The 72,089-nt window shown below is 37.2% G+C and overlaps 1 non-coding gene across 1 annotated transcript; it reads left to right on the forward strand.

The window, feature by feature from the left end:
* Positions 1-1,449: 1,449 nt before the first annotated feature.
* Positions 1,450-1,557, forward strand: LOC112798620 (small nucleolar RNA R71). The gene has a single exon (XR_003200224.1). It is a non-coding gene; the product is annotated as a small nucleolar RNA R71 (small nucleolar RNA).
* Positions 1,558-72,089: the final 70,532 nt, after the last annotated feature.

Raw genomic sequence — 72,089 nt, forward strand, 5'->3', positions numbered from 1 at the left:
ATTCTCCTCTATCAACATTAATCACAGCCTTTGCTGTGGCTAGGAAGGGTCTGCCAAGGATGATGGATTCATCCATGCACTTCCCAGTCTCTAGGACTATGAAGTCAGCAGGAATGTAATGGTCTTCAACTTTTACCAGAACATCCTCTACAAGTCCATGAGCTTGTTTTCTTGAGTTGTCTGCCATCTCTAGTGAGATTTTTGCAGCTTGCACCTCAAAGATCCCTAGCTTCTCCATTACAGAGAGAGGCATGAGGTTTACACTTGATCCTAGGTCACACAAAGCCTTCTTGAAGGTCATGGTGCCTATGGTACAAGGTATTGAAAACTTCCCAGGATCCTGTCTCTTTTGAGGTAATTTCTGCCTAGACAAGTCATCCAGTTCTTTGGTGAGCAAAGGGGGTTTATCCTCCCAAGTCTCATTTCCAAATAACTTGTCATTTAGCTTCATGATTGCTCCAAGGTATTTAGCAACTTTCTCTTCAGTGACATACTCATCCTCTTCAGAGGAAGAATACTCATCAGAGCTCATGAATGGCAGAAGTAAGTCCAATGGAATCTCTATGGTCTCATTTTGAGCCTCAGATTCCCATGGTTCCTCATTGGGGAACTCATTGGAGGTCAGTGGACGTCCATTGAGGCCTTCCTCAGTGGCGTTCACTGCCTCTCCCTCCTCTCCAAATTCGGCCATGTTGATGGCCTTGCACTCTCCTTTTGGATTTTCTTCTGTATTGCTTGGAAGAGTACTAGGAGGGAGTTCAGTAATTTTCTTGCTCAGCTGACCCACTTGTGCCTCCAAATTTCTAATGGAGGACCTCGTTTCAGCATGAAACTTTGAGTGGTTTTGATTAGATCAGAGACCATGGTTGCTAAGTCAGAGTTGTTTTGCTTATAACTCTCTGTCTGTTGCTGAGAAGATGATGGAAAAGGCTTGCCATTGCTAAACCTGTTTCTTCCACCATTATTGTTGTTGAAACCTTGTTGAGGTCTCTGTTGATCTTTCCATGAGAGATTTGGATGATTTCTCCATGAAGGATTATAGGTGTTTCCATAGGGTTCTCCCATGTAATTTACCTCTTTCATTGAAGGGTTCTCAGGATCATAAGCTTCTTCTTCAGATGAAGCTTCCTTAGTACTGCCCGGTGCATTTTGCATTCCAGACAGACTTTGAGAAATCAAATTGACTTGCTGAGTCAATATCTTGTTCTGAGCCAGTATGGCATTCAGAGTATCAATCTCAAGAACTCCTTTCTTCTGATTAGTCCCATTGTTCACAGGATTCCTTTCAGAGGTGTACATGAATTGGTTATTTGCAACCATTTCAATTAGTTCTTGAGCTTCTGTAGGCGTCTTCTTCAGATGAAGAGATCCTCCAGTAGAGCTATCCAAAGACATCTTGGACAGTTCAGACAAACCATCATAGAAAATACCTATGATGCTCCATTCAGAAAGCATATCAGAGGGACACTTTCTGATTAATTGTTTGTATCTTTCCCAAGCTTCATAGAGGGATTCTCCTTCCTTCTGTCTGAAGGTTTGGACTTCCACTCTAAGCTTACTCAATTTTTGAGGTGGAAAGAACTTTGCCAAGAAGGCATTGACTAGCTTTTCCCAAGAGTTCAGGCTTTCTTTAGGTTGTAAGTCCAACCATGTCCTAGCTCTGTCTCTTACAGCAAAAGGGAATAGCATAAGTCTGTAGACCTCAGGGTCAACCCCATTAGTCTTGACAGTGTCACAGATTTGCAAGAACTCAGCTAAGAACTGATGAGGATCTTCCAATGGAAGTCCATGGAACTTGCAATTCTGTTGCATTAGAGAAACTAATTGAGGCTTAAACTCAAAGTTGTTTGCTCCAATGGCAGGGATAGAGATGCTTCTCCCATAGAAGTCGGGAGTAGGTACAGTAAAGTCACCCAGCACCTTCCTTGCATTGTTGGCATTGTTGTTGTTTTCGGCTGCCATGGGTTCTTCTTCTTTGAAGATTTCTGTTAGGTCCTCTATAGAGAATTGTGCCTTAGCTTCTCTTAGCTTTCGCTTCAAGGTCCTTTCAGGTTCAGGGTCAGCCTCAACAAGAATGCTTTTGTCTTTGCTCCATCTCATATGAAAGAGAAGAAAACAAGGAAATATGGAATCCTCTATGTCACAGTATAGAGATTCCTTGAGGTGTCAGAGGAAAAGAAAAATAGAAGGCAGAAGTAGAGAATTCGAACTTATCAAAGAAGATGGAGTTCGAATTGTGCATTAAGGAATAGTGTTAGTCCATAAATAGAAGGATGTGAGAAGATGGGAAGTAATTTTTTGAAAATTAAGTAAAAGATTTTGAAAACATTTTGAGAAACACTAGTTGATTTTCGAAAACCATGATTGAGAAAGAAGTAAAGTGATTTTTGAAAAAGATTTTGAAATTAGAAATCAAAAAGATTTGATTGAAAACTATTTTGAAAAAGATGTGGTTAAGAAGATATGATTGGTTTTTTTTTTAAAAAAAAATGTGATTGAGAAGATATGATTTGAAAAACATTTAAAAAAAAGATTTGATTTTGAAAATTAATGACTTGGCTATCAAGAAAAGATATGATTCAAACATTAAACCTTTCTCAACAGAAAAGGCAACATACTTGAAATGTTGAATCAAATCATTAATTGATAGCAAGTATTTTTGAAAATAGAAAGAAATTGATTTTGAAAAAGATTTGATTGAAAAGATTTGATTTGAAAAAGATTTGATTTTGAAAAGATTTTGAAAACTTAAAAAATTTGATTTGAAAACAAAATCTTCCCTCTTGTACCATCCTGGCGTTAAACGCCCAGAATGGTGCACATTCTGGCGTTTAACGCCCAGAATGGTGCACATTCTGGCGTTTAACGCCCAAACTACTACCCTTTTGGGCGTTAAACGCCCAGCCAGGCACCCTGGCTGGCGTTTAAACGCCAGTTTGCCCTTCTTCATTGGGCGTTTTGAATGCCCAGATTTTTCTGTGTAATTCCTCTGCAGTATGTTCTGAATCTTCAATTCTCTGTATTATTGACTTGAAAAGACACAAATTAAAAATATTTTTGGATTTTTAATCATGAGAAATAATCAAAATGCAACTAAAATCAAATAACAGTGCATGCAAGACACCAAACTTAGCAGTTTATATACTACTGACACTAACAAAATGAGAATGCACATGAAAAACACAAAACACTCAAGTCAAGAGAATTCAAAGATCAGAGCAATGAAATCATCAAGAACATCTTGAAGATCACTTAAGACACATGAATGAATGCAAGAAAAATAAAAACATGTAATTGACACCAAACTCAAAATGAAACACTAGACTCAAACATGAAATTTTTGGATTTTATGATTTTGTAATTTTTTGTGCTTTTTCGAAAATTAAGTGGAAAAAGAAAATAAAGGTATCAAAATTCTTAATGAGAATTCCAGGAATCATGCAATGTTAGTCTAAAGCTTCAGTCTAAAGGAATTAGACATGGCTAGCCAAGCTTCAGCAGAACAGTGCATTCAAGAGCTAAATTGATGAGAATCAATCAGCTTTGGTGATGATAAGAACATCACTTTGAAACACTAGAATTCATTCTTGAGAACTCTGAAGAAAAAATACCTAATCTAAGCAACAAGATGAACCGTCAGTTGTCCATACTCGAACAATCCCCGGCAACGGCGCCAAAAACTTGGTGCACGAAATTGTGATCAATATTTTTCACAACTCAAATAATCCCCGGTGATGAATCCAAAGACTTGGTGTTCAATACCATGGCATAAACACAACTTCACACAACTAACCAGCAAGTGTACTGGGTCGTCCAAGTAATAAACCTTACGCGAGTAAGGGTCGATCCCACAGAGATTGTTGGTATGAAGCAAGCTATGGTCACCTTGTAAATCTTAGTCAGGCAAACTCAAATGGATATGGGTGATATACGAATAAAACATAAAGATAAAAATAGAGATACTTATGTAATTCATTGGTAGGAATTTCAGATAAGCGTATGAAGATGCTTGGTCCCTTCCGTCTCTCTGCTTTCCTACTGTCTTCACCCAATCCTTCTTACTCCTTCCCATGGCAAGCTGTATGCAAGGATTTCACCGTTGTCAGTGGCTACCTCCCATCCTCTCAGTGGAAATGTTCAACGCACCCTGTCACGGCACGGCTATCCATCTGTCGGTTCTCAATCAGGCCGGAATAGAATCCAATGATTCTTTTGCGTCTGTCACTAACGCCCCGCCCTCAGGAGTTTGAAGCTCGTCACAGTCATTCAATCATTGAATCCTACTCAGAATACCACAGACAAGGTTTGGACCTTCCGGATTCTCTTGAATGCCGCCATCAATTCTAGCTTATACCACGAAGATTCCGGTTAAAGAATCCAAGAGATATCCACCCAATCTAAGGTAGAACGGAGGTGGTTGTCAGGCACACGTTCATAGGTGAGAATGATGATGAGTGTCACGGATCATCACATTCATCAAGTTGAAGAACAAGTGATATCTTAGAACAAGAACAAGCGGAATTGAATAGAAGAACAATAGTAATTGCATTAATACTCGAGGTACAGCAGAGCTCCACACCTTAATCTATGGTGTGTAGAAACTCCACCGTTGAAAATACATAAGAACAAGAGTGATCATTGGCTTCGGTCCCAGAGAGGGAACCAGAAGAACCAAGATGAAAATACAATAGTAAAAGGTCCTACTTATAGAGAACTAGTAGCCTAGGGTTTACAGAGATGAGTAAATGACATAAAAATCCACTTCCGGGCCCACCTGGTGTGTGCTTGGGCTGAGCATTGAAGCATTTTCGTGCAGAGACTCTTCTTGGAGTTAAACGCCAGCTTTTGTGCCAGTTTGGGCGTTTAACACCCACTTTGGTGCCAGTTCCGGCGTTTAACGCTGGGAATACTGAGGGTGACTTTGAACGCCGGTTTGGGCCATTAAATCTTGGGCAAAGTATGGACTATCATATATTGCTGGAAAGCCCAGGATGTCTACTTTCCAACACCATTAAGAGCGCGCCAATTGGGCTTTTGTAGCTCCAGAAAATCCACTTCGAGTGCAGGGAGGTCAGAATCCAACAGCATCTGCAGTCCTTTTTAGTCTCTGAATCAGATTTTTGCTCAGGTCCCTCAATTTCAGCCAGAAAATACCTGAAATCACAGAAAAACACACAAACTCATAGTAAAGCCCAGAAAAGTGAATTTTAACTAAAAACTAATAAAAATATACTAAAAACTAACTAGATCATACTAAAAATATACTAAAAACAATGCCAAAAAGCGTATAAATTATCCGCTCATCAAGGATGCAAACGAAGAGCATGCTGATGAGCGGATATTTTATACACTTTTTGGGGGTAATTTCATGTAGATTTTAGCATGTCTCAGTTAGTTTTTAGTAGAATAATATTAGTTTTTAGGCAAAAATCATATTTCTGGACTTTACTATGAGTTTGTGTGTTTTTCTGTGATTTCAGGTATTTTCTGGCTGAAATTGAGGGAGCTGAGCAAAAATCTGACTTAGGCTGAAAAAGGACTGCTGATGCTGTTGGATCCTGACCTCCCTGCACTCGAAATGGATTTTCTGGAGCTACAGGAGTCCAATTGGCGCGCTCTCAACGGCGTTGGAAAGTAGACATCCAGGGCTTTCCAGCAATATATAATAGTCCATACTTTGCGCGAGGATAGACGACGTAACTTGGCGTTAAACGCCAAGTTCATGCTGCTGTCTGGAGTCAAACGCCAGAAAAACGTCATTATCCGGAGTTGAACGCCCAAAACACGTCACAACCTGAAGTTTGACGCCAAGAAAGGCCTCCACACGTGGAAAGCTTTAGTCTCAGCCCCAGCACACACCAAGTGGGCCCCAGAAGTGGATTTCTGCACCAATTATCTTAGTCTATTCATTTTCTGTAAACCTAGGTTACTAGTTTACTATTTAAACAACTTTTACAGACATTTCTTGTACCTCATAACATTTTCAGATCTGAATTACATACTTTGTGACGGCATGAGTCTCTAAACTCCATTGTTGGGGGTGAGGAGCTCTGCAGCGTCTCGATGATTTAATACAATTCCTTTGTTTTCCATTCAAACACGCTTGTTCTTATCTAAGATGTTTATTCGCGCTTAACTGTGGAGAAGGTGATGATCCGTGACACTCATCACCTTCCTCAACCCATGAACGTGTGCCTGACAACCACCTCCGTTCTACATCAGATTGAATGAATATCTCTTAGATTCCCCAACAGAATCTTCGTGGTATAAGCCGGATTGATGGCGGCATTCATGAGAATCCGGAAAGTCTAAACCTTGTCTGTGGTATTCCGAGTAGGATTCCGGGATTGAATGACTGTGACGTGCTTCAAACTTTAACCTGCTGGGCGTTAGTGACAGACGCAAAAGAGTGATTCTATTCCAGTAGGAGCGGGAACCAACCGGTGATTAGCCGTACTGTGACAGAGTGCGTGAGCATAGTTTTCACTGCGAGGATGGGAAGTAGCCACTGACAACGGTGACACCCTACATAGAGCTTGCCATGGAAGGAACCTGCGTGTGAGAAGAGGATCTCAAGGAAGAGTTGAAATCAGAGGACAAAGCATCTCCAAAACTCCAACATATTTCCTAGTGCTGCAAATCAAAGTAACATTGTTCCCTCTTTTATCAATTCCAATAATTTCACTTTTAATCCAAATAATCCTATTGATATCCTGACTAAGATCAATAAAATAAATATTGATTGCTTCAAACCAATAATCTCTGTGGATTCGACCCTTACTCACGTAAGGTATTACTTGGACGACCCAGTACACTTGCTGGTCAGTTGAACGGAATTGTGCCCACTCATACCAAAAATCCTAAGTTCCACAATCCTACAATAAATATATTAATGCTATATTGATGTGATCACAATTTCGTCCACCACATGCCAAGGAAAGAAGAAACACCAACGACAGCAGAGGTAGTGGTCGAGCTTCTTGGACAGCAGAGGTGGTGGAACAAGATGAAGAAAGGACTGCATGCCAGCAAGGACAGCTCCAACGAGAAGCTGGTACAAGGAAATGGAAGAGGCAAAAATGAAGGAAATGTTGAAGATATATAAGAAGCCTCACTTCATCATTTGAGGTCAAGAAAAAGAGAACACACATACAGAGCACCATCTCATACATTGAGCTGGAATCTTTTTCTTATACTCAAGCTTAATTCTGATTTTTGTGTTATGACTGTCTTGGGTTATTTTCTGTTTTGAGAAAAGGCAAATATGTGAGGATTAAAAGCCTAGAGAGAAAAGGCAAGAGTGATGCAAAATAGCTACTTTTTCTTCTGATGTAATTTGGGAAAAATGAACTAGGATTAGTTCCCTTTGCCTAGTTGGGATAGCACTGGGTGAAGTCTGAATCTGTTTGATTCCCCTTCCAAGTTGGGTCAGCACTTTGGGTTGCTAAGCTTTGGGAAGAAAGCTTAGGGGTAGATACTAGTTGAATTAGGAAGTAATTCAATAGTATTGGTGTATGCAACCTGAGAATTATAGTGAAAATTCCACCATGGTTTGTGGTGGAGACTGGACGTAGGATTCATGGCACTGAGAATCCGAACCAGGATACATGCTGGCCTCCTTTCTCTTCTTCTATGCTCTTTTAATGTTTTGTCTATGAGATAATTTCAAATAATCTCCTGCAACTTAAACTTCCACTGCAATAGAGTTTGAAACTCTAAATTTTAAGCTAACTTGATTCAACCCCCTTTCTCAAGTTCATCTAGAACCATCAGAAGGAATTGTAAAATCATGCAAATCATATGAATAAGTGGGTGAAAAGCTTGATAAAACCACTCAATTAAATACAATATAAACCATAAAATAGTGGTTTATCATTCATACAGGCAAATATGGCACAGAGTGCACCAGGTTATTCTTAGAACTACAACACAATAGGTGGTTTCAGAGATGGCTTTAAAAAAGACTATAGGAGTAGAGGTAGCAAAAATTTCTATAATGAGAATAGACAATTTGGTGAAAACAATTCTAGGTTTGGAACTCAATTTTATAATAGTTCTAGATATGACTCAAGGTTTGATGGTACTAAAGGGTAAAAAATGCTTAACAATGATGATAGCTTAAGGTTTGGTGGTACTGAAGGATCAAAGATGTTTAACAATAAAAGGCAACAGCGCACTAGAATGTTCAATAGTGATAGACCTGTTTGCCAAATGTGTGATAAACTTGGGCATATTATCAAACTATGTTGGTATAGGTATGAAAGAGCAGAGAGTTCCAAGACTCAATATGAAGGTTCAAACTCACAGATTCTGTAAGGTTCACAAGCAAACTTGAGTAATGTACATATTGGCTACACATGTAATACTGCAAAATCAGAGTTGGTATCCAAATGGGTGCTATGTAAGACCCTGGATTTTTAGAAATTAAATAATAAGTTATTTAAAATTTATTATGTTTATTTATGATTTTATTTTCAGAAAGTTATTTTTACCAAAAATAATTAAATCAATATTATAAAACTTTGCGTTTAAAATTAATTAGGATTTATATAAATTCCATGATAATTGGATATTTTCTTATTTAAAATTTAAAGTCTTAGTAATTGAAAAATAATGAAGATTTGTTAATTTAATTTAAATATTGAGATTTTGAATTTAATTTCATGAATAAAAGAAAATTAATTTAATTATATCTAATTTTAAATTAGAATACTTATTTAAAATTAATTTGTAAGTTGATAAATAAATAGTATTCTCAAAAGTAATTATATTAAACTATATTGGATTTTTCAATTACTACATTGCCCCTATTTTTATTAGAAATTACCAACCTACTCTCACTCTTTTTTTTCCAAATTAAAACCCTAACCCTAATTATACACAAACACACACTCACCTCACCCACTCCCTCGCACACCTACCGCCACCCCCATTTTTCACTCACCCTTACCATACACGAAAAGATAGAAAGGAAGAAAGAATAGGGAGAGCTCAAGGGAGGAGAAGAGAAGGAGGGAGGAGCTTGCAGCCTCGCCGCTGTCGCATCACTACCCAGCCGCTGTCCAACTCGCCACCTCTATCGGGAGGCCAGAACTGACAGAGACATGTGTCCGAGAAGGAGAATGAGTGCGAGAGAAAAGGAGACACGGCAGGAGAAGCCGCCGCCATCGTCCATGGAACTGTCGTCATGCTTCACCGTCGAGCCAAGTCCCGTTGCTACCATTCATCCATTGTCGTCACTGCTAGCTTCGTAACCGAGCTTCCATGGCGGCCACTGTTGAGCTTTGAAGAGAGAGAAGGAGTTCGGAGAGAGAAAGAGCGCGCGATAGAGGAGAGGGAGAAAAGGGTCCTCTGTCGTTGATGCTTGAGCATCTTTACTTGTTTTTAGTTATTATTTTTTGAATAAAACTAGTGATCTCTTATTTTCATTAACATTTCATGCTTTTAATCAATGTCTTTGGGAATATCTTTTTCTTTGAACAACATTCATGATTTCCTTGTTTTAGTTGAGATTTTTGGTGCTTTAATCAATGCTTCTTGGAGTTATTTTGTGCTTTGATTATTATAGAAAATTTGTAAAAGATGTTAGGCATGAATAAAGGAGGATATGAACAATCAAAGAGGCCTTTGGAGAAACAAAGAAGTTGGCAAAAGTTGGAAACCAACCAAAGAGAAAATTTGCAACCCTGACCTTTTCTTACTCCAACGAGGTTAACTAGATCTACAAAGCTCCAAATGTGGTGATTCTATTGTCATTAGATAGATGACATCTAGATATTTCCAACAATATATAATAGTCCATAGTGAACACTAAATTGAAGGGTAAAATTCACCAGTTTTTGCTACGGGAAGAAAGTTGAGCATAGTACCAACCACCACCCTGACCTCTTCACCTTTGAAAGCACATAACTTGAGATATAGAAGTCCAAATGACATGCTCTTAGTAGCATTGAAAGTCTAATATCTAGAGCTTTCCAATGATATATAATAGTCTATGGTGGAGATTTATTTGGGTAACAAACAATGAGCATCTTTTAGTTCATAAAACTCACCATAAAACACGCCAAAACCTTCTTCCAAGCCATAATTCTCAATCAAGCAAAGCCACAAAGGACCATTAACAAGCAAGAATCTTCTAGAAATAGCTAGAAAATTTGAATTTGAGATAATTTAAATTTAGTTTACATTTAAATTTGAGTTCTTGAGTAGTATAAACATCCATAGATGATACATTGTAAGGACACTGCTTGACCCATTTCTTTGCGCACATTCTTCATACATTCTCTTCTCCTTCTTCACCATTCTTTCTTTGTACATACTATGTACCTGTTTTTCTTTTCTTCCATTATGAGTAGTTAATTCCTCCATTAAAGAGAGGAGCTCTATTGAATAATAATGAATTGATGTTATCTTTCTCTTCTTCTTGATTCAAGCTTTGTTATTCTAACAGAGAGTTTCATTCTTCATTACAAGGATTCAAATCTATTGGAAAATAGTTTCTAGTCATTTATATTCTTGCAATTTAATTTCTAGCAATTTATATTTCTGTCATTTACTTTCATTCTTTACAAGTCATTTAGATTCTAGCTTTCATTTACTTGTTCATCACTCGAATATGAATCGTCTAACTAGAATAATCAATTAATCATGGTTGCTTAATCCATTAATTCTCGCAGAATCGACACTCACTCATCATGAGTTTATTACTTGATGCGACGCAGTGCACTTAGCAATAGTTATACAGAAATTTTGTATCAGCCGCTGTCATGGTCACCAGCGAGTTGCACGTTGTCTTTTGGTTGCTGTTTGTTGCTGCCGTTGCCGGAGTTCCTGGTTTGTCGTTGCTGCCATCCGCACTGTGCCTCTGGTCATCAGAAACGGCGCTGACATCACCGAAAGCCGTTGCTGCTCTATTTCCTTATTTCCCTTAATTTTAGTAAGTTGTTTTTGCTCTAAAACCCTTATGGTCGCTATTCTGTTATATATTATTGAGGATTTTGCGATGTTAATTTCTTAGGATTGAGCTATGGTACTTACATGCCGTGTTTATTGGTTGTTGCTATTATGGGAAATGATTGGAACTAATGTCGCTGCTATGAAGTGAAAGAAAAAGTTGTTTGTTGCTTTTAGTCTTACAAGTTTCGACAATTGATGTAGGGAATTTTTCTTAAATATTTTTATATTCAAGAGTTGTTATAAATTGATATAGATGCAAAAAATATATATTTTTAATTATGTGAGCCTTATGGGTTAAACTGAGTTATTTTTGGATGAATGTGATTATTTACTTGATTGAATTATTGATTGATTGAGAAGGCTAAAATTCTTATTTTAAGTGATTATGTTGAGTTGGTTGTCATTGAAGTAATTCATGATGTTGGATTTTGATGGTTAAAATGGTTTTATTTGATATTGGTTTTCTTGATTTTGTTGGAGATGCTAAGATTCATGATTTACTTGATTGAGTTGTCTTGATTGTTAAGTTGAATTCTAATGATACGATTATCAAGAGTTTGAGTTTGTTTTGGTAAAAGTTTGATGAATTATTTATATGGAGGGAACCTTTGAAGGGTGGTAAAGTTTGAGTTTTAGAGAAAATGTTGTCAAAATTTTGATAAATATTTTAGCGAAATGAATAAATGACTTCTGAGTCTCTTTAGAAAAAACTTATTTTTCGATTGGTAAATTATAAAAAATATTATGTTTTGTGGCGTTTTAAGTGAAAAATAAAGTAATCAAAATAAATATTTAAGTATAATTGATTTTTGACTCTGAGGAAAGGTTTTGGAGTTTGAAAAAGGAGTTGACGCTGATTTTGAGAACTTTTAATAAAATTAAAGCATTTGAGTTGATTAGTAAAAGAAAATGATTTTTGAGTCTTTTTGGAAAGTTCTTAAACTTGAGAATGAATTTGAAAGTGAGTTTTATTTAATTAAATCTACTTTAAATGTTATGTTCTTGGAAATTTCAAATGAATTTGAAGGAATAAATTATTGAAGTTAGTTGAATAACTTGGTTAAGAAAAACTAGACTCTTTATGGTTTTGTTAATTTGGGAAATTGATTTGTGAATTGCGAAGAATTATGGTTTTGAAGTCGAATGCGGATTTGATTAAGATTCTGTTTAATTGAAATATTATTATGAAGAATTGTGGTCCTGAATATGATTGGAATAAGATTTGATTTTGAGCATAATATTGTGAGGATGACAATACATAAGGCTCACTTGAGATATTGTGCATAAGGCTTAGTGGGGACGGCGATATGTAATACCCACTTGAGACCTAAAGGAGAATTCTCCATGAGGACGGTGATACGTAATGCTCATGGAGAAACAAATTTGATAAGTGGGGACGGCGATACGTAAAGCCCACTTGAAACTAAGAGTACAGCTCGGTGGGTGTAACACCCTAGCTAGACTTCTAAAATAAGTTAAACATAAGCATAACAGAAATAATAAGTTAAACAAAAGCGTAACAGAAATCACATCACACTCCTTAGGATAAGCGTATAAGGATAAATAAGATCGAAAGGAAAAGAGTAATATATATATATATATATATATATATATATATATATATATATATATATATATATATATATATATATATATATATATATATATATATATATAAGGATCAGAGTTCCAAAGATACAATTATGAAGCTCTAGACTTGACCTGCGATTCTATGTAACAGCCCAGACCACCCGCTAGCACGATATCATCCGAAACCCCCCACACTCACTCGTCAAAACGCATCATGCTAGGGAGAGGTATCCACACCCTTGTAAGGCATGCTTCGTTCCCCTCCCCAACCGATGTGGGACCTTACAATCCATCCTCCTAAGAGAGCCCAACGCCGTCGCTGGCACATCGATCTGGGTTCCGGCTCTGATACCATCTGTAATAGCCCAGACCACCCGCTAGCACGATATTGTCTGCTTTGGCACACAATGCCTCACGGTTTTTGCCTTTGACGATAGGGATGATAGCCGAAGACTCTCACACTCACTCGTCAAAATGCATCATGCTAGGGAGAGGTATCCACACCCTTATAAGGCATGCTTCGTTTCCCTCGCCAAACGATGTGGGACCTTACACACGCTAAGGCTGGGCAGAGTATATATATATATATATATATATATATATATATATATATATATATATATATATATATATATATATATATATATCACAAAATATAAGATAAAATACCTGTTTCTGTAAGTCAACCTCTAAGAGGAACACCACAACACGGAGCAAGTAGAATCAACCCGCAACACTTGCATCTTTCTCGTGTAACTTAGAGCAAGGTAAACAACCTTAACCCTTGCCTCTTATCTTGGTGATGCTATAATTCTCAACCCGGAGCAAGTGTGACTAATTAAATTCAACCCTTGCATCTTACCCGAAGTCTCAAACCTTTACCCGGAGCAAGTGGACAATCCCACTGTCTCTTACCCGGTGTCTCACTCCTTTACTCGGAGTAAGTGAACAATACCACTGCATCTTATCCGGTGCCTCAACTCTTTACTCAGATCAAGTGAACAACGCCACTGCATCTTACTCTGTGGTACATCTCAATTAGAGTCATTTTTATTCTCAAATTCATTCTCAATACATTCTAATTCATTCAAAATTCATAATTAAAATCAATTCTCATCATTCTTCATTCTCATAGCTAACCTCATCATCAATCATATCTCATTCAACTTTGTCCCTACCTCATTAATTCAATTATTTCACTTCACAAAATCTCCCTCATTGTCAAGTTAACTTTCTCAATAGGTTTTCTCTCTTTTCGAAGCCTAAAAGTTAGCTATTGAACCTTAAAAAGTAGTTACAGAGGTTTTGAAAGCTAGAGAAATAGTTTAAAACTCAAAAATACAATTTTCGGAAAAATAAGATCGTGCTTACGCACAACCGTCTGCGTACGCAGAAGTGTAAAATTTGGCAATCTTGCGTACGCAACCCTTGTCCGCGTACGCGAGCTTTTTAGGCAGGGAGCAATCCCTGCGTCGCGTGCATGTCCGCATACACCCATATAGCAAAATTGGTAAAAAGCTGCTAAGTTCCAGAAAATCAGTTTTTTATACCCAACTTTAAACGTGTATAAATTTTTCGTTAAAAATTATTTTTCCCGTTCTTTGAATCTTACAAACTTCATGGATCCAATTTTCTTTCAAACAAGTTTCACCAAATTTTGAGATCTAAAAGCCAAGTTGTGTCCCGTCAAAATTGGTCAAAAATCAATGTTTATCAAAGTTTACAAAACCTCTAATTTTTCAAAATTTTCATTTTAAAACTAATCAAACTATGCCCTTAACAATACCAAAAATATTCTTCTACATTATTAATCAATTTTAATTTCGTTTCTAACATTTGAAATGGCTTTTAAATCTAACCCTATGACCATTTATTTGGTTTCTAAAATATATTCTTAGAAATATGTCATAATTTTAAAACATCCCAAAAGGATTTAATCAAAAATAAATTAATTGTATAAAGTTATTCAGAGACTCCATTATAGAAATAAAATGTCATTAAATTGTGAGAATTTATTTCTTCCTTATAATTATTAACTATAGGTAAAGAAGTAATTAATGAGATCGATATATATATTATTTAGCATTGACTAATATATATGAAGGGAAGGAACTAATGAAAATAAATAAATTAATACCATTATTCAACTTAATTATCATTTATAACAAATTTTGCAAAAATTGTTGCCACATTAAGAAAAAAAAAACTTGCTTAGATTTATTTTGATTTTGACTTAAAATGTATAGAAATAGGATAAATAAGTCCAAAAAAATTGTGATGAATATACAAATTAAAAAAAATATCAAATAAACATGTCTTTAGCAAATTTTTACGATTGATTTATAAGTAGTATTTGGAAAGAAAAAAAAGAAAAATGTTTGGCCAATAATTTTTCATCAATATTAGGTAATATTTTAGGCTAATATTTTATTTTTATACTATTAAAATTTATAATTTAAGGTTTAAAATTTAATATACAAATATCTTTAATAACTGGGTTTGCCAAAAACAATAATGATAATTTTTTTTAGTCCTGCAACATTACTCAAAAAAAATCTTTGTAGAATTGAATAGTAGACTTATAGATACGTTATAAAAACGGATGAAAAGTTGGAAAGGATGAATCATCTCCAGCATAGCAATTTTTGAATTTCTAATTTCTCTGTGTTAATAAGTTTTTTTTTTTTGGCTAAAAATCAAGTATAAATATCTTACTATGTGTTCTCTAAGTTGCTTTAGGCTAAGTAGCTCTTCTTTTATGTTGTGCCAAGATTCATTACTTGATTTTACATATTTTTCAACATCATATGCAGAAATGTTGATAATGAGCATAACAAAAAAACATTTATCATCAAGTTAATAAAGTACCAAATTATTCGATTGTGCCAATAAATGTAAGTCATCTTCTCTTTCTTTTAAATAAGGTTACCTTCACAATATATGATATTAGCAAAGATTATTTCTTCTTGTTTTAATAAACAATAGTTAAAGTAACCAACATAGTTTATGCTTGTTTATTATTATTATTATTATTATTATTATTATTATTATTATTATTATTATTATTATTATTTTAAAGGTTTGAATGATAAAAAGGAGGGATTACCATTACTTTATGGAGCACAATCTAATGAGCTTAAAATTATATGCTTTCTTTTAGGAAGATTTAAGTCTATTAAAAATATTAATTTTGACTCGTTATTTGAATCATAATTGAATTTATTAAATGATCATATCCAGAATATACAATATCGCAGCAAAAGACAGAGGGACAAAGAAATCGGTCCGTCATTAATTTAAAGAACACCAAGAACACTTTTCCAAAGGATTCACTTTCTATACATTTAGAGAGAAGAATCAAGTAACAAATGTAGCTTAAGTTGTAAAAAGTTTGAACATTGAAAGAAGTACAAATTTATTTTGAGAGGATCCATTTCCATTTTGTAATAATCTAGTGCACCAGGTTGTAGATATCATTTGTCTTGGCAAATATTATATGTTTGTTGTAACACTTTTACTGTCAGAATGTCACGCTTCCAACTGCGCCACTCTCCTAACGAGAATATTACGACCACTCAACTATATAGAACTATAATAAGTAAGAGCATTTACCTGAAATTCTTATTGACATTTCTTTGAACAACCGGTATGTATTTTTTTTTTACATACATACATTTCGCATTTCAATTATCACAAAAAAATCGATAATTACTACAACTTAAACAGCTACATCCATTGTCATGAATAAAATACCCCAAGTATACTTTTATACAAATATTCATATACATACAATAAATAATACAATTTTCTAATTACAACTCCTATCCCTTTCATAATAATAATAATAATAATAATAATAATAATAATAATAATAATAATAATAATAATATATTATAATAATTATTATTATTATTATTATTATTATTATTATTATGGCGAGAAAAAATAATAACGAAATCCAATTTCAGTCAAAAATAAAACAATACGCATCCAATGCTCAGTAGACTCTCTATAGAATTTGTTATATGTTTCTTAAAAGTGTTGGATGTAGGAAATGAGAACCTAATCCAAAAGTCTCAGTGGAGGAATTTTAGAATTGTTATGGAAATTTATATAAAAGAAAGTTTATTTTGCGACAAAAATAATTGCTTGTCTTGTGAATCTTTCTCTTGGGAATTACTTATCCTCCAAATTTTTATGATTCAACTGTCAGTCTTTTATAACTCATTCCTCAATATTATTTTTTTCTCTAAATTATCCTTTTCTCATAATTAACCAATTTAATTCTAATGCTATTTACTTTTCTATATCCAATCATGGGTATGTTACTTACTATTTCTTTTCAGATTTACCATTCAGTCAATCTTCTATTCAATCACTTAAAACTACAACACTTCACTATAATTTCGAATCAATAATCACAAGTAAACAATCAAACAATCAAACAAACAATCACACACGTTTCAATTACACAAGTACCAACAAATAGACAAACAAACAAATAATCTCAAGTAATATACAAACAAATCCAGTATAATGCATGGTGCGGAATTTATAACCACAAACTAACCGGCAAGTGTACCGAGTCGTACCAAGTAATACCTAAAATGAGTGAGGGTCGATCCCATGAGGATTGATGGATCAAGTAATAATGATTGAGAGATTGGCTTAGTCAGACAAACACAAAATGACATTTAGAGAGTTCAAAAGTATTAACAGTAAATTCAGACTATCAGAAAGCAAGCAGTAGATAAGTTGTGAATAATAATATGGAAAAACAGTTAAGACTTTAGAGTTATCTATTTTCTGGATTGACTTTTCTTACTAACTATTTTAATCATGCAAGATTTAATTCATGGCAAACTATATGTGACTAAACCCTAATTCCTTAGACCTTTTTATTCTCTTCTAACTATCATCAACTGCCAATTCCTTTGTCACTTAATTCTAATTAGAAGGTGAAGTTCAATTCTAGTTATATGTCACAGAAATCCTAATTACCCAAATATAAGAGGATTATATGTCATGTATCCCATTAAGTCCAGATAATTAAAAGTTTAGAAGAAATTGTTTTCAAGTTGTTGTTCAAGTAAAGAACTTTTCCAAGTTATACAAGAACTCAATTAGAACAAGGGTCATACTTCCGTTCCACCCAAGTTCATAAGTGTAACACCCTAATATTCACATCCTTATGCTCGAGTCATAAGTCAATGATATTACGGTGGTACGACTCTCAGGTGGATTTTTAATATATAAACATAGGTAATTTCGAAAGGAGTATTAATCGAGAAGCCTGAAAAGAGTAGAAATAAAATCGCGAAGACGTATCACTCACGATTCGACAACGAAAAGATAAAACGTGAAGCCGAAAGCGATATATGGACAAGGCATAAAGGAGATTAAGAGATAGATAACAGATAGATATATATAACATAAGTAAATAGCCACTAGTCGCGACCCGCGAAGTTTAGGCCGGCTAGGGTACAGTATGAAAGTAGTTGACAACAGTACGTCCTAATCTCTCCCAAAGGAAACATAAGAGCCTCTATAGGCAAGTTCCAAAAGCGTTCAACACATAATATAATATCTTCAAAACAAAGGTGGAGAGATTCTAAGCAAAACACAAAGTAGAGAAAATAAAGATCTTTGCCGGCTCTCAGACGAACCACAGCTCACTTCTGAGCACCTGGACCTGTATCTGAAAAACAAGAGATATATACGGAATGAGAACCCCGGGCCCATGGGTTCCCAGTACGGTAAAAGTGCCAAATAAATACAATGCACTGCAATAAAAACTCACTAAGCATCCTAAACTCCTTTTCTCCAAGTATCCAGCCTAGATTCTCACTAATCCATGAATAGGCATCTGTCGTAAGGGGATACTAAATCTAGTTCATGTTACACATGTTTCCCAACTCGCTGATTCTTACACGAATCAGACTCAGAATCATAAGCAAAACCATCACCAGTTGTTCTGTCTCAGCAACTCTATATCAATACATCATGCCCTCGCCTGGAGCTAGTGAAATCACATCACTGCGTCTACCCAGGGGACTCAAATTATCTCATTCAAAAATCATCATCATCATGCAATCGCATTATCAATTCATCTCATCAAGAACAGCCACCAACATCCACCGACACCAACATGAGGGATCTCTCAGTTGTACAAACACAAGCAATACAGACAAGTAATACACAAATAAGGTACAAGTAGAACAAGTAGCACGTAATCAGGTAACATAGCATGTATGATATAGAAATCCAAAACAAATAGGCAAACCCAAACAATTCAAACATATGCAAATGATGTATGCCTGCCCTATGGCTGATGATATCATCTGTCGGTTATATAGCCAACCCGACATGTCCTGGTAGCTAACCATTGGACAGAAAACACCCCTTGCGGAGCAAGTAGGTTTGAGCTACAACCCCCTTGCTACTACCCGCTCAGCCCAGAGCCAGTGGAACAACCACTACTACGGCTACTACCCAGGCGGGTGTTTAACAGCTCAACCTGGAGCGAGTGGATTCACCACTACTGCCGCTACTACCCAGGCGTCACAATCTCTGACCTGGAGCAAGTGGGACGAACCACAACCCTTGCTGCTACCCAGGTATCTTAAGCATTAACCCGGAGCAAGCGGGACGAACCACAACCATTGCTACTGCCCAGGTATCTTAAGCATTAACCCGGAGCAAGCGGGACGAACCACAACCCTTGCTACTGCCCAGGTATCTTAAACATATATTCATTCAATCTCAATTCATATTGTCAATCCTCATTGTTATCAAATCTCAAACATTAACCTGGAGCAAGTGGGACGAACCACAATTCTTACTACTACCCAGGTATCACAAATACATTCATTCAAAACTCCATAATTAAACTCATTTATCATAAACATCCTTTTCCGTCCCACACCCGGAGCAAGTGGACAACGCCACTGCCTACTACCCGGGGTTACACATCACATTTCAACATCTTCCATTATTATCCATTTAACACATTCATTCATTAATCATATATGCAATTATTCTCAGCCATAATCAATAATGGCTTTGCCGTGACCTGCCAATAACTCAGCCATCCGGCTCATGGTCCAATCAAGAACCAGCCATTTATCAATAAATATAGCCCTTCGGCTCATGGCATACACGGTACTCCCACCGTCATCCTCCATATCTCATATAATCATCGTTGATCATCATCGATCATAACTTTTCCCCTTGCTTCACTCGCAAGTTACCACATCCCCTAGCTCCTTTCTCATTGCTAGGCATATCATAATGATTTAATACATAAGGGGTGAGATCGGAGGCTTAGAAGTATGAGATTTGACTTGTAATACTCAAAAATCAACTTTGGGATGAAAATAGGGCCACGCGTACGCGTACTCCACGCGCACGCGTGGATGGCCACAAAACTCATCGACGCATACGCGCCATTCACGTGGACGCGCGGATTGAAAAATAGATAACGACGCGTACGCGTCAGCCACGCGTACGCGTGGGTACACTCGCGCCCCGGGCACAAGACTGGCACAACTCTGGCACAACTCTCGGGAAAATGGCTGGGTAATGGGTGCAGTGCATCGACGCGCACGCGCACACCACGCACACGCGTGGATGGTGCCTTCTCGAAGAACGACGCGTACGCGCCAAGTGCGCCTACGCGTGGAGGGTCATTCTGCTAAAAATTTTCTAAGTTAAAAGCTGCAGAATTTACAGATTCAACCCCAATCTTCCGACAGACATAACTCTCTCATTTTAAATCGTTTTTCACCCATTCTTCGAACGACATGGACATCCCGGATCCAATTTCATTTCTAAACAGATTTGGCACAAAACAGAGATCCGTAGTCCAAGTTATGTCCCGTCAAAGTATGCCCAAAAACCATATTCTTCATACAAAACCACAAAGTGCCATTTTCAAAACAAGTCATTTTCAACTCTTTTCAAAACCAACCAAAACATGCAAATTTTAACCCTTTTTGAAATCAATCAAAATATACCAAAATCAACATCAAGCCTCCTCAACTCATACATTAATACTTTACCACGATTCACAGAACCGCCATATGACCATTTTTACCCATTTCAACAAATGGCGAAATTACAACACATTAACATGTCATACATCCTTCCCCATCCCAATTTCCAACAATACTATTTCCAATCGGTCATCATTATACATAATCAATATCATACTCACTATCACATGGTTTCACCCACAAATCAACCTTAATCATTCCTCAAGCATATATCACAACATACATATCTCTCATGCATCATCATATCCTCAAGGCATCAATAATCGTAATTACATATATGACCACATAATATATCTCAACCAAAACCAAACATACCTCATCTACATAATTTCACCCAAAATTACCAAATTCCACACTTCAACTCCTCAAACCTTATTATTCAATAACCAACCCAATCATTCATACATTCATTATTTAAAACTCATCCAATCACTTGTGTCATCATACAATGCACATATCAACTTACCTTCCTTACCTCTTCTCGGCCTCCGGCCCAAAATTCACGGCCTCCGGCCCAATTTCACAATTTAAAAGCATAAACCACAAATCAATACTCATTACCCCATACATTCAATTCTCAATACACCAAACATACAAGGCCACACAATTCTCAACCCAATCATTAATTCACATTACATACCAACTATGCATATTAGCACCAACCATTTACACAATCCAAACTTAATCCTAGGGGCATCTAGCCTAGGAATTCTCATCACACCACACGGTACTTAAATGAAACTTAAACCGTACCTCTTGTAGCCAAATCAATTGAGCCTCTTCTTTGGGAGTCTCCACCAACCTTAACTCCAAGCCTCACCAAAGCTCCTCAAGCAACACCAATCTCCCAATCGTGCACCAAAATCATCAAATGCACTAACATAACTGATGAGCGGATAATTTATATGCTTTTTGGCATTGTTTTTAGGTAGTTTTTAGTAAGTTCAAGCTACTTTTAGGGATGTTTTCATTAGTTTTTATGTTAAATTCACATTTCTGGACTTTACTATGAGTTTGTGTATTTTTCTATGATTTCAGGTAAATTCTGGCTGAAATTGAGGGACTTGAGCAAAACTCTGAAGAAGGCTGAAAAAAAGGACTGCTGATGCTGTTGGAATCTGACCTCCCTGCACTCGAAATGGATTTTCTGGAGCTACAGAACTCCAATTGGCGCGCTCTCAATGGCGTTGGAAAGTAGACATCCAGAGCTTTCCAGCAATATATAATAGTCCATACTTTATTCGGAGATTGATGACGTAACTTGGCGTTGAACGCCAAGTTCATGCTGCTGTCTGGAGTTAAACGCCAGAAAAACGTCATGATCCGGAGTTGAACGCCCAAAACACGTCATAACTCGGAGTTCAACTCCAAGAGAAGCCTCAGCTCGTGAATTGATCAAGCTCAGCCCAAACATACACCAAGTGGGCCCCGGAAGTGAATTTATGCATCAATTACTTACTCATGTAAACCCTAGGAGCTAGTTTATTATAAATAGAACATTTATCTATTGTATTAGATGTCTTTTGACCACGTTTCATCTTTGGTCTCAGTTTTGTATTATTCTTCATCTTAGGAGGCCATTGAGCATGTTTCAGGGGGCTGGCCATTCGGCCATGCCTGAACCTTTTACTTATGTATTTTCAACGGTGGAGTTTCTGCACACCATAGATTAAGGGTGTGGAGCTCTGCTGTACCTCAAGTATTAATGCAATTCTATTGTCTTTTATTCAAATCCCTCTTATTCTTATTCCAAGATATTCATTCGTACCCAAGAACATGATGAATGTGATGATAAGTAACCCTCATTATCATTCTCACTTATGAACGCACGTGATTGACAACCACTTCCGTTCTACATGCAACAAGAGCTTGAATGTGTATCTCTTAGATTCCCCAACAGAATCTTCGTGGTATAAGTTAGATAGATGGCGGCATTCATGAGGATCCGGAAAGTCTAAACCTTTTCTGTGGTATTCCGAGTAGGACTCTATGATTGAATGACTGTGACGAGCTTCAAACTCCTGAAGGCTGGGCGTGATGACAAGCGCAAAAGAATCAAGGGATTCTATTCCAACCTGATTGAGAACCGACAGATGATTAGCCGTGCTGTGACAGAGCATAGAAACGTTTTCACTGAGAGGATGGGATGTAGCCATTGACAACGGTGATGCCCTACATACAGCTTGCCATGGAAAGGAGTAAGAAGGATTGAGTTGAAGCAGTGGGAGAGCAGGTGTCCTTGAGCCATACAGTATCTTCATTCGCTTATCTGAAATTCCCACCAATGAGGCTGCATGAGTACTCTATCCCTTTTATTATATATTTTCTTATTTCTATTTTCAAAAACCCATAAACCAATTTAATCTGCCTAACTGAGATTTACAAGGTGACCATAGCTTGCTTCATACCAACAATCTCTGTGGGATCGACCCTTACTCACGTAAGGTTTATTACTTGGACGACCCAGTACACTTGCTGGTTAGTTGAACGGAGTTGTGTCCACTCGTGCCAATTTCAAATTCCATAATTTTACAATTACGTGCAACTACAGCACCAAGTTGATGAATGCAACTCAAAGAATAGTGATCACAATTTCGTCCACCAAGTTTTTGGCGCCGTTGCCGGGGATTGTTCGAGTATGGACAACTGACGGTTCGTCTTGTTGCTCAGATTAGGTAATTTTCTTTTCAAAAATCTTTTCAAAATTTTTCTTTTATTTTTCGTTTTTCCAAAATTGTTTTTCGAAAAAAAAAATTAAAATAAAAATACAAAAGAATTAGAAAATCATAAAAATAAAAAAAATATTTTGTGTTTCTTGTTTGAGTCTTGTGTTAATTTTTAAGTTTGGTGTCAATTGCATGCTTTTAAAATTTTTCTTGCATTTTTTCGAAAATTTCATGCATTCATAGTGTTCTTCATGATCTTCAAGTTGTTCTTGACAAGTCTTCTTGTTTGATCTTGATGATTTCTTGTTTTGTGTCTTTTGTTGTTTTTCATGTGCACTTTTGCATTCATATTTTCCATGCATTAAAGATTTCTAAGTTTGGTGTCTTGCTTGTTTTCTTTGCATAAAAATTTTTTCAAAATTATGTTCTTGATGTTCATCATGATCTTCAAAGTGTTCTTGGTGTTCATCTTGACATTCATAGCATTCTTGCATGCATCTTGTGTCTTGATCCAAAATTTTCATGTTTTGGGTCATTTTTGTGTGTTTCTTTAAAAATTCAAAAATCAAAAAAATATCTTTTCCTTATTTCCCTCCAAAATTTCGAAATTTTGGGTTGACTTGGTCAAAAATTTTTAAAATTAGTTGTTTCTTACAAGTCAAGTCAAAATTTCAATTTTAAAAATCTTATCTTTTTTTAAAATCTTTTTCAAAAATCATATCTTTTTCATTTTTTTTATCATTTTTGAAAATTTCAAAATTATTTTTCAAAATATTTTCAAAAATCTTTTTCTTATCTTTATATCAAATTTTCGAAAAATTAGCTAACAAGTAATGTGATTGGTTCAAAAATTTGAAGTTTGTTACTTTCTTGTTAAGAAAGGTTCAATCTTTAAGTTCTAGAATCTTATCCTGTAGTTTCTTGTTAGTTGAGTCTTTTTAAAAATTAAATCTTTTTCAAAATATCTTTTTATTAAAATTTTTATCTTATCTTTTTATCTTTTATCTTATCTTTTTCAAAAATTTTATCTTTTTCAAAATTTGATTTCAAAATATCTTATCTAACTTCTTATCCTCTTATCTTTTTCAAAATTTGATTTCAAATCTTTTTCAATCAACTAACTAACTTTTTGTTTGTTTCTTATCTTTTTCAAAACCACCTAACTACTTTTCCCTCTCTAATTTTCGAAAATTCTCCCTCTCTTTTTCAAAAAATTCTTTTTGTTTTAAATTTTAATTTTAATTATATTTTGTCTTTGATTTTCGAAAATTACTAACCTCTTTTTCAAAAATTATTTTTGAAATCTTCCTTCTCTTTTCTTCTTCTATTTAATTATTTAATTACTAACACTTCTCTTCACCTCTCTTCATCCAAAAATCCGAATCCATCCTTCTTCTTTCTTATACCCATTTCTTCTCCTACTAACATAAAGGAATCTCTATACTGTGACATAGAGGATTCCTCTTTCTTTTCTTGTTTTCTTCTCTTTCATATGAGCAGGAACAGGGAAAAAGGCACTCTTGTTGAAGTTGATCCAGAACCTGAAAGGACTCTGAAGAGAAAATTAAGAGAAGCTAAATTACAACAATCCAGAAATAACCTTTCAGAAATTTTCGAACAAGAGAAGGAGATGGCAGCCGAAAATAATAATAATAATAATGCAAGGAGAATGCTTGGTGACTTCATAAAGCCAACATCCAAGTTTGATGGAAGAAGCATCTCCATTCCTGCCATTGGAGCCAATAACTTTGAGCTGAAACCTCAGCTAAGTTGCATTAATGCAACAAAACTGCAAGTTTTATGGACTTCCATCTGAAGATCCTTATCAGTTTTTAACTGAGTTCTTGCAGATCTGTGAGACTGTAAAGACGAATGGAGTTGATCCTGAAGTCTACAGACTCATGCTTTTCCCTTTTGTTGTAAGAGACAGAGCTAGAATATGGTTGGATTCACAACCTAAGGATAGCCTGGACTCATGGGATAAGCTGGTCACTGCTTTCTTAGATAAATTCTTTCCTCCTCAAAAGCTGAGCAAGCTGAGAGTGGATGTTCAAACCTTCAAACAAAAAGATGGTGAATCCCTCTATGAGGCTTGGGAAAGATACAAGCAGCTGACCAAAAGATGTCCATCTGACATGTTTTCAGAATGGACCCTATTAGATATATTCTATTATGGTCTCTCTGAATTTTTGAAAATGTCATTGGACCATTCTGCAGGTGGATCTATTCACCTGAAGAAAACGCCTGAAGAGGCTCAAGAACTCATTGACATGGTTGCAAACAACCAATTCATGTATACCTCTGAGAGGAATTCCGTGAATAATGGGATACCTCAGAAGAAAGGAGTTCTTGAAATTGATGCTCTGAATGCCATATTGGCTCAGAACAAAATGTTGACTCAACAGGTCAACATAATCTCTCAAAATCTGAATGGATTGCAACATGCATCTAACAGTACTAGAGAGGTAGCTTCTGAAGAAGCTTATGATCCTGAGAACCCTGCCATGGCAGAAGTTAATTACATGGGTGAACCTTATGGAAACACCTATAACCCATCATGGAGAAATCACCCAAATTTCTCCTGGAAGGATCAACAAAAGCCTCAACAAGGCTTTAACAATGGTGGACGCAATAGGCTGAGCAATAGTAAGCCATATCCATCATCTTCTCAGCAACAGACAGAGAATTCAGAACAAAACACTTCTAATTTAGCCAATATTGTCTCTGATCTGTCAAAAGCCACTTTCAGTTTCATGAATGAAACAAGATCCTCCATTAGAAATTTGGAGGCACAAGTGGGCCAGCTGAGTAAGAAAGTCATTGAAACTCCTCCCAGTATTCTCCCAAGCAATACAGAAGAGAATCCAAAAGGAGAGTGCAAGGCCATTGATTTAGTCAAAGTGGCCGAATGCACTAGGGAGGAGGAGGACGAAAATCCTAGTGAGGAAGACCTCCTGGGACGTCCTTCAAGCAAGAAGGAGTTTCCTATTAAGAATCCAGAGGAATCTGAGGCTCATATAGAGACCATAGAGATTCCATTAAATCTCCTTCTGCCATTCATGAGCTCTGAAGACTATTCTTCCTCTGAAGAGGATGAAGATGTGACTGGAGAGCAAGTTGCTCAATATTTAGGAGCTATCATGAAGCTGAATGCCAAGTTGTTTGGTAATGAGACTTGGGAAAGTGAACCTCCCTTGCTCATTAGTGAACTAGATACCTGGATTCAGAAAACTCTACCTCAAAAGAAACAAGATCCTGGCAAGTTCTTAATACCTTGTACCATAGGCACCATGAGCTTTGAAAAAGCTCTATGTGATCTGGGGTCAGGGATAAATCTTATGCCACTCTCTATAATGGAGAAGCTGGGAATCATTGAGGTACAACCTGCCTTGTTCTCATTACAATTGGCAGATAAGTCATTGAGACAAGCTTATGGAATAGTAGGGGACGTACTAGTAAAGGTTGAAGGCCTTTACATCCCTGCTGATTTCATAATCCTAGACACTAGGAAGGAAGATGATGAATGCATCATCCTAGGAAGACCTTTCCTAGCCACAGCAGGAGCTGTGATAGATGTCAACAGAGGAGAATTAGTCCTTCAATTGAATGGGGACTACCTTGTGTTTAAGGCACATGGCCATCCCTCTGTGACAAAAGAGAGTAAGCAGGAAGAGCTTCTCTCAGTTCAGAGTCAAGAAGAGCCCACACAGTCAAACTCTAAGTTTGGTGTTGTGAAGCCACAACCAAACTCTAAGTTTGGTGTTAAGACCCCATATCCAAACTCTAAGTTTGGTGTTGGGACTACACACTAAAATTGACCTGATCACCTTGTGGCTCCATGAGAGCCACTGTCAAGCTATTGACATTAAAGAAGCGCTTGTTGGGAGGCAACCCAATTTTAATTATCTAATTTTTATTTTATTGTTATTTTGTGTTTTATTAGGTACATGATCATGAGGAGTCACGAAAAAAATCAAAAAAATTAAAAACAGAGTCAAAAACAGAAGAAAAAAATTTTCACCCTGGAGGTAGCGCAGACTGGCGTTCAACGCCAGTAAGATGCATCTGGCTGGCGTTCAACGCCAGAACAGAGCACCATTCTGGCGCTGAACGCCAGAAACAAGCAACATCCTGGCGCTGAACGCCAGGAATGTGCCTAGAGGAGACAAGCTGGCGTTGAACGCCAGCAACAAGCATGAAACTGGCGTTCAATGCCAGAAACATGCATTACATGGGCGTTGAACGCCCAGAACGTGCACCAATGGGCGTTTAAACGCCAGAATGATGCACGAAGGCATTTTACATGCCTATATGGTGAAGGAATGGTATTTCTTTTCACCCCAGGATCTGTGGACCCCACAGGATCCCCACCTACCATATTCCCACCTTTTCTTTCAATCCTAATCACACTCTCCTAATCCAAATCTCATTTCACCCTTTCCCATATCACACTTCCCAAAAACCTTCCCCAATCACCTCAATTCCTCTTCCTAATTACCCCATTCACCATTCACATCAATCCACTCTTCCCCATAAACCCCACCTACCTTCATAAAATTCAAATTCAATTTCCCACCCATTCCCACCCAAAATGGCCGAACACCCACCCTCCCCTCTCCCTATAACTACCCTTCCATTCTACTTCATTTTCACACAACACAACCCCTTCTTCCCCCCATAGCTGAAACTCCTTCTTTCCCTCTCTACCATATTCTCTTCTTCTTCTTCTTCTCTTCTTTTCTTTCTTGCTCGAGGGCGAGCAATATTTTAAGTTTGGTGTGGTAAAAGCATAAGCTTTTTGTTTTTCCATTACCATCAATGGCACCTAAGGCCGGAGTATCCTCTAGAAAAGGGAAAGGGAAGACAAAAGCTTCCACCTCCGAGTCATGGGAGATGGAAAGATTCATCTCCAAGAGCCATCAAGACCACTTCTATGATGTTGTGGCAAAGAAGAAGGTGATCCCCGAGGTCCCTTTCAAGCTCAAAAAGAATGAGTATCCGGAAATCCGACATGAAATCCAAAGAAGAGGTTGGGAAGTCATAACCAACCCCATGCAACAAGTTGGAATATTGATGGTTCAAGAGTTCTATGCCAATGCATGGATCACTAGGAACCATGATCAAAGTATGAACCCGAATCCAAAGAACTATCTCACAATGGTTCGGGGGAAATACTTAGATTTTAGTCCGGAAAATGTGAGGTTGGCGTTTCACTTGCCTATGATGCAAGGAGATGAACGCCCCTACACTAGAAGGGTCAACTTTAATCAAAGGTTGGACCAAGTCCTAATGGACATATGTGTGGAAGGAGCTCAGTGGAGAATAGACTCCAAAGGCAAGCCAGTTCAACTAAGAAGATTGGATCTCAAGCCTGTGGCTAGAGGATGGTTGGAGTTCATCCAAAGATCCATCATTCCTACTAGCAACCGATCTGAAGTTACTGTGGATCGGGCCATCATGATCCATAGCATCATGATTGGAGAGGAAGTAGAAGTTCATGAGGTCATCTCCAATGAACTCTACAAAATAGCCGATAAGTCCTCCACCATGGCAAGGCTAGCTTTTCCTCACCTTATTTGCCATCTGTGCTACTCAGCTAGAGTCATCATAGAAGGAGATACCCCCATTGAAGAAGACAAGCCCATCACCAAGAAAAGGATGGAGCAAGCAAGAGAAGCTCCTCACGGCCCTCAAGAAGTGCATGAGGAAGCTCATCATCAACAAATTCCTGAGATGCCTCAAGGAATGCACTTTCCTCCCAACAACTATTGGGAGCAACTCAACACCTCCTTAGAAGATTTGAGCCACAATGTGGAACAATTAAGGGTGGAACATCATGAGCACTCCATCATTCTCCAAGAAATAAGAGAAGACCAAAGAGCAATGAGGGAGGAGCAACAAAGGCAAGGAAGGGACATAGAAGAGCTAAAGAACATCATTGGTCCTTCAAGAAGAAGACGCCACTAGAGGTGGATTCATTCCTTGTTCTTTATTTCTTTCTGTTTTCGTTTTTTTTTTAGTATTGTGTTTATCTATGTTTTGTGTCTTTATTTCATGATCATTAGTATGTAACCATGCCTTAAAGCTATGAATAAAATCCATTAATCCTTCACCTCTCTTAAATGAAAAATGTTTTAATTCAAAAGAACAAGAAGTACATGAATTTCGAATTTATCCTTGAATTTAATTTAATTATATTGATGTGGTGGCAATACTTTTTGTTTTCTGAATGAATGCTTGAACAGTGCATATTTTTGATCTTGTTGTTTATGAGTGTTAAAATTGTTGGCTCTTGAAAGAATGATGAACAAAGAGAAATGTTATTGATGATCTGAAAAATCATGAAATTGATTCTTGAAGCAAGAAAAAGCAGTGAAAAAGGAGGCTTGCAAAAAAAAATAGAAAGAAAAAGAAGGAGCAGTAGAAAAAGCCAATAGCCCTTAAAAACCAAAAGGCAAGGGTAAAAAGGATCCAAGGCTTTGAGCATCAATGGATAGGAGGGCCCAAGGAAATAAAATCCAGGCCTAAGCGGCTAAATCAAGCTGTCCCTAACCATGTGCTTGTGTCATGAAGGTCCAAGTGAAAAGCTTGAGACTAAGTGGTTAAAGTCGTGATCCAAAGCAAAAGAGTGTGCTTAAGAGCTCTGGATACCACTAACTGGGGACTCTAGCAAAGCTGAGTCACAATCTGAAAAGGTTCACCCAGTTATGTGTCTGTGGCATTTATGTATCCGGTGGTAATACTGGAAAACAAAGTGCTTAGGGCCACGGCCAAGACTCATAAGTAGCTGTGTTCAAGAATCAACATGCTTAACTAGGAAAGTCAATAACACTATCCAAACTTCTAAGTTCCCAGAGACGCCAATCACTCTGAACTTCAAAGGAAAACGTGAGATGCCAAAACTGTTCAGAAGCAAAAAGCTACAAGTCCCGCTCATCTAATTACAATTAATATTCATTGATATTCTGGAATTTATAGTATGTTCTCTTCTTTTTATCCTAATTGATTTTCAGTTGCTTGGGGACAAGCAACAATTTAAGTTTGGTGTTGTGATGAGCGGATAATTTATACGCTTTTTGGCATTGTTTTTAGGTAGTTTTTAGTAAGTTCAAGCTACTTTTAGGGATGTTTTCATTAGTTTTTATGTTAAATTCACATTTCTGGACTTTACTATGAGTTTGTGTGTTTTTCTGTGATTTCAGGTAAATTCTGGCTGAAATTGAGGGACTTGAGCAAAACTCTGAAGAAGGCTGAAAAAAAGGACTGCTGATGCTGTTGGAATCTGACCTCCCTGCACTCGAAATGGATTTTCTGGAGCTACAGAACTCCAATTAGCGCTCTCTCAACGGCGTTGGAAAGTAGACATCCAGAGCTTTCCAGCAATATATAATAGTCCATACTTTATTCGGAGATTGACGACGTAACTTGGCGTTGAACGCCAAGTTCATGCTGCTGTCTGGAGTTAAACGCCAGAAAAACGTCATGATCCGGAGTTGAACGCCCAAAACACGTCATAACTCGGAGTTCAACTCCAAGAGAAGCCTCAGCTCGTGAATTGATCAAGCTCAGCCCAAACATACACCAAGTGGGCCCCGGAAGTGAATTTATGCATCAATTACTTACTCATGTAAACCCTAGGAGCTAGTTTATTATAAATAGAACATTTATCTATTGTATTAGATGTCTTTTGACCACGTTTCATCTTTGGTCTCAGTTTTGTATTATTCTTCATCTTAGGAGGCCATTGAGCACGTTTCAGGGGGCTGGCCATTCGGCCATGCCTGAACCTTTTACTTATGTATTTTCAACGGTGGAGTTTCTGCACACCATAGATTAAGGGTGTGGAGCTCTGCTGTACCTCAAGTATTAATGCAATTCTATTGTCTTTTATTCAAATCCCTCTTATTCTTATTCCAAGATATTCATTCGTACCCAAGAACATGATGAATGTGATGATAAGTAACCCTCATTATCATTCTCACTTATGAACGCACGTGATTGACAACCACTTCCGTTCTACATGCAACAAGAGCTTGAATGTGTATCTCTTAGATTCCCCAACAGAATCTTCGTGGTATAAGTTAGATAGATGGCGGCATTCATGAGGATCCGGAAAGTCTAAACCTTGTCTGTGGTATTCCGAGTAGGACTCTATGATTGAATGACTGTGACGAGCTTCAAACTCCTGAAGGCTGGGCGTGATGACAAGCGCAAAAGAATCAAGGGATTCTATTCCAACCTGATTGAGAACCGACAGATGATTAGCCGTGCTGTGACAGAGCATAGGAACGTTTTCACTGAGAGGATGGGATGTAGCCATTGACAACGGTGATGCCCTACATACAGCATGCCATGGAAAGGAGTAAGAAGGATTGAGTTGAAGCAGTGGGAGAGCAGGCGTCCTTGAGCCATACAGTATCTTCATTCGCTTATCTGAAATTCCCACCAATGAGGCTGCATGAGTACTCTATCCCTTTTATTATATATTTTCTTATTTCTATTTTCAAAAACCCATAAACCAATTTAATCTGCCTAACTGAGATTTACAAGGTGACCATAGCTTGCTTCATACCAACAATCTCTGTGGGATCGACCCTTACTCACGTAAGGTTTATTACTTGGACGACCCAGTACACTTGCTGGTTAGTTGAACGGAGTTGTGTCCACTCGTGCCAATTTCAAATTCCATAATTTTACAATTACGTGCAACTACAGCACCAAGTTGATGAATGCAACTCAAAGAATAGTGATCACAATTTCGTCCACCAATAACCAATATTACATACATACATCAACCTAGGGCTCATAAAGATGATAAATCACAAGGGTTTGAGCACTTCTTACCTCAGCCCATATGAAGTAGGGATAGAACCCACTTAGAATCCATGTTGGAGTATCCCTAAACACCTAAAATTACAAGATTTCAACGCTAACTTCCCAAAAACGTGTAACAGTGGGGAATTTCGAAAACTGGGCAGAGATGAATGGAATACTCACCACAAAACTTAGATAGAATTGTAGAGGATGAGAAGAGCGACGCGTGACCGCAAACGGCTCGTCAATCGGAGCTCCGTAGCTCAAGTTATGGTGGTTTGAAGATCAAAGAGAGTTAGGTTTTCTCTCTTCTCTTCTCTCTTCTCAATTCAGCGCCCCACACACCTTCTTTAGGGCAAAATGAGCTGAAATGCTCATAACTAATATTTATATATGTTGGGTCCTGGGCCCACTTAGGCCCGGTTCACTTATTTTTGTCCGTTGGCCCAATTTTGGACCAAAACCTTTAAGATTAGCGCTCTAAATCGCACTTCAAATATTTCTACCTCCCCTAATTATAATCCCTCATTTCTTAATCTTATTTACTCATAATCAATTTTCTCAGCTGCAGTACCAGACAGGTCTCAGCCGGTACTGCCGGTCAAAATTCCACTGGGCGCTTTTACGTAGAAAACTATGTCTTCCGACTCGGAAAAATTCACTGAATCCAAAAATCATATTTAAATCATCAAATTCCAATTGCCAAATATTCCAACCATATTCGCTCCTACTTAACTCATTATTTAATTAATTTCGGTTAGACCGGGTATTACATTCTACCCCCCTAACAGAAATTTTCGCCCTCAAAAATTCCATCCATCACTACGAGTACGCGAGCGTAGTCTGCCTTTATGTCCAACACATAACAGTTCCAATGTCCTTTTACTCTGCGCGCTTCCACTACCGCGCTCTGATTTTTCTATCTCCAAGGGTCTCGGTCATTCATTCAACACCGACCAACAGCCTCGTTCCTTACTTTTATCGTCTCATCAACCCACACCCTATTAAATCTCAAATCATGTCATCGATAATATTGCCATCTTCGTTAATCATAGCCATCATCCCACATCACTATAATCAATCAAAGCTTTCTTCGTTTTTAGAATTCAATGAGTTTGGACTAAGAAGCTGACTCTTAAGAATCCGCTTTCTTTTACTAATCTATAAAAGCTTTCGAGACACATCTCTTTTGTTGAAGTCACCCAGATCAAAAAATCATTTTCAAAAATATAACCAACACTCCTTCAAATTCTTGGGAAAAGGAAATTCAACAGCACCTCCCCAAAAATTGGAGTTTACCACCCGTCACGGGTTCCCTCAAACCAATCTCAGTACCGCATCAGTATTGCAATTTAAAGGTTTCCAAACGATTCCTCTGAAACCGATCATTAAAAATCTTGGTCTAAATCCAAGGTCACCATGACCAAACATCATAGCACTCATCTCTCAAACACGACAACTTACACTCAATCATCATCTAAATCCGACTATGCATCAATGATAATTTCCTCAAGTACCCAACCACAACTTAGCATGACTGGTATTTCAAATCAACGTTTCCAAATCCATCATTTAGGACCATTCCTTATCTATTTAAATCAAAGGAACTAAAAGTCACGGGTTCAATCCGTTTCACCAAAAATCCAGAAATTAACCAACTATATAACAAACACAACACATCATTCTTAACAGAAAATCATTTACATCAGAGGCATTTATCCATTTGTATTAAGGCAATTCCTTACTCGGATCATCTGGTTTGCTTCTCAGTCTAATATTAAGCTCGGCATTCCGAGTTTTTGCTGTACAGGCGGTATTATAAAATCACACACTACCATTTAAGCTCGATTATTGAAATTACCTCAATCTTACTGCCGCAATCGGCCCGCATCCTGACTCTCTCCTTGTTGGCAATTTCTTGATACATGCCCTGGTAACCCGCACTTGTAACATACGCCTAACCCCAATCGGCATGGCCTATTTGGGTGATGACTTCCACACCTCTGACAGCTCAAAACATTAGAAGCAGTCGCTGCCCGTTTTCCCTTACCATTCCTTTGGGACTTCTCACTCGTCGCAAAGTTATTCCGTCCTTGGGGAAAGTGTTGTATGTATCCTCTCTCCTTAAACTCTCGACCCCTTGGTGCAAATTCTTGGTTGTGCTCTCTATGACTTCCTTCCTCTGCAACCCTCCTTTTCACACACTCTTCAGTAATTCTGCTCTTATTCACTAACTCTGAAAAAGTTCGGATCTCCATTGGTCCCACTGAACTTAAGATGTCGCTCCGAAGCCCTCCTTCATACTTAATGCATTTCCATTCCTCGAAGTCTTCCGGAGCTCCATGACACATGCGGGAAAACCTGAATAGCTCCTCAAATTTGTCTGTATACTCAGATACGGACATAGCACCTTGCTTCAACTGGTAACTCCAATTCCTTGGCTGTCCTGGCGGAATTTGGAAAGTACTTCTTATAGAATTCCACCTGGAAGGCATCCCAAGTGATAGGATCATTCCCCTGTTGCAGGAGACGTCGAGCCCCTTGCCACCAATGCGATGCTTCCCCCATGAGCAGATAGGTAGCAAATTCAACACGCTGCTCTTCAGGCACCAACTGCGCTTGCAGTGCTCGCTCCATGGCCTGAAACCAAGTATCAGCTTCAGTCGGATTGGTGGTTCCCTTGAACTTAGGTGGATTAACCTTTAAGAAAGTTGCCAGTGTCATCGGGCCCTGAGCTTCCCTTCCGCCATTGCCATTATTGTTTATCTGTTGCCCAAGGGCCTCCGCAGTGGCCTGCATAGCAGCAGCCATATTCTCCAATGCCGCCATAAGGTTTACCGGGTTATTCGAGTTGATTTCCGGTTCCTGTGTACTAGAACGATCTCTCTCACGTCCCCGACCGGGTCCACGAGGTGCCATCTGGTTCCTATACACACCAAACAATCGATATCAAGTTGATCAGTCTCAATATCGGAAGTATAGTGCTTCAAAGTACCAAAGGTACACTCATGGACTTCATGCTAGATGTATCAGTTAGATACCCTAACTAGCACAGGCACAAACTCAGAGTATGCATTGAAGCATAAGCAATTCCATCCCTCAGGCTCACGAGAACGAACTGCTCTGATACCATAATGTAACACCCTAATATTCACATCCTTATGCTCGAGTCATAAGTCAATGATATTACGGTGGTACGACTCTCAGGTGGATTTTTAATATATAAACATAGGTAATTTCGAAAGGAGTATTAATCGAGAAGCCTGAAAAGAGTAGAAATAAAATCGCGAAGACGTATCACTCACGATTCGACAACGAAAAGATAAAACGTGAAGCCGAAAGCGATATATGGACGAGGCATAAAGGAGATTAAAAGATAGATAACAGATAGATATATATAACATAAGTAAATAGCCACTAGTCGCGACCCGCGAAGTTTAGGCCGGCTAGGGTACAGTATGAAAGTAGTTGACAACAGTACGTCCTAATCTCTCCCAAAGGAAACATAAGAGCCTCTATAGGCAAGTTCCAAAAGAGTTCAACACATAATATAATATCTTCAAAACAAAGGTGGAGAGATTCTAAGCAAAACACAAAGTAGAGAAAATAAAGATCTTCGCCGGCTCTCAGACGAACCACATCTCACTTCTGAGCACCTGGACCTGTATCTGAAAAACAAGAGATATATACGGAATGAGAACCCCGGGCCCATGGGTTCCCAGTACGGTAAAAGTGCCAAATAAAATACAATGCACTGCAATAAAAACTCACTAAGCATCCTAAACTCCTTTTCTCCAAGTATCCAGCCTAGATTCTCACTAATCCATGAATAGGCATCTGTCGTAAGGGGATACTAAATCTAGTTCATGTTACACATGTTTCCCAACTCGCTGATTCTTACACGAATCAGACTCAGAATCATAAGCAAAACCATCACCAGTTGTTCTGTCTCAGCAACTCTATATCAATACATCATGCCCTCGCCTGGAGCTAGTGAAATCACATCACTGCGTCTACCCAGGGGACTCAAATTATCTCATTCAAAAATCATCATCATCATGCAATCGCATTATCAATTCATCTCATCAAGAACAGCCACCAACATCCACCGACACCAACATGAGGGATCTCTCAGTTGTACAAACACAAGCAATACAGACAAGTAATACACAAATAAGGTAAAAGTAGAACAAGTAGCACGTAATCAGGTAACATAGCATGTATGATATAGAAATCCAAAACAAATAGGCAAACCCAAACAATTCAAACATATGCAAATGATGTATGCCTGCCCTATGGCTGATGATATCATCTGTCGGTTATATAGCCAACCCGACATGTCCTGGTAGCTAACCATTGGACAGAAACACCCCTTGCGGAGCAAGTAGGTTTGAGCTACAACCCCCTTGCTACTACCCGCTCAGCCCAGAGCCAGTGAAACAACCACTACTGCGGCTACTACCCAGGCGGGTGTTTAACAGCTCAACCTGGAGCGAGTGGATTCACCACTACTGCCGCTACTACCCAGGCGTCACAATCTCTGACCTGGAGCAAGTGGGACGAACCACAACCCTTGCTACTACCCAGGTATCTTAAGCATTAACCCTAGCTCCTTTCTCATTGCTAGGCATATCATAATGATTTAATACATAATGGGTGAGATCGGAGGCTTAGAAGTATGAGATTTGGCTTGTAATACTCAAAAATCAACTTTGGGATGAAAACAGGGCCACGCGTACGCGTACTCCACGCGCACGCGTGGATGGCCACAAAACTCATCGGCGCATACGCGCCATTCACGCGGACGCGCGGATTGAAAAATAGATAACGACGCGTACGCGTCAGCCACGCGTACGCGTGGGTACACTCGCGCCCCAGGCACAAGACTGGCACAACTCTGGCACAACTCTCAAGAAAATGGCTGGGCAATGGGTGCAGCGCATCGACGCGCACGCGCACACCACGCGCACGCGTGGATGGTGCCTTCTCGAAGAACGACGCATTCAACCCCCAATCTTTCGACAGACATAACTCTCTCATTTTAAATCGTTTTTCACCCGTTCTTCGAACGACATGGACATCCCGGATCCAATTTCATTTCTAAACAGATTTGGCACAAAACAGAGATCCGTAGTCCAGGTTATGTCCCGTCAAAGTATGCCCAAAAACCATATTCTTCATACAAAACCACAAAGTGCCATTTTCAAAACAAGTCATTTTCAACTCTTTTCAAAACCAACCAAAACATGTAAATTTTAACCCTTTTTGAAATCAATCAAAATATACCAAAATCAACATCAAGCCTCCTCAACTCATACATTAATACTTTACCACGATTCACAGAACCGCCATATGACCATTTTTACCTATTTCAACAAATGGCGAAATTACAACACATTAACATGTCATACATCCTTCCCCATCCCAATTTCCAACAATACTATTTCCAATCGGTCATCATTATACATAATCAATATCATACTCACTATCACGTGGTTTCACCCACAAATCAACCTTAATCATTCCTCAAGCATATATCACAACATACATATCTCTCATGCATCATCATATCCTCAAGGCATCAATAATCGTAATTACATATATGACCACATAATATATCTCAACCAAAACCAAACATACCTCATCTACATAATTTCACCCAAAATTACCAAATTCCACACTTCAACTCCTCAAACCTTATTATTCAATAACCAACCCAATCATTCATACATTCATTATTTAAAACTCATCCAATCACTTGTGTCATCATACAATGCACATATCAACTTACCTTCCTTACCTCTTCTCAGCCTCCGGCCCAAAATTCACGGCCTCCGGCCCAATTTCACAATTTAAAAGCATAAACCACAAATCAATACTCATTACCCCATACATTCAATTCTCAATACACCTAACATACAAGGCCACACAATTCTCAACCCAATCATTAATTCACATTACATACCAACTATGCATATTAGCACCAGCCATTTACACAATCCAAACTTAATCCTAGGGGCATCTAGCCTAGGAATTCTCATCACACCACACGGTACTTAAATGAAACGTAAACCGTACCTCTTGTAGCCAAATCAATTGAGCCTCTTCTTTGGGAGTCTCCACCAACCTTAGCTCCAAGCCTCACCAAAGCTCCTCAAGCAACACCAATCTCCCAATCGTGCACCAAAACCATCAAATGCACTAACATAACCAATATTACATACATACATCAACCTAGGGCTCATAAAGATGATAAATCACAAGGGTTTGAGCACTTCTTACCTCAGCCCATATGAAGTAGGGATAGAACCCACTTAGAATCCATGTTGGAGTATCCCTAAACACCCAAAATTACAAGATTTCAACACTAACTTCCTAAAAACGTGTAACAGTGGGGAATTTCGAAAACTGGGCAGAGATGAATGGAATACTCACCACAAAACTTAGATAGAATTGTAGAGGATGAGAAGAGCGACGCGTGACCGCAAACGGCTCGTCAATCGGAGCTCCGTAGCTCAAGTTATGGTGGTTTGAAGATCAAAGAGAGTTAGGTTTTCTCTCTTCTCTTCTCTCTTCTCAATTCAGCGCCCCACACACCTTCTTTAGGGCAAAATGAGCTGAAATGCTCATAACTAATGTTTATATATGTTGGGTCCTGGGCCCACTTAGGCCCGGTTCACTTATTTTTGTCCGTTGGCCCAATTTTGGACCAAAACCTTTAAGATTAGCGCTCTAAATCGCACTTCAAATATTTCTACCTCCCCTAATTATAATCCCTCATTTCTTAATCTTATTTACTCATAATCAATTTTCTCAGCTGCAGTACCAGACAGGTCTCAGCCGGTACTGCCGGTCAAAATTCCACTGGGCGCTTTTACGCAGAAAACTATGTCTTCCGACTCGGAAAAATTCACTGAATCCAAAAATCATATTTAAATCATCAAATTCCAATTGCCAAATATTCCAACCATATTCGCTCCTACTTAACTAATTATTTAATTAATTTCGGTTAGACCGGGTATTACAATAAGATAAAGAACGAAAACAATTCTTGAAATATAAATCAGTACATGAATTAAAATAGAAAGATAATAGTATCAATCCATACAATAGACAGAGCTCCTATCCTTAGCAGTGGTGGTTTAGTTGCTCATGTTTCAGAGAGAAAATTAGGATTCGTAAAAACTGTAAATTACAGAATGAGGTAGAAGAGAAGAGAAGAGCCTGAAGGCTGATTCTTTTTCCTTTTATATCTAATCCTAATTAATGTAAAATATATTTCCTAAAACTAAAATAATATCTTTTCCTATTTTAAAATAATATCTTTCTTTTGTGTTCCTTGAGTTCACACTGAACTTGAATATTCTCAAGTTCAGCATGGATTAATGTGTGATTCTTATGAGTGCGTTGGACTCCACGCTAAACTTGAAAAAGTTCAAGTTCAACGTGGAGAAGGCCGAGTGTGATGGAGAAGAAGTATGTACTATTATATATCGTTGGAAAGCTCTGAAAGTTATCTTTCTAATGCCGCTAGAATCACGTCAATTGGACTTCTATAGCTCGAGTTATTCAGGTTTGAGTGCAGAGAGGTCAGGGTTGACAGCATCATTCGCTTTCTTCCTTTTCTGCTACAAAATTCCGTCAAATCCATCCGAATGCTACCTGAAATAAACAGAAACTGCAAACAACTCAAAGTAGCATTCATAGTGGCTAAAAATAATTAAACCTTGATTAAACTCAACAATTTAAATGCAAATTCACTAGGAAAAAATAGAAAGGATGCTCACGCATCAATGCATACCTGTCCTACTAGCCGTGAACTCACATGTCAGTTAAACTACCAGACCTGACACATCCGGTAGCCAACCCGGATATCATCGCCTCTCTATTTCCCATCCCCAGGAGGAATATAATCGAGGGAGTGTACCCTACCACCATTTCCTGGAAGTATCACTAGGGGAAATAAATTGAGGGAGAGTACCGCCACCCTCCCCTGTAAGGTCGTGCTGCATAAAACGAAGGAGAGTGTCTTTCCACCTTGCAACCAGAGAGAGAATATGGGGAACAAAATTGATAGAGAGTGCCCTACCATCTTCTCCACATCTACACCACAATTCCGAGCAAGTGGAAATGAAATCCACGTCCTTACCACTTAATAGTCACATTTCAATCATAATCATAATCATAATCAAACATAGTCACAGTCTTAATTCCACATATCCCTAACCGTTACTAAAACATTTAACCTCATTATCAATCCATGAGCGGGACAAAGTCACCGTCCTCACTATGGACAGAACAAAACTACCATTCCCACATAATAACAACGCATTGAGCAAGTTGGACAATACCATCATCTTTGCTAGGCAAATAATCAATATCATTAGTCAAATATCCATTCAAGTTCTTCACCCGTATGCACAAAAGTCATAAACTCAACCAAATTCAAGCCTAAGCCATACTCATCTGTTTCACCCTTAGCTTCCTCTAGCTCTTTCTCAATAACTAACCAAATATCAAGTTTATCTCATTCTTTATTAAATTTTCCGATCAAAATTAATAAAAGCTCAAATGGGCATTCACCAAAATTCTATTTTTCAACAAATTAAACAAATAACCATTGTCACTCTCATCTAACGATCCGATTAATAAACAACCACACTCTTTTATCTTTAACCAACTTTTGTAGAAATTTCAGTTAAACTTCCTCTAAAATTTAGATATTTCCATCCTTCAATGTTCTATATAAACCAAACATCCCTCAAACCCTTCTTAACCTTTCAAAACACCCAACAATTCTCAACATAAATATTATTGGCTTGTTATCTTTAATTGTCTTTTAAGTTATTAAATTTTCAAACATTAGAACAACAAACAAGTTGTTCAAGTCCAAATCTACCCACCAAGAGGCTTTAAGCATTATTGTTACTAATTAATTTTATTACTTAAAAATATAAAATCACTTAGCCAGTTCCATTTAATCAATCCCATTTATGCAAAATAGTCCAATTTAATCCATAGGCTCACACGTTCACTAAAAATATACTTTCTCACATTGATATCGATTTATGACAATTCCTTCAAATAAAAATAAGTTTAAGAAAAAGTCCATACCTCAAATTAACTCAACAACATGGCAATTTCCCAGTTATCATCGCAACAGCAGCAGTACTAGCAGTTCCGATGACTCCCTGCTGCAGCGATAGCAACAATAATAATATGCAATTACGGTAACTCAACCATACGACATCAACACCTCAAAATTCTTAACAAACATATAGCAGAACACTAACGGCAAGGGTTTTGGAACAAGAATACTTACTGTAATCTAAGAGGAACAAAAGAATGGAGCAGTAGTAGCTCCGACAACCTTGCAGAAATCAGAGGCAGAGGTTTCAACGGTAGCTTCCAGCAACGACAGTGACATTTCTCGGCAAATAGAAGCACGGCGGCACAGCCTCCAACAGTGGCTCAATAGTGACTCCGACGACAGCGGTGGCATTGCAGTGACCACCCACCACTATCACCTCTCTTTCCCAGCGACGAGCTCCGCGCATTTTCACTTCTTTCTGCGAGTTCCCTCCCTCCGAGCTCTTGGGTGGCAGTTTCAACTAACAATGACGGCGACGATGATGACTTGACAGCATAGAAGGAACACCTTCTACCTCTTCTCCGTCGTCTCTCTCAGGCATCTTTCTCTCTTGCATGTCACCCCTCTGGCCGCATGTTCTATCTTCCTCTGGTTCTGATTCTCGACAGCAATGGCGGCTCGATGACCTGCCGACGCCGTCCCTTCTTCCTCTATTCTTCCTCGCGCCACTCTTTGTGTGCGGGTGTGTGTGTGACGGCTGGGTTAGAAAGAGTGTGTGTGTGTGCGTGTTGTAATAGGGTTGGGTTAGTGTGAATGTGTTTGAATTTTAGGGTTAGGATTTGGTAAATGGGATAATGTTAGAATAGGTATTTTGATAAAATTAGAGAGTAGAGTAATAATTTAAAACAAAATTTAACCCAATAAAAATTATTTCAAGAATATTATTTATTTATCGGCTTACTAATATATTTTCAAATAAGTACTCTAATTTAAAATTAAAGATAATATAATTAATTTTTTAATTCATAAATAATTAAATTCAAAATCTTAATATCCAAATTAAACCATAGAAAATTCTCATCATTTTTTAACTACTAAAACTTTGAATTTTAAATAAGAAAACACCTAATTATTATGAAAGCTATATAAATCCTAATTGATTTTAAACTCAAAGTCTCCTAACTTTGATTTAATTACTTTTTGTAAGATAATTTTTTAAAAATAAAATCATAAATAAATAGAATAAATATCAAAGAATTTTTTATTTAATTTTTAAAAATTTGAGATCTTATTACACTCTACATTTAACATTTTCAAGAAATAGATGACAAATTCTACAGAGAATTTACTGAGCATTAGACACATATTACTTTATTTTTTTACTGAAATCGTATATAGTTATTGTTTTTTCTCACCATTATTATTATTATTATTATTATTATTATTATTATTATTATTATTATTATTATTATTATTATTATTATTATTATTATTATGTCTTTTAAGAAAGGGATAGGAGTTTTAATTAAAAAATTGTATTATTTAAATTTAGGAAAAGTATACGTTACCAAGAGAGAGTCTGTCAACTATTACCAACACGTGATAAATTAGGATTAAACCATGATTAACTTAGATGTGGCTTTATTTAGTAGATGGACTTCATGTCCAGCCCAACTCAAATTGGCAGATTTTGGCAGATAAAAAGTTGGTAACGTAGCACTACTGTTAAATTTATTGTATGTATATGAATATTTGTATAAAAGTATACTTGAGGTATTTTATTTATGACAATAAATGTAGCTATTTGAGTTGTAGTAATTATCAATTTTCTTATGATAATTGGATTGAGAAATGTCTGTATGTATTTATTATAAAAAGAGTTTCCTTTTTTTTTTTGATAATTAAAAAATATTTCTATAATATGTAAGTAAGTAATATAGGATATACACATAATATTTTTACTATTGGTAATATCATAATTTAAACATGATATTCTAATAATAAAAATGTTACTTTTCACACATTTTCTTACTAACAAAATATTCAACCACTAGAATTATAAAATCTTTTATAGTAAAATAATCAAACATACAATAGATAAATAAATAATCAAAATATTTATAATAGTATAATGAAAATTTTTTATGAGATACAAAATATGTGTTTTTATATTTAATGTCTGATTAATAGCTAATTATTTTTATACACGTAGATTGTTTATTATTTTTAAATTTAAAATTTAATTATTTTCTAAAATACAAAATCATTCATCACATATTTGTATATATTACCTCACATATCTTACTTATAAAAGAAACTGCCATAAGAATAATCAAATTTTTTTTTATCGCAGTATAATCAAAACTTTTGTTGAACATCAAATATGTTTTCTTTATCTGTTGAGTGTTTTTTTGTGTTCATGTAGCATTATTTAATATTTTTATAATAAATTAATTATTTACAAAATTAGTTGCTTATTTTAGGAAAAAAATCTCTAAGATATTTTATTATTAAATACATTTAAAAATTTACTTACCAACTTTAATTTCTATTTATAATTCTTCGATGTTTACCACGAATTATGTCCATTATATTTACCAAAGCCATTATAAATACCATTAAAAATAGTTAAAATTTCATGGGTTTTTTTAATGAATAAAAACTTTATATTTATTATTTTACACTAAAATACAAATATTTGCTATTTTACGTAGTATTTCTCAATTATGTAAGTATTCAATTTTGTAATCAATGGCGATAAAAATAGAGAAAAAAAATTTAAGTTTTCAATTTCGCAGATAGTGGCATAGTCCAAATTTTAGGGGAGATACTGCCGAATTTTTATGAAATTAAGATTTTATTTTAAAATGTGATTTAGAAAAGGATTTGGATTTGAGAGGTTATATTAATTGGTTCTTGATTTATTAAAAAATTAGTATTTCGAATTTAAATTGTTTAAGAAAATTTTATGTTTTTCGAATGATTTAAATATGAAGAGTTTAGCGGATTTTAAAAAAATTGAACTTTGATTAATTAATTTCATATTGCTCTTAAAGTATTTTTTAAATTTTGACTAAACAATTCCGAGCATTTGAGAAGGTAAAGTATTGATGTAACATGTTAAATAGTAATGTGACCAGTTGCAATATTAATATGGCAAGATGTATTATATAAGCATTTAACAAAAGCGCTCATTCAATTCGATTCAAACTGAAAATTGATTAAAATCGCATTAATTTGAATTAGATTATATTTCATTTTTGAACTATGATGCACGAACACTGACATGGATACGAGACACGATACGGCACGAAACACGCTGACACACGAATTTTAAAATATTATAAAACACGTGGTCACACATACATATAAAATATAAAGTATTTTTAGATAAATCATAATGATATTTTGATATTTTATTGATATCAGAATATAAATTAATTTTTTAATTATTTTTAACATCTTATTTTAGTTATATCAAATATATAAAATATTTTTTGTTTTAATAAATAATATATATCTAAATTTATTTCAAGAATATATGTTAAGAATAAGAATGGACACGCTGACACGTGATGATATTTAGATGTGTCCAAGCGTGTCCGGAGAAGAATTCTTTATTTTTTATTAAGACGCAATTGGACATACTAACATAATAGACACGCATGTCGGACAAATATTGGTGAATATCGTGTCCGAAATGTGTTCGACACGTGGACACGATAATTCAGCGAAATGTCCATGTTTCATAGTTTTTGACAAATTAAACTACATGGATTAGATCGAATTTTGTATTCACTTCTCAAAACTAAACCAATTGAATAAATGTGATATAATATTCTTATTTTATTATTAAATTTAACCTAAACATATAATATATATAATTTGTTATCTATTTTTATCTTATTTATATATTATTATTTAGAAAATATTTTGTGAATATACAATAAGAATTGTTTTACTAATTTAAAAAGTTATTCCTACTTTTAATAATAAAATCTATTTTTTAACTGAATAAACCAAACCAATCCAAATTACAATAATATCCAAATTACAATAATTTGGATTGGATTAGATCGAATTTAAAAGTAAAATCAAATCGATCTATCTAAATGCAACAAATTATATATTTCGGATCATATTATTTTTCTTTTAAAATCTATCCAAACATCCCTGGTGAACAACTTACTTATAATTTTTGGTACATGATTACTTCCTAATTATTTTATTCATTGGCCCACTTTTTTTTATTCTAATTCAAAAAAAGTCTTATAATTATTGATATTGTTCAACTGGATTAAATTTTCATGCAGTGTCTCTCCTGGGCTATGGATTATTAGAAACAAAGCGCACGGTATGAAACAAATGGTACAAAATATTGGTGTTCAATTCCTGGCCAGCAGTAAATTTAAAGGAAGAAAGCTATAGAATAGCGTGACTACTACTGAAGAAGATCAATGAGTGAAGTGTCATTAGAAGCCCATTCTGGTTTTTAAACAAAATTAAGCCACACATTTTTTGGTTCAACATAAGTGGCTGAATGTTGAATTATGTAGAAGTTTAAAGTTGGTTCAAGGTTTTGATAAGCCCAAATGAAATTCTCTCTTGGCCCAACATCATCATAGATCCGAAATTAAAGAAGAAAAGAATGGAAGAGGAATGGTTCGGTTATCCACTACATTAGTTAATGGAATTCAAATTATATTTTAATTGATTTCTTTCCTTGATAACCAAAAATCACAATTCAATTTCATTTAATTGTACATTGAATATTTTGTATCTTCTCTCTCCTCTCTATTCTTTGCTATTCGGTCACTTCAATTAGAAGAAGAAAAGAAAAGCAAGTTATCAGAAAAAGTAAACAGAAAAGTTATGGAAGAAGAAAAGGCTAGGATGACGATAGCCTATGAAGAAGGAAGATCCGAAGCAAGCCATGGCTAGATTTTTTCAATTGAAGGCAAGATTTCAAGAAGAGTTTCAAGATCTTTCATGCCAAGAAAAGAAAAGACCGCCTCGGTCAGAGAAGAAGATCTCAGTTGCAAGTTCATTTTCGTTTTTCTTCATAAAAAAAGATAGCTTTTGGAGCTACAAGATAGGAAGAAGCAAAAATGAAAAGCATGGAGCTGTCAAGGATCAGAGGTTCATCAAGGATCAGAGTTCTTTCTTGGAGCCAAAGTCAAGATCAAAGGTTTAGAGTGAAGTAACTTGTTGAGAAGGGTTGAGAGAGGTACATGCATGTTTGTTTTGTTTCGGTTTTCCCTCTCTCTTCTCTTTGTCCGAACTGCTGCTGTCTCTGGGTTGGAGAAGAAATTGCTTGGTTGAACTGGTTTCAACCTTGGAAGCTTTCCCTTCTATAATAAGGGTGAACGGCCAAGGGTTGAGACAAGGAGAGAAAGTGAAAGCACAGAATTCTCATAGCTACCCAAGCTTCCTGAGTTCCTCTCCTTCAATGTTGTCCATTTTGTTTTCTTTTTCTTAGTATTGACTATCTGGGTCTCATGGTAAAAGGCAAACATAGTGAAGTTTGTAAGAAAAAGCCAGTGAGAGGAAAAAGAAAATGATCAATATTAGAGAAAAAGCCATAGATGTCTCAGAGTTTCTTTGTACATCTGCATGTTGTGTTTCATGATCCTGTGGGGATTCCCTTGCAAGTTAGGTTAGCACTTTTGTGGTTGAAAGCTTGATAGGAGTCCAAGTCAAGTTTAGATTTGGGGATAGAATCTGGATTTGTCCCAGATAGGATTGAGTAGATCCTAGGGAAGAATTGGAGTTTGTAATCTGATTATTATAATAAAATTCCATCACTATTGTGATGGAGACTGAATGCAGGTTGTATTGCACTTAGCAGCTGAACCAGGATACATCTGGGTGTGATTCTCTTTTTCTCTTCTACTCCTGTTCTGTTTTTGTTGTGTTGGAGACAAAAATGAAAAATATCTCCTAACCCGTTATGAGACAAAAAGAAAATATCTCTTGACTTGTTATGAGACAAAAGTAGAAATATCTCATGAAGATTCTTTGAAAAAGAAGAAATTAATATTAAGCAAAAAAGGGGCTAAGATTCAACCCTCCCTTCTCTTAGCCACTGATTACCATCATATTGTAATTGCTACCAGGAGGTGGTTGTTTACTTTATGGTAGTTGTTTTGTTTTGACAATGTCTTTTTGCATGTTTGTTTTTGTTAAGGATCTGCTATAATTTTTTTGTGAGAGGTTATTTATTTTTTGATAGCAATGCCGAAAGAAAATGTTTAACTGATTATAGGTAGGGTGGCAAAGCGGGCCGGTCTGCCCCAACCCACCCGCCCCGCCTAGGCCCACCCACCTCTTTTTGAATTTTTAATGATGAGAGAGAAAAACAACAAAAATGACTCACAACATGAAAATTATGAATCAAAACTCATGATGCATGCAAGAACACTATGAATGTCAAGATGAACACCAAGAACACTTTGAAGATCATGATGAACATCAAGAACATAATTTTGAAAAAATTTTTATGCAAAGAAAACATGCAAGACACAAACTTAGAAATCTTTAATGCATGGACTCTAACAAACGAAAAATGCATATGAAAAACAACAAACAACACAAAACAAGAAATCATCAAGATCAAACAAGAAGACTTGTCAAGACAACTTGAAGATCATGAAGAACACCATGAATGCATGAATTTTTTCAAAAAATGCAAGAAAAATTTTTAAGGCATGCAATTGACACCAAACTTAAAATTTGACTCAAGACTCAAACAAGAAACGCAAAATATTTTTTATTTTTATGATTTTCTATTTTTTTGTATTTTTATTTTATTTTTTCGAAAATATTCTTTTAGAAAAACGAAAATAAAAGAAAAATTTTGAAAACTTTTTGAAAAGAAAATAAAAAGAAAATTACCTAATCTGAGCAACAAGATGAACCGTCAATTGTCCATACTCGAACAATCCCCGGCAACGGCGCCAAAAACTCGGTGGATGAAATTGTGATCCTTAAAGTTGTACTCCCTCTTGGTATTTGCATGAGATTTATTTAATGGCTCTTTCAAAAATACACCAAAGAGATCATGGTATGATGAATTGGGATCTTTAATGATCCCTGGTAATGGCACGTGTGATCACAACTCCATTAAACTTAACCAGCAAGTGTACTGGGTCATCCAAGTAATACCTTACGTGAGTAAGGGTCGATCCCGCAGAGATTGTTGGTATGAAGCAAGCTATGGTCACCTTGTAAATCTCAGTTAGGCAGATTAAATAGTTTATGATGAGTTCGAAAATTAATAATAAATAGAAAATAAAAAGGGATAGAAATACTTATGTAAATCAATAGTGGGAATTTCAGATAGGCGTATGGAGATGCTGTGCTCCTCTCGAATCTCTACTTTTTTATTACATTCATCCAATCCTTCCTACTCCTTTCCATGGCAAGCTGTATGTAGGGCATCACCATCATCAATGGCTACATTCAATCCTCTCGGGAAAATGGTCCTATGCGCTGTCACTACACGGCTAATCATCTGGAGGCATCACCCTTGTTGATAGCTACATCCCATCCTCTCAGTGAAAATGGTCCAAATGCTCTGTCACAGCACGGCTAATCATCTGTCGGTTCTCAATCAGGTTGGAGTAGAATCCATTGATTCTTTTGCGTTTGTCATCACGCCCAGCCTTCAGGAGTTTGAAGCTCGTCACAGTCATTCAATACCGGGATCCTACTCGGAATACCACGGACAAGGTTAGACTTTCCGGATCCCCATGAATGCCGCCATCTATCTAGCTTATACCACGAAGATTCTGTTGGGGAATCTAAGAGATATGCGCCCGGCCTAGAGTAGAACGAAAGTGGTTGTCAATCACGCGCGTTCATAGGTGAGAATGATGATGAGTGTCACAGATCATCACATTCATCAAAGTGTTGTGCAACGTATATCTTGGAATAAGAATAAAAGAGAATTGAATAGAAAGTAATAATAATTGTATTGAAACTTGAGGTACAGCAGAGCTCCACACCCTTAATCTATGGTGTACAGAAACTCCACTGTTGAAAATACATAAGTGAAAGGTTCAGGCATGGCCGAATGGCCAGCCCCCATGGTCTAAGGACTAGGCGTCCAGAGATGTCTAATACACTAGTAAAAAGTCCTATTTATAATAAACTAGCTACTAGGGTTTACATGAGTAAGTAATTGATGCATAAATCCACTTCCGGGGCCCACTTGGTGTATGTTTGGGCTGAGCTTGATCTATCCATGAGCTGAGGCTTTTCTTGGAGTTGAACTCCAAGTTATAACGTGTTTTGGGCGTTCAACTCCGGATCATGACGTGTTTCTGGCGTTTAACTCCAGACAGCAGCATGTACTTGGCGTTCAATGCCAAGTTACGTCGTCAATTTCCAAATAAAGTATGGACTATTATATATTTCTGAAAAGCTCTGGATGTCTACTTTCCAACGCCGTTGAGAGCGTGCCATTTGGAGTTCTGTAGCTCCAGAAAATCTATTTTAAGTGCAGGGAGGTCAGATTCCAACAGCATCAGCAGTCCTTTGTCAGCCTCCTATCAAAGTTTTGCTCAAGTCCTTCAATTTCAGCCAGAAATTACCTGAAATCACAAAAAAACACACAAACTCATAGTAAAGTCTAGAAATGTGAATTTAACATAAAAACTAATGAAAACATCCCTAAAAGTAGCTTGAACTTACTAAAAACTACATAAAAACAATGCCAAAAAGCGTATAAATTATCCGCTCATCAGTTAACAATCCAAAAAATGGATTTGAAAGATGGAAAATTGACTTTTTAAATGTGGTTCTGCTTTTAGGAACAGAAATGCCAATAATAGCCTTTGGAAATAGGAGCTTTACCCGGCAAAACCCCATATTTCGAGTTTCTTGCTGCCAGCACTTTCTTTCTCCACCTAGGAGTCATTTTGTTAGTATCTGGGTTACTATTGTAACACCATACCGCACAGAATTTTACACCTAGGATATAAAATAGAGGTGACGAGGCGCTACGACCTCTAAAAATGAAATATATATATATATATATATATATATATATATATATATATATATATATATATATATATATATATACATACATAATATAGTTGAAAAGGGTTTATATCCAGGAGCCTTTTGAAGAAAAATTAAACAAAAGCGTTAAATAGAAAAAGCACATCACTTGCATAAGCAATATACGTAAACCAGATGGGATAAGAGTAAAGCGAAACATAAATACATAAGAGAAGAGTTTCAAGATACAGATAACAACGCTCTTGACTCGGCTCACGAAGTTTAAACTGGCTAGAGCATACATATATAAAAAATAAATATTGAATGCCCAACATACAACTTATAGAACCTGTTTCTCTAAATCAACGTCTAAGAGGGATAAACATAACATACATATACAGTGAAGATATAAGAGTATCTATATATACATTATAAACTAAAATAAAGTCCCAAAACACAAAAGTCCTTCGCTTTCAGAAGCTCCCAGTATGCCTCAGCGAGGTGTCTCACATTCTGCATCTGAAAACCACAAAATATGTATGGGATGAGAACCAGAGGTTCTCAGCATGGTAACAGTACCCACAAAACTAACATATAAGGTCCTGAAAAAGCCAGAAACAATCCTGGAACTTCCGACAATAGATCCATAAAACTAGCATTGGAAACCATAAACAAGGTAAGGTATCTAAGGATTCTGGATTCTATCTCAATTTCTAACTTAACCCCTCAGTTCATTGCCTTTCCTCCAATCTTCCGAAACACCGATGCACAGACAAACAATGCATACAAAGAAAACACAAGTAGTTTACAGTTACAACAAATAAAATAGATAGCAGTTAAGCATGAATATCAATTACGCAAACTTAAGATTGCAAAACCAAACAAGTCACTCAAATGCATATGATGCATGCCTTTCCTATTGGCCATGAGCTCACGTGTCAGTTACTTTGCCAGAACCTGACTCACCCGGTACCTAACCCAGATATTGTCTCTCTGATATGCCTCCACACTCTTGGGATATAGTGCCCACCACACTCATGGGATATAGTGCCCGTCGTATTACCCAAGATAAAGTGTTTCCACACTCTTGGGATATAGCACCCACCACGCTCTCGGGATATAGTGCCCGTCACTCATGGGATATAGTGCCCATCACAGTTCTCAAGGTAAGATGCTCCCACACTCTTGGGATATAGCGCCCGTCACGCTCTCGGGATATAGTACTTGTCACACTCATGGGATATAGATCCCAACACACCTTACAACAAAGAGAAAACTCAAACATTCTCATCATCAACAATCTCAATCAGTCCTCAATTATCATATTCATTCATAATCATTCATATTCATTTATTCAATAACATTATGGGCAAAATTTATCAATTATATAACACTTCTCAATCATAATTCATCATATTTCAAGCTTACTTCTCCTCCAAGTTACCACTCTTCCTAGCTTCACCTCATCACTAAGCATACAACTAAGGTTTAGGGGCTAAAAGAGTAAAAATAGAGGTTTAGAGGTTCGAAATTAGGTTTTAAAACATAAAATTCACTTTGCTAAAAATAGGGGTAACGCATACGCGTGGGTGCGTTTTTCCTTGCTCGTGTACATGAGACACCAAAACCGAAGGAAATGGCCGCGTCGCGTGCAGGTGGTCGCGTACGCGAATTCTGCAGGGTGGCAAATTAGCTAAGTTCTATAGAATTTCAACTTCACACACTAAACTTCCGACGTGCATAACTTTTTTGTTTTAAAATATTTTTCATCCGTTCTTCAAATGGTATAAACCTTTCGGACCAAATTTTCTTTTAAGACAAGTTTGATAAAATTCAGAAGTCTGAAGGCGACGTTATGCTCCGTCAAAATTGGTCAAAAATCATAGATTTTATTGAAAATGTCAAACCTCAACTTTCCAAACTTTTAAATCACAACCCCTATTAAAACTTACCAAATGTGCCTTCAACCAAGTTCTACCTTAATCAACACCCCTCATCTTCTTCAACAAACTAATTTACAATTACAATTCCATTTTAACACCATAATCCATAACCAAAGCAACATTACACAAAATTATCAACAACATACATATACACTTCATCAATCTCCATAAAATTTACATTATTTCACCAACAACAACCTTAATTAGCCAAACCTCATAAATACCAACCAATCCTAAATCATCAACAACATCCACATCTTAAAATATCATCATTACCATTTATCAATCTCATATACCAAGTTAGACATATCATTCATATTAGCATCAATCACAACCTTAAAATCACCAACTAACATACATATTAATCAATCTCAACCATCAACAACATCAACAATTCAATTCCTATCTTACGGTCAACGGACCTAAGTTTTCACAACACATTCTATTTTAGTTACGGAAAACCGAAATCATATCTTGGCTGATTCCCCGATAAACTCAGAACACCTCACTTATATATCACACTTCAAGCTTGAAATTCCCAACTCCGCACCAAGCAAAACCCCGCCTTTAATGTTATCCCTCTAGCTTCCAATTTCTCAAACTAGCTCCATCCAACAATCAATTTCAATCTATTATCATAATTACCACCAAAATCAATATACGGCTCACTAATTCAACTTTTATATCAAGGGTTTAAGGGTGCTTACCTTGTCCACAGCTAAAGCGAGCTAAATCCGACAAAACCCGCTAGCTAATTCGAACCTAAAAACTGAAATTAAACAAAATTCAACATAGATACTCATTGAATTTTGAAATTTGGGGAGGAGAGAACTGAAACTGAGAAGTGAATTCCATACATAATTAAGGATTGAACTTTGTAGAGCTTAAGGCTGCGATCGCGTGACCACAAACAGTGCGGCGATTAGAGCTCCGAATTGAAAGTTATATAAGATTTAGTGAAAGGTTAGGGTTTGGAACTTACCCTCTTCTCCCCTCTTGTGTTTCTGCATTCTTCACATGCATAAGAAAGAAAATGAGCTGAAGCTCATTGTATAAGTTGGTTTGGGTCTTTGGATCTGGTTTAGACCCGGTTCGATTGATTTGGTCCGTTCGACCCAATCTTAGGCTAAATGTAACACCCTACCATACAGAGTCTTATGCTTAAGTCATAATTCAGAGATGGCAAGGTATTACGACCTCTAAAATAATAAAAAAAATAGTATGTATAGTAGTATGAATGATTGATTATAACTAGGAGCCTTTGTAGAAAAAGGAGGTAAATAAAAACTGCAACTCAAAAGCGCAACACTCCGATCGATAACGTAACGAACAAGGATAAACCAACGCGAGATTATACACATACAAAAGAGTGTCAAAAACAGGAATATCAAGACTCAAAATCCGGCTGCGAAGATAACCGGTCCGAGCATAGCAATATATACATATGATAAAATAAGGAAAACCCCAAAGGAAACCCATAGGGACACAAACACAGAGACCTATTCTCCAAAATCTCCCATAAGAGGAGTCATCACAGTTTGTATTATTTAATGGAGATAAAAGTATCTAAGCAAAACATATAACCCAAAACATAGTCCCGAGAACAAAGAATCTTCGCAAATCTAGAAGTCTCCAGCATGCCTCAGCGGGAAACCTCACGTCCTGCATATGAAAACCACAAAATCCGCATGGGTGAGAACCAGAGGTCCCCAGCATGGTAACAACTTCCACATATATAATACATAATAATAGAGGAAAGCCGAAGGCAATCCTAGAACTTCCTCCAGATAATATCAAAGCTTATAAACAAGCTAAACCATATAAGGGCATTTGACTAAAGATTTTTCAGTCTAACTAATACTTCCCTTTCCAATTCCTTCAAACCTCCCAACCACCAGCAGGAGTATAATGTAGCAAACACAGTTATATCAAACAAGGAATATACAATTGGGAACAATAAGGCATTTAGACAATTAGCAAGTAATATGCAGGCAAATAGGCAATCTCAAACAATTCATATAGTATGCATATGATGAATGCCTATCCCTAGTGGCTGATGATATCATCTGTCGGTTATAGAGCCAACCCGACAAGTCCTGGTAGCTAACCTTTGGACTGTCCCTCTGTCACGCATCCCCAACTCGAGTTATACTCATCATAAGCTTGATCATAATCATGATCTATATCCATCACCTTCACTGGTGAATATTTACGGGGGCGAGCTCATCCGGGTCTTTCACAGTGCCCGGCCACACTTATGACATAGGGTCAAAAGAGCTTCGAGTCTCAACCTGGAGCACGTGGTGGCTAGCCGCTGCTTCCTCCCAGGAAAACTCTCATCTCCAACAGTGGAAGTGCAACATTCACAATTCATTCAACAGCATATATGCATTTATACATAGCCATAATCATGGCTCCGCCGTAACACGGCAATAATCTAGCCATCCGGCTCATGGTTAAATCCATAACCAGCCAATATTCATAGCATACACAGCTATTCCGGCTCACGGTTCAATCTAGAACCAGCCAATTCATAAACAATTACGGCCCTTCGGCCAATGGCATAACAAGCACTTCCACCACCATCCTCCACATCTCACATAATCATCAATGATTCTCATTGATTATTCATTTTCCCCTTGCTTCACTCGCAAGTTACCACATCCACTAGCTCCTTCTCTCAAAGCTAGGCATATCATAATGATTCAAGACATAAATGGTGAGATCGGAGGCTTAGAAGTATGAAATTTGGCTTTCAAAACTCAAAAATCAACTTTGGGATGAAAACAGGGACACGCGTACGCGCGGATGGCTTCAAAAACTCATCAACACGTATGCGTCATACACGCTAACTGATGAGCGGATAATTTATATGCTTTTTGGTATTGTTTTTAGCATGTTTTTAGTATGATCTAGTTAGTTTTTAGTATATTTTTATTAGTTTTTAGCTAAAATTCACTTTTCTGGACTTTACTATGAGTTTGTGTGTTTTTCTATGATTTCAGGTATTTTCTGGCTGAAATTGAGGGTCCTGAGCAAAAATCTGATTCCGAGACCAAAAAGGACTGCAAATGCTGTTGGATTCTGACCTCCCTGCACTCGAAGTGAATTTTCTGGAGCTACAGAAGCCCAATTGGCGCGCTCTCAACGGCGTTGGAAAGTAGACATCCTGGGCTTTCCAGAAATATATGATAGTCCATACTTTGCCCGAGATTTGATGGCCCAAACCGGCGTGGCAAAACAGCCTCAGAAATTCCAGCGTTTAACGCTGGAACTGGCATGAAACTTGGAGTTAAACACCCAAACTGGCATAAAAGCTGGCGTTTAACTCCAGAAAAGGTCTCTACACGAAAATGCTTCATTGCTCAACCCAAGCACACACCAAGTGGGCCCGGAAGTGGATTTTTACGTCATTTACTCATTTCTGTATACCTTAGGTTACTAGTTTACTATTTATAGGATCTTTTGACATTGTATCTGTACCGGATGATACTTTACACGTTTTCTTTGTGTATCTTCCACGGCATGAGTCTCTAAACCCCATGGTTGGGGGTGAGGAGCTCTGCTGTGTCTTGATGAATTAATGCAATTACTACTGTTTCTTATTCAATCATGCTTGCTTCCATTCCAAGATAATACTTGTTCTTAACCCGGATGAATGTGATGATCCGTGACAATCATCATCATTCTCAACTATGAACGTGTGCCTGACAACCACCTCCGTTCTACCTTAGACTAAGTAGTTATCTCTTGGATTCTTTAACCGGAATCTTCGTGGTATAAGCTAGAACTGATGGCGGCATTCAAGAGAATCCGGAAGGTCTAAACCTTGTCTGTGGTATTCTGAGTAGGATTCAATGATTGGATGACTGTGACGTGCTTCAAACTCCTAGCAGGCGGGGCGTTAGTGACAGACGCAAAAGAATCGCGGGATTCTATTCCGGCCTGACCGAGAACCGACAGATGATTAGCCATGCTGTGACAGAGCATAGGAACATTTTCACTGAGAGGATGGGAGGTAGCCATTGACAACGGTGAAACCCTACATACAGCTTGCCATGGAAGGAGCCTTGCGTGTTTGATGAAGAAGACAGTAGGAAAGCAGAGATTCAGAAGATGGAGCATCTCCAAAACCTCAACCTATTCTCCATTACTGCAAACAAGTAATCATTTCATGTTCTTTTGTTTTCCACAATCAATCCTGATAATTTCTGATATCCTGACTAAGATTTACAAGATAACCATAGCTTGCTTCAAGCCGACAATCTCCGTGGGATCGACCCTTGCTCACGCAAGGTATTACTTGGACGACCCAGTGCACTTGCTGGTTAGTTGTGCGGAGTTGCAAAAGTGTGATTGCAATTTCGTGCACCAAGTTTTTGGCGCCGTTGCCGGGGATTGTTCGAGTTTGGACAACTGACGGCTTATCTTGTTGCTTAGATTAGGACTGTTTAATTTTGTTGGTTTAGAGTCTTTTAGTTGAGTCTAGTTTCATATTTTAAGTTTGGTGTCAATTGCATGCTTTTGCTTTTCTTTTAATTTTCGATTTTTGCATGTTCTTAGTCCCTTTTTGATTCATAAAAATTCTAAGTTTGGTGTCCTCTTTGTGTTTTTCCCTTAAAAAAAATTTCGAAAAATTAGTGTTTGATTTTCTAAAATTTTAAGTTTGGTGTCTTTTTGTGTTTTTCTCTTTCATCTTTTCAAAAACCAAATCTTTTTCATAAAATTTTTTCAATCATATCTTTTTAATTGCTGTTTTCAAAATCTTTTTAATTAACTAATTGATTCAGTTCTCAATTTGCTTTGATCTTATTTTCTTTTTGATTTTCGAATTTTTATCTTGATTTCCTTTTATTTTATTTTAATTTTTTTTCGTTTAATTCAAAAAAAAATATAAAAAAAAATTTTCTATTTGCAATCCATTATGGACCTAAGTGGAATTGAACAGTCCAGAAGGACTCTAGGGTCATATGCTAACCCCATTACAGCTGCATATGGGAGTAGCATCTGTACACCCCCCATCAAAGCAAACAGCTTTGAACTAAATCCTCAACTCATTATCATAGTGCAACAAAATTGCCAGTATTCCGGTCTTCCACAGGAAGAGCCTACTGAGTTTCTGGCACAGTTCTTACAAATTGCTGACACAGTATATGATAAAGAGGTGGATCAGGATGTCTACAGACTATTACTGTTTCCATTTGCTGTAAAAGATCAAGCTAAAAGGTGGTTGAATAACCAACCTACAGCAAGCATAAGGACATGGAAACAGTTATCAGACAAATTCCTGAATCACTTTTACCCTCCAAAAAGGATGACACAGCTAAGGCTGGACATCCAAGGCTTTAAACAAGAGGATAATGAATCCCTTTATAATTCCTGGGAGAGATATAGAGGTATGCTAAGGAAATGTCCCTCTGAAATGTTTTCAGAGTGGGTACAATTAGACATTTTCTACTATGGGCTTACAGAAAAAGCTCAGATGTCTTTAGACCACTCAGCTGTTGGATCTATACACATGAGGAAGACAATTGAAGAAGCTCAAGAGCTTATAGACACTGTTGCTAGAAACCAATATTTGTACTCTAGCAATGAGTTTTCTCCAAAAGAGGAAGTCATGGCAGTAGTCACTGACCCTAATCATCAAGAACAGATAATTGAGCTTAATCAACAATTGCTCCTGATGGCAGAACAGTTAGCAGACTTTAAAGAGATGCTCCATGAAACTAAAGTTGCTAACAAAAGCATAGAACTGCAGTTGAATCAAGCAAAACAGCAAATATCTAAACAGATAACAGAGGAATGTCAAGCAGTTCAACTGAGGAGTGGGAAGACACTGAATACCTCTGCTCAAAAGAGCAGAAAGCCAAACAAGGAACAATTGACAGAGGACAACCAAACCACTGTGCAAAATCCCTCTGAGGACAGTAAGAGCCCAGAGAGGAATATTATTGGCGTTCAAACGCCAGAAAGGGAAGGAAATCTGGCGTTAAACGCCCATTCCTTGCCCAGTTCTGGCGTTCAAACGCCAGAAAAGGGGGAAAAGTTGGCGTTAAACGCCCATTTTCCACCTAATCCTGGCGTTCAGACGCCTAGGGGGGATCAGACACCTGAAAGTGCTGACAGTAATCCCTCTAACAAGGCTTCTTCAACCACTTCTGTAAGGAATAAACCTGCAGCATCTAAGGTTGAAGAATATAAAGCCAAGATGCCTTATCCTCAAAAACTCCGCCAAGCGGAACAGGATAAGCAATTTGCCCGCTTTGCAGACTATCTAAAGACTCTTGAAATAAAGATTCCGTTTGCAGAGGCACTTGAGCAAATACCTTCTTATGCTAAGTTCATGAAAGAAATCTTAAGTCATAAGAAGGATTGGAGAGAAACTGAAAAAGTGTTTCTCACTGAAGAATGCAGTGCAGTCATATTAAAGAGCTTACCAGAAAACCTTCAAGATCCAGGAAGCTTTATGATACCATGCACATTAGAAGGTTCTTGCACCAAGACAGCCCTATGTGATCTTGGAGCAAGCATCAATCTAATACCTGCATCCACTATCAGAAGGCTTGGGTTGACTGGAGAAGTCAAACCAACCCGGATATGCCTCCAACTTGCTGATGGCTCTATTAAATATCCATCAGGCATAATAGAGGATATGATTGTCAAGGTTGGGCCATTCGCCTTTCCAACTGACTTTGTGGTGCTGGAAATGGAGGAGCACAAGAGTGCAACTCTCATTCTAGGAAGACCTTTCCTAGCAACTGGACGAACTCTCATTGATGTACAAAAAGGGGAAGTAACCCTGAGAGTCAATGAGGATGAGTTCAAGTTGAATGCTGTAAAAGCCATGCAGCATCCAGACACACCAAATGACTGCATGGGCGCTGACATTATTGACTCTCTGGTAGAAGAGATCAATATGGCTGAAAGCCTAGAATCAGAGCTTGAGGACATCTTCAAGGATGCTCAACCTGATCAAGAAAAACCAGAGGAAGTGAAGGAATTTTCGAAAATTCCTCAGGAGGAGGATAAGCCTCCCAAACCTGAACTCAAACCACTACCACCATCCCTGAAATATGCATTTCTAGGAGGGGGTGAAACTTTTCCAGTGATTATAAGCTCTGCTTTAAGTCCACAGGAAGAGGAAGCACTGATTCAAGTGCTAAGGACACACAAGACAGCCCTTGGGTGGTCCATAAGTGATCTTAAGGGCATTAGCCCAGCTAGATGCATGCACAAGATCCTATTGGAGGATAATGCCAAACCAGTGGTCCAACCACAGAGGAGGTTAAATCCAGCCATGAAGGAGGTGGTGCAGAAAGAGGTCACTAAATTACTAGAGGCTGGGATTATTTATCCTATTTCTGATAGCCCCTGGGTGAGCCCTGTCCAAGTTGTTCCCAAAAAGGGAGGCATGACAGTGGTTCATAATGAAAAAAATGAACTAGTTCCTACAAGGACAGTCACAGGGTGGCGCATGTGTATTGACTACAGAAGGCTCAATACAGCCACCAGAAAGGATCATTTTCCTTTGCCATTCATAGACCAAATGCTAGAAAGACTAGCTGGTCATGACTACTACTGCTTTTTGGATGGCTATTCAGGTTACAACCAAATTGCAGTAGATCCTCAGGACCAAGAGAAAACAGCATTTACTTGCCCTTCTGGCGTGTTTGCCTACAGAAGGATGCCTTTTGGTCTGTGTAATGCACCTGCAACCTTTCAAAGGTGCATGCTCTCTATCTTCTCAGATATGGTAGAGAAATTTCTGGAAGTCTTCATGGATGACTTCTCAGTATATGGAGACTCATTCAGCTCCTGTCTTAATCACCTAGCACTTGTCCTGAAAAGATGCCAAGAGACTAACCTGGTTTTAAACTGGGAGAAATGTCACTTTATGGTGACTGAAGGAATTGTCCTTGGGCATAAAATTTCAAGCAAGGGAATAGAGGTGGATAAGGCAAAGGTAGAGGTAATTGAAAAATTACCACCACCTGCCAATGTTAAGGCAATCAGAAGCTTTCTGGGGCATGCAGGATTCTACAGAAGGTTTATAAAGGATTTTTCGAAAATTGCAAAACCTCTGAGTAATCTGCTAGCTGCTGACACACCATTTGTGTTTGACACACAACGTCTGCAGGCATTTGAGACCTTGAAAGCTAAGCTGGTCACAGCACCAGTCATCTCTGCACCAGATTGGACATTGCCATTTGAATTAATGTGTGATGCCAGTGACCATGCCATTGGTGCAGTGTTGGGACAAAGGCATAACAAGCTTCTGCACGTCATTTATTATGCCAGCCGTGTTCTAAATGACGCACAGAAGAATTACACAACCACAGAAAAAGAGTTACTTGCAGTGGTCTATGCCATTGACAAGTTTAGATCCTATCTAGTGGGATCCAAAGTGGTTGTGTACACTGACCATGCTGCTCTTAAATACTTACTCACAAAGCAGGATTCAAAACCCAGGCTTATAAGATGGGTGTTGCTTCTGCAAGAGTTTGATATAGAAATAAGAGACAGAAAGGGGACAGAGAACCAAGTAGCTGATCATCTGTCCCGAATAGAACCAGTAGCTGCCTTCTACTGAGATTTCTGAGACTTTCCCAGATGAGCAACTCTTTGCCATTCAGGAAGCTTCATGGTTTGCAGATATTGCAAATTATAAGGCTGTGAGGTTCATACCCAAGGAGTACAACTACGTGCAGAGAAAGAAATTAATTTCAGATGCCAAGTACTACCTCTGGGATGAACCATATCTCTTTAAGAGATGTGCTGACGGAGTGATCCGCAGATGTGTGCCCAGAGAAGAAGCACAAAGGATCCTATGGCACTGCCATGGATCACAGTATGGAGGACATTTTGGAAGTGAGCGAACAGCCACTAAAGTCCTCCAATGTGGCTTCTACTGGCCTACTCTCTATAAAGATTCCCGAGAGTTTGTGCGTAACTGTGACAGTTGCCAAAGAGCTGGTAACTTACCTCACGGATATGCCATGCCTCAACAAGGGATATTAGAGATAGAATTGTTTGATGTATGGGGCATTGACTTCATGGGGCCATTCCCACCATCATACTCAAACACTTACATTCTGGTGGCAGTGGACTATGTATCTAAGTGGGTAGAAGCAATTGCTACACCCACTAATGATACCAAGACCGTGCTAAAATTCCTCCAGAAACACATCTTCAGCAGATTTGGTGTTCCCAGAGTACTAATCAGTGACGGAGGCACTCATTTCTGCAACAGACAGCTATACTCTGCTATGGTTAGATATGGAATTAGCCACAAAGTGGCAACTCCGTACCATCCACAGACAAATGGGCAAGCTGAAGTCTCTAACAGAGAACTAAAGAGAATCCTGGAACGGACTGTGATGGCCCGAAGAAAGGATTGGGCAAAGAGCTTGGATGATGCTCTGTGGGCATACAGAACAGCATTCAAGACTCCTATAGGAACCTCTCCATACCAACTGGTATATGGGAAGGCCTGTCATTTGCCTGTGGAACTGGAACATAAAGCCTACTGGGCAACCAGATTCCTAAACATGGATGCACAGTTAGCTGGTGAAAAAAAACTGCTCCAGCTAAATGAACTAGAGGAGTTCAGACTCAATGCCTTTGAAAATGCAAAAATTTATAAGGAAAAGGCAAAGAAATGGCATGACAAGAAGTTGTCAACCAGAGTCTTTGAGCCAGGACAAAAAGTCCTGCTCTTCAACTCTAGGCTCAGACTGTTTCCAGGAAAACTCAAATCCCGGTGGAGGGGTCCGTATGTGATTACAAGAGTGTCACCATATGGATATGTTGAGCTTCAGGATATTGATTCTGACAAGAAGTTCATTGTTAATGGACAGAGAATCAAGCATTATCTTGAAGGCAACCTTGAGCAGGAATGCTCAAAACTGAGACTTGAGTAATTCTCAGTGAAAGTCCAGCTAAAGACAGTAAAGAAGCGCTTGCTGGGAGGCAACCCAGTCATTAGGAAGTTGTATGAATTGTTCTTACAGAGGCAAGTATCAAAAATGAAGGAATTCACAGAGTTACAGAAGGATTCAGCTCAAAAAGCAGAGAAAAAGAGCTTACTGGCGAAAAAACGCCAGTAAGGGGCATTTTGGGCGTTAAACGCCAGAATGGGTACCATTCTGGGCGTTTAACGCCAGGAATGGTGCCATTTTGGGCGTTAAACGCCAGAATGGGCACCATTCTGGGCGTTTAACGCCAGGTGTGCAGCATCCTGGGCGTTCAGAAAAACGCCCAGTGATAAAGGATTTCTGGCGTTTAACGCCAGCCAGGGCACCTGGCTGGGCGTTAAACGCCCAAAAGGGGCACCAAATGGGCGTTAAACGCCAGAATGGGTGCCATTCTGGGCGTTTAACGCCAGAAAGGTGGGGGGACCACAATTTTGTTTTCAACTCAGATTTTTTCAAACTTTCCTTTTCTTTCCCATATTTTTCTACAAAAACACATTTCAATCTCTTATCTTTCACTTTCAAATTTTCAAAAAAAAATTTAAAATCATTCTTCAAATCTTCTAAATCATTCCCAAATTTTGTTCAAAAACTCACCCTTCTTTCAATTTCTTTCCATATCTCCTCAAATCTCCTTTCAAATTTTTCTTTTTTTTCGAAAATCTCTCCCCCCACTCTATGAATAAACGTTTGCCACCCCTCATTCCCCACACCATTCGAATTTCCTCTTCCTCTCTCTCTTCTTTCATTTCTTTTGCTTGAGGACAAGCAAACCTCTAAGTTTGGTGTGCTTTTCCGTGATCACTAAGCCAAGATTCATCAAGATCATGGCTCCTAAGGGAAAACAAACCAATTTAAGAGGAAAGAAAGAGAATAATCCAAAGAATCTTTAGAATCAAGAGAAGTTCTTAACCAAAGAACATGAAGACCATTATCACAAAATAATGGGTCTGAGGTCAGTGATCCCGGAAGTTAAATTTGATCTGAAAGAAGATGAATATCCGGGGATCCAAGAGCAAATTCGAAACAGAGGATGGGAAGTTCTGACCAATCCTGAAATAAAGGTTGGAAGGAACATGGTTCAGGAATTCTACTCTAATCTGTGGCTAACAGATAAGCAGAGGATGACTGGAACTGCTTACCATACCTACAGAACCATGGTCAGAGGGAAAGTTATGTACTTCCATCTGGACAAAATAAGAGAAATCTTCAAACTACCTCAACTGCAAGATGATCCTGAATCCTTTAATAGGAGGATGGTGAGAGCAGATAAAGGGTTGGATCAAGTTCTAGAGGACATATGCCTCCCTGGAACTAAGTGGATAACCAATTCAAAGGGTGTTCCAAACCAACTCAAGAGGGGAGACCTCAAACCAATTGCAAGAGGTTGGCTAGACTTTATTGGGCGTTCCATATTACCCACTAGCAACCGTTCTGAGGTCACCATCAAGAGAGCAGTGATGATTCATTGCATTATGCTTGGAAAAGAAGTGGAGGTTCATCATGTGATTGCTTGTGAGATCTACACAATTGCAAATAAGAATTCCACTGAAGCCAAATTGGCTTACCCAAGCTTGATCTCCTTGCTCTGTAAAGAGGCTGGGGTGAAGATGGGAGTAGATGAGTTCATACCCATTGAACACTCAATCACCAAGAAGTCAATGGAAGGACAAATGCAAGACAACTCTATCAAGAGGAGAGCGCAGGAATTCCTCCCTGAATTCCCAAGAATTGACTACTGGACCAGCCTAGAAGCATCTATCACCAAGTTGCAAGAGACTATGGAGCAACTGAAGGAAGAACAGCAGAATCAGAACTGCATGCTCTGCAAATTGCTGAAGGAACAAGAGAAGCAGGGGCGTGAACTCCAAGAGTTGAAACGCCAAAAGCTCTCCTCTCAAGCTGAGGGAGCATCCACTTCTCAAAATCAAGGTTGTTGAGTCCTAACTCTGTGAAAACCTCTATCATTAGGAGCCTATGTTTTTGCGTTTTCTTTTTCTTTTGTTTTGTTTTCTATTTTTATTTTTTTAGTCTTACATCTATTTTTGAGTCTTGTTCTTAATTCATAATTAAAAAAATTGAAATTTTATGCCTTAAAGCTATGAATGTCCTATGAATCCATCACCTCTCTTAAATGAAAAATGCTTTAATCACAAAAGAACAAGAAGTACAGGATTTCGAAATTTATCCTTGAAATTAGTTGAATTAGCTTGGTGTGGTGACAATACTTTTTGTTTTCTGAATGAATGCTTGAACAGTGCATATGTCTCTTGAATTTGTTGTTTTGAGAATGTTAAAATTGTTGGCTCTTGAAAGAATAAGGAAAAAGAGAACTGTTATTGAGGATCTAAAAAAATCATTAGATTGATTCTTGAAGCAAGAAAAAGCAGTGGATACAAAAAAAAAAAATATATTTTCGAAAAAAAAAAGAAAAAAAAAGGGGAAAGAAAGAAATAAAGTTGTGATCCAAGGCAACAAGAGTGTGCTTAAGAACCCTGGACACCTCTAATTGGGGACTTTAGCAAAGCTGAGTCACAATCTGAAAAGGTTCACCCGATTATGTGTCTGTGGCATGTATGTATCCGGTGGTAATACTGGAAGACAGAGTGCTTTGGGCCACAGCCAAGACTCATACACTAGCTATGTTCAAGAATCATTATGCTCAACTAAGAGAATCAATAACACTATCTGAGTTCTGAGTTCTTATAGATGTCAATCATTCTGAACTTCAAAGGATAGAGTGAGATGCCAAAACTGTTCGGAGGCAAAAAGCTACTAGTCCCGCTCATCTAATTGGAGCTATGTTTCCTTGATATTTTGGAGTCTATAGTATATTCTCTTCTTTTTATCCTATTTTGATTTTCAGTTGCTTGGGGACAAGCAACAATTTAAGTTTGGTGTTGTGATGAGCGGATAATTTATATGCTTTTTGGCATTGTTTTTAGCATGTTTTTAGTATGATCTAGTTAGTTTTTAGTACATTTTTATTAGTTTTTAGCTAAAATTCACTTTTCTGGACTTTACTATGAGTTTGTGTATTTTTCTGTGATTTCAGGTATTTTCTGGCTGAAATTGAGGGTCCTGAGCAAAAATCTGATTCCGAGACCAAAAAGGACTGCAGATGCTGTTGGATTCTGACCTCCCTGCACTCGAAGTGGATTTTCTGGAGCTACAGAAGCTCAATTGGCGCGCTCTCAACGGCTTTGGAAAGTAGACATCCTGGGCTTTCCAGCAATATATGATAGTCCATACTTTGCCCGAGATTTGATGGCCCAAACCGGCGTGACAAAACAGCCTCAGAAATTCCAGCGTTTAACGCTGGAACTGGCATGAAACTTGGAGTTAAACGCCCAAACTGGCATAAAAGCTGGGGTTTAACTCCAGAAAAGGTCTCTACACGAAAATGCTTTATTGCTCAACCCAAGCACACACCAAGTGGGCCCGGAAGTGGATTTTTACGTCATTTACTCATTTCTGTATACCTTAGGTTACTAGTTTACTATTTATAGGATCTTTTGACATTGTATCTGTACCGGATGATACTTTACACGTTTTCTTTGTGTATCTTCCACGGCATGAGTCTCTAAACCCCATGGTTGGGGGTGAGGAGCTCTGCTGTGTCTTGATGAATTAATGCAATTACTACTGTTTCTTATTCAATCATGCTTGCTTCCATTCCAAGATAATACTTGTTCTTAACCCGGATGAATGTGATGATCCGTGACAATCATCATCATTCTCAACTATGAACGTGTGCCTGACAACCACCTCCGTTCTACCTTAGACTAAGTAGTTATCTCTTGGATTCTTTAACCGGAATCTTCGTGGTATAAGCTAGAACTGATGGCGGCATTCAAGAGAATCCGGAAGGTCTAAACCTTGTCTGTGGTATTCTGAGTAGGATTCAATGATTGGATGACTGTGACGTGCTTCAAACTCCTAGCAGGCGGGGCGTTAGTGACAGACGCAAAAGAATCGCGGGATTCTATTCCGGCCTGACCGAGAACCGACAGATGATTAGCCATGCTGTGACAGAGCATAGGAACATTTTCACTGAGAGGATGGGAGGTAGCCATTGACAACGGTGAAACCCTACATACAGCTTGCCATGGAAGGAGCCTTGCGTGTTTGATGAAGAAGACAGTAGGAAAGCAGAGATTCAGAAGATGGAGCATCTCCAAAACCTCAACCTATTCTCCATTACTGCAAACAAGTAATCATTTCATGTTCTTTTGTTTTCCACAATCAATCCTGATAATTTCTGATATCCTGACTAAGATTTACAAGATAACCATAGCTTGCTTCAAGCCGACAATCTCCGTGGGATCGACCCTTGCTCACGCAAGGTATTACTTGGACGACCCAGTGCACTTGCTGGTTAGTTGTGCGGAGTTGCAAAAGTGTGATTGCAATTTCGTGCACCACTAACGCGTGGATTGAAGAATACCCAAGCGACGCGCACGCGTCAGCCACGCGTACGCGTGGGTGCTCTCGTGCCCCAGGCACAAAGCTGGCACAGTTCTGGCACAACTCTTTGGCAAAATGGCTGGGCATTGGGTGCAGCACATCGGCGCGCCCGCGCACACCACGCACGCGCGTGGATGGCATTTTCCGGAAGAACGGCGCATACCCGCCAAGTGCGCCTACGTGCGAGGGGTCGTTCTGCTAAAAATTTTTCTAAGTTAAAAGCTGCAGAATTCACAGATTCAACCCCCCAATCTTCCGACGGACATAACTTCCTCATTTTAAATCGTTTTTCACCCATTCTTCGAACGGCATGGACATCCCGGATCCAATTTCATTTCTAAACAGATTTGGCACAAAACAAAGATCCGTAGTCCAAGTTATATCCCGTCAAAGTATGCCCAAAAACTATGTTTTTCATAAAAATCACAAAGTGCCATTTTCAAAACAAGCCATTTTTAACTCTTTTCAAAACCAATCAAAACATGCCAATTTCATCCCTTTTCTTTGAAATCAATCAATATATATCAAATTCAACATCAAGCCTCCTCAACTCACACATTGACACATTACCACAATTTACAAAATCACTATCCCATCATTCTAGCCCACTTCACCCAAGTGGCTCAAACCCAAACACATTGACATATCATATACTCTTCCTCATGCCAATTTTCAACAACACCAATTCCAATTAACCATCATTATACATAATCAATATCATATTCACCATCAACATGGTTCAACCCACAATTCAACCATAACCAATCATCAAGCATATATCACAACATGCATATTTCTCATACATCATAGTATCAAGGCATCAATAATCATCATCTCATATATGACCACATCATATATCTCAACCATTCAATAACACTAACAATTCAATGCCTATCTTAGGGTCTCTAGCCTAAGTATTTCCTACCATATTACATATTAGATACGGGAAACCGAAACCATACCTTAGCCGATTTCCCAAGCACAACCGGAGCACTTCCAAATCACTTATCCACAAGCTCTCAAGGCCTCAACACCTCCAAGAACAGATTTTTCACCACCAAAACCCTTTTCAAGCTTTTCAATATTACCAATCAAGCTTCAACATCCACATATACACAACCTAAGCCACAACCATCATACCCATACACAACATTTCAAAACCCAAACATCATAGAACCACAAAATACACTAGGGTTGAGAATCTTACCACACCCAAGGTCCAAAGAGACAAGATTAACCTTCTCCTTCAAGAGAGTTGGGTCCTATAACATCAAAGAGCCTAAAATCTCAACATTTTTGCTCATAAAACTCGAAAACAAGGCTGGAATTTCGAAGAGCAAAACGTGGCTTACCTCAAGATTAATTGTATGGGTTTCGTAGAGCTCTCCGCGGTGAACACGTGGCCGCAAACGGTGCGGCAATCGGAGCTCTAGATCAAAAGTTATGGTAGTTTGAAGATCAAATGAGAGAAAGAACTTGAAAGAGTGTTCTTCCTTCTTGTGCCTCCAATTTCAGCATGTGAGTGTGTTTAGTGAGGAGAGAGAATGCTGAAAACTAGGTTTTGGTTTAGTTATGTTGGGCCAAGGGCCCACTTTGGGTGCGGTTGGCCCGGTTTGGCCCGTTCGGTCCAATCTAGGTCCGAATTCTATAAAATTGATACCGAAATTTTCGTCTCAACCTCCTCTATCATATTTAGCCATAAAAATCACATTTTGGGCTTTCTAGAATAAATTCTCATTTATAGGTTAATTAGCCGTTAATTAATCGGGTCTTACACTAAATTCTTTAAAATTAGTGTCAAAATTCTTATTTTAATTAGCTCTATCTCATTAAACTGTAAAATTTCATTTTGTTATTTTAATTATTCGCTAATTAAGCATGGTTTACAATTATCCCAAGATACTCGCAATGTAAAAAAATATTTTACGTACATTCAATTATATATTGCAACATCAACATTAAATAATTATTTCTCACACTTATCACGTGAATAGTAAATTAATACTCTAAAATTGGATATTATTGAATAATTATATACAATAATACTTTATTATATCAATGCATTAAAATTAAAATGTGTAATTTTTATAATATCTTTTAACTAGACGACAATTAGCGGGCTTGTTCAATTTTGTGTAGACCAAGAATATAACTATGGTGCTATGTACGTATGACCTAACTTCCTACATCAAATTATAAGATATACCAATTTTGATGATTCTTTACTCATAAGCTTACTTTATGACTAGTTTCATTTTGTTTGAAATTTATTTTATTTTATTTTTTTCATGCAAAGGAAGTAATATATGATGGGCAGATCAATAAAAAATGTTGGATCAGAATTTGAAAATTTTGACACAGTGATTAGTGATACTATTTTACTTCAAGATCCTAAAAAATATTCAAGCATGATGATTTGATGCAAAGATAAAAACAACATATCTTTTCGCTAACAACTGCAAATTTCAATTTTTAAGGATTGTATGTAAAGATTGTGTTGCAAAATCCCTTATAGAATTAAATAAAATAGGAAAAGTATATGGAACCAAGAGGTTATCAGTCAAAAACTAAACAAAATCACATTAATTTATATTAATTATTAATTTTAATTTTTTTAAATTCAAAATTTAAAAAATTTAAAATTGATTAAGCAAACCTAATTAAAACCTATAAAAACCTTCCTCTTCTCTCTCACATTAACCTACCCACCTCCAATAATCACACACACAGACCTCTCTCTCACCAATGCTACTGGAAGCGCCGGCGACTTCCATGCTCTATGCGACGCCCTCAACAAGCGCATCCAAGACAACTGCTTCAACACAAAGTCCACCTTTGACTTTGTCACCGACTGAGGCAACGGCCGAAGCGGATTCACGCGCCTTGGTTCCCGTTCCACCATCTTTGTCATTGACCATCACGGCTCCTTCGAAGTGCGTGAGCAAGAAGAAAGAGCCAGTGAGAGTCTCCAAACTCAGCCTTCACGAACAGCTTCATTTCTGTGAGGTCGTGAGGCAAACGAGAATGATCTATGACTTGATCCGTGTTCTCTGCACCATCGAGGAAGAGAAGCGCGTCCAGGAGGAGAAAAGAGCTGTCGAGAGGAGAGCTATCGCTGCCAAGGAGGAGAGGATATGTTGGCGACGTGTTCCTCTTTCGGATGGAATTGTGTGTCCTTAGATTGCACGGTCAGATCCAGGCTGGCATTGATTACCTGGCAGCTTCCATGAGCTCCAACAATGAGCCAATTGCAACGAGTGTTATTGTCTCCGGTGGCTACGAGGATGATATGGACGAAGGAGATGTTATAATCTTCACTGGACAAGGCGGGCATGCCATGCATTATAAAAAAACATTCATTTAATATGAAAAAAAGCATCCTAATACTTAACAAAAGAAATATCCAGTTATATTTTAGCAAAAATAATTAAATATTTATAAAATTTAAAAAAATATGAAATTCTTAAAGAAATAGACACATTCACATTTGCAATACAAAAAAATTCAAAAAATATATAAAAGAACATTCATTTAGTATGAAAAAGAAACATTATGATACTTAGTAGAAGAAACATCCATATATATTAACTCGTAGAGATTTTGGATTCACCCAAACGTATTTGTCTAATTTTTTACTAATACCCTTTTGGTTTCTAGCATTGTTCAATAAAATATGTGTTAGTCTTTCCTTTGTTAATATGTAATACCAATATCTCAATTCTAAAGCTATAAATAAAAGTCAAGTCATATAGATACATTCTTGTAGTATGTATTAAAGTTAACAAAAATAATTTTATTATAAAATATTATAGATACATTCTTTTTTTTAATGAAATGATTGGATTTGAAATTTATTCTAAATTTTTTTTAATTGTTCTTTCATATAGATACATTCTTTGTATGAGAAATGCATGTAGATATTAAAAAAAAATCTTTGCCTAAATCATAAAAAGTTTCTTTTTCCATTCATGAACTATATATTCATCATCGACTAATCAAAGATGCTTTCCAATTTTATCTAAATACTTAAAATAAATTTTAATTTTATCTTTTATTATTTAAATTTATTTTTAGACATTTACTTGTTTTTGTTTTTTCTTTCCAATATCATCACTGGTGCTGCTACTACCACCACCACCATATTTATCTTAATATCGAAAGATAAATTTTATGGGAAGAAAGAGATGGATCTAGTTTGGCTTGAGAAAGTGAATCGCAAGAACTCCTTCAACTGCAAGACATCTTGAATTCAAAAGAAAAGCATAAGTTATATGTACATTGCTTCAAGCTATTCTAGTTGATCATGAAAGTAACAAGAAATTTTTTGTATACAAATATGTTGTGTATAGCAAACAAATTAAAAGAAAATGTAATTACCTCCTCAAGAATAATAATAAAAAACTTTGGTATTTTATTGACTTGATTTGATATTGTCATGGTTGTTATTACCACCTGTGCATATGAAATTGAAAAACCATCGAAATTAAGTAATGATTTTTGGCATGACATTAGCAGAAGAAAAGAGCAATGCCTTAAAGCTATTTAGAGAATACATAAGATTAACAAATTATATGATATCTCAAAGTTTTTCAATCATTCTATTTATAATTGGTTTACAGAATCGAAGTTGACAATATTCATGGCAAATATGGAAGGACAATAAACAAAATTTTATAATAAATTTTCAAGTCAAAATGCATTAAATGAGAAGGTTTTCTTTATTACGGGTCACGGACTTTTATAACATTTATTGTAAAAAATGAACAAGTTGAATAATAGTAATTAATGTTCTGTTTTATATTAAATTCCACCTTTTATATATTGTATAGGTTTAATTGTTCTATTAATTTTTAAAATTTTATTAAATTTTTAATTAAATTTTTATATTTTTTTAATTGGTTTTTACACTGTTGTTAGTTTTATAATTCATTTTTTTATAGTGTAAAAAATAATAGAATTAATTGAATATTTCTTTGCAAATTGAAAATATTCATAATTAAAAACCTAACTAAATCTTTAAGTACATGTATCTTAAGAGAAATATTTTATTGATTTTAAAGTTTTTTATATAAAAAGGATCTAATTACAAAATTAAAACTAATATAGGGACTCAATTGAAAAAATATATATAGAGAGACCTAATTAAAAATTTAATGAAACTATAGGAATCAAAAAAATAATCAAATCTAATGTATATTAGTATTATTGCATTCTATCCATCATGAAAAACAAGTTTCTTTTTTCTAGTTTACAAGCTTGGCTTGTTTAGGTGAACTTTTGAAAAAAAAAAATTGAGCTGTTTTTTTTTTAAAAAATATAAAAGTAATTTTATATTTAGATATCTCATTCAAAAATATCATTTTATCTATCAATTATGTTTAGACACAATAATATAAAAGTATTTTTTGTTTATTTATTATGTAAAATATTTTTTTTAGAAAAAATATCTTTTCAAAAATATGTAAATTGTGCTTGTTTGAATGCCATTAAATAGATAAAAAAAGTTATTGAAAAAAGATTTATTTTTTTAG

The sequence above is a fragment of the Arachis hypogaea genome, chromosome 4, assembly GCF_003086295.3.
Source record: "Arachis hypogaea cultivar Tifrunner chromosome 4, arahy.Tifrunner.gnm2.J5K5, whole genome shotgun sequence".
Taxonomy (NCBI): domain Eukaryota; kingdom Viridiplantae; phylum Streptophyta; class Magnoliopsida; order Fabales; family Fabaceae; genus Arachis; species Arachis hypogaea.